Source organism: Dipodomys spectabilis, unplaced genomic scaffold (assembly GCF_019054845.1).
Source record: "Dipodomys spectabilis isolate Male_0828 unplaced genomic scaffold, ASM1905484v1 ptg000540l, whole genome shotgun sequence".
NCBI classification, from domain to species: domain Eukaryota; kingdom Metazoa; phylum Chordata; class Mammalia; order Rodentia; family Heteromyidae; genus Dipodomys; species Dipodomys spectabilis.
Genome location: NW_024871217.1, coordinates 448,814 through 520,902, shown reverse-complemented (window position 1 = coordinate 520,902; position 72,089 = coordinate 448,814).

Here is a 72,089-nt window from a genome sequence, read left to right as displayed (position 1 = left end):
GTGTGTGTGTTTGTGTAAGATGACTAAAGGCCCATGAGTTCACTTGAAAGCCTTCTGTTTAGTCTGTAATTTTGTAATTCCATAATAAATTTGGATTGGGATTTTGATGAGTATTGCATTGTCAATTGCTTGGGGGCAGTATTGCGGTTTCGTCATGTTAATTCTGCCAACCAGAAGCATTAAAAGCTTTTACATTTCTTTGAAACTCCTTCAATTTCCCTTTTTAGATTTTTAAAGTTTTCAGAGAAGAGGTCTTTCACATTTTTAGTTAAAGTAATTACTTTCTTGTTTTGTTGTTATTGTTGTTTTTTTTAGATTTGATTTAATTTTGAGGCTAATACATATGAGGTTTTTTTTTGGATTTCAGCCCAGATCTTTCCATTGTTGGTAACACAGAAAAACTACTGATTCTTGTGTGTTTTATACCCTGCTACATTGCTGAAATTTAGCATCACCTTTACTAACTTGAGGGAGGAAGCTATAGGGTCCTTTAAATGCATAACCATTTCATCTGTAAAAAGGGATAATTTTACGTCTTTCCTATTTGGAACCCCTTTATGTTTTTCTCTTGCGTATTGCTCTTGCTAGAAAGTCCACTACCATATTGAGGAGTAGTAGAGAGAATGGACATCGTTTTGTCATTCCTGATTTTAATGACTTCATGCTTCCACCGATAGGTAAATGCTAATTATCTCTGTCATATACATGCTCTGTATTATATTGAGGAATGTTCCATGTATTCCTAGCTTCTAAGACTTTTAATCATAAAATGGTATTGGAGCTTGTTAAAAGCTATTTCTACATCCCTATAGACAATCATGTGTTTTTGTCCCTTCTTCTGCTGATGGTTTGTATGATATTTATTGACAAGAATATTGAATCCAAATGTATCCTAGGATGAATCCTATTTGATTATACAAGATGACTTTTTTTGTTAGCTACTGAAATTGGTTGGTGAGAATTTTATTGAGAAGTTCTGCATCATTGCTTGTCAAACAGTTGGGTTCATAGTTCTCCTGCTTCAGTGAGTCCCTATGTGATTTGGGGAAGAGTCTAATTCTAGCTTCATAGAATATGTTTGATAAATACATTTCCCTTTCTATTCCATTGAAGAGTTAGATCTGAGTATTGTAAGTTCTTTGCAGGCCTTAATTTCATGATAAATTCATTGAGTCCTAGATTTTTCTGGAATGGGAAGTGATTTATTGACATTTCATTTTCATTTTTTCTTATGTGTTACTTCTTGGTTCAGATCGAGTAAAGGAAAGCATCAATTTCTTCAGGATTCTCCAGGTGATTGGCATAAGGTTTTCAATGTTCTCTTTTACAACTTTCTCAATTTTTCTTATATCTGTTGTTTTGTCTCATTTTTGTCTCTAATTTTCTCTGTTTGGATGAGTTCTCTTATTGTTTTGGGTATTTTTTTATGAAAGTGATATACAGAGGGGTGGGTTACAGTTACATAAGTAATTACTACATTTTTAACAGTGTTATACCCCTTCCCCATTTTTTCCTGCTTCCCCCAACCCTGACACCCCACTCCCACAAAGTTGTAAAGATCATTTATAACATAGTGTCTAGTGAATATCATCGTTGCTTTGGCCAATCTTTGTCCCACCATTTCTGTGATTTCCCTTCCCTTCCCCAAATCAGATTAACATGTATAAAACAAAGGGTAAAGAAATCAAAATCAGTGACTACAGGGAATAAACCAAAGGGTAAAAACTATATAGAAATAACTAAAAACAGTTCACTATACAATCATCTTGTATCCATTTCTTGGAGCTCATTTCCAAATGAGTGAAAACATGTAGCCTATGATTTTTTGTGTCTGGCTTATTTGACTTGTTTTGTTTCCAAATGATTCCATTTCCTTACAAATGGGGCAATATCATTCATTCTGATGGAAGCACAGAGTTTTGTTGCGAATATCTATGACATTTTCTTGATCCATCATTGCTGGGTCATAGGGGAGCTCTATTGACAAACCTCTATATTTCTTTACAGTGTATTTTAACAAGTTTACATTTCCACCAATAGTGCAGTAATGTTCCTTTTTGGCCCAGTATCTGTTATTATTAGTTTTCTTCATAATGGTCATTCTAACTGTGGTGAGGTGGAATCTCAATGTTGCTTTGATTTGCATTTCTTTTCTGGCCAGAAATGTTGCATATTTCTTCATGTGTCTATCGGTCATTCATATTTCTTCTTCAGAGAGGTCTCTCTTTAAATATTAAGCCCACTTATATTATGAGGGTTACAGTTTCTTTGAGGATTTGTTTTTTGGGGGTAGGGTTAATTTTTGAGTCTCTAAGAATATTTGAGATATGAGGCCATTGTGTGTTGCAGAGCAACTAAAGATCTCCCAATCTGTATGTTTTCTATTTATCTTTATATCTACATAAGGTCTCCTTTTAGTCAGCTTTCGTAAGGATCTGTCAAGTCTGTTAATTTATTGAAATAACCAGCTCTGTTTTGTTGATCTTTAGTTATTTCTGATTTAATTTTTTTATTTATTTCTGTCTACTTGGTTTTGGACTTGTTCCTCTTTTCAAGGAGCTTGAGGTACATAACTAAAATACTGATTTGAGATTTCCCTAATTGCTTGATGTAGGCATTCAAAGTTTTATATTTTCCTCTAAGTACTGCTTTAATATGTCCTAGAGGAGCTGGTATTTTGTGTGTTCATTTTTGTTAAATTCCAGAAACTTTCAGATTTCCATTCTAATCTCTTCAGTGCCCCACTGGTCATACAGCAATGTGTTGTTCACTTTTCATGGGTTTGACATTATTTTTGCTTTAGCTGTATAATTCTAATTTTGTTCTGTTGTGGTCTGACAAGATATGAGAATTCAATTGATTTTTCTTTCAAATTGGACAGAATTTCTGTGTGACATAGGATAGGTTCTATTTTGGAGAATCTTCCATGACCTGCTGTGAAGAATGTATAAACTGATACTGAATGTATATCCTGTAGATGTCTATTAGGGCTAGGTGGTCAATGTAGTTATTTAGGTCTTCAGTTGCTTGGTTGAGTTTTTCCAGTATAACCAATCCATGGATGACAATGATGGGTTAAGTTGTGTTTTAAGTTATGTAGTATTTGGTTGATGATGTGGGATGGTCCAGGATTCATGGCATTGATATTTAGACTGGTTATATCCTCCTAATTGATGTTGCCTTTATCAAAATGTAATGTCTCTTCCTACTAATTTTAATTTGAAGTCTATTTTATCTTATGTTAGTAATTCTACTGTGGCCTGTTTATGTTGTCCATTTGCTTGAAATTTTTCCTTCCAGCCTTTCAGTTTGAGTACGTTTGTTTTTGTCAATAAAATGTATCTCTTGTGGACACTGGATGGACGTGTCTTGTTTTATGATACTACTATCTAATCTATGTTTTCTAATTGGAACTTTAAGTCCATTTATATTGAAAGTTAAGACTGTGAAATATCTAATAATTCCTGCTATGTTATACATCTACTGTTAGGAGCTGTGCCTCATCTACTCTTAATATATTTACCTTGTTCTCTGGTAGAGAGCATTTTATATAACCAGTTCCTGTTCTTCTTGTCCTTCTTTATGTAGGAACTGCCCTGAATTTCTTACTTTCCAGGAGGGTGAACTTCCTCTTTCCCCACAGTGCACCAGAGTTACTCAGACTCTGAGTTCATACCCCAGGCCTGCAGAAAAAATTAGGGCACACATTCCAATCCAGGGAGCTTCATTTGTCCTTTTAATATTTCTAGGTTTTTCTTATTTATTTATTTATTTATCGTTTTTTGCCAATCACATGGCTTGAACTCAGGTCATGGCAACTCTGCCTCAGCTAACATCACCCTAGGCTGGGATGGTGCAGCCTCTGGACCCACAGTCCATCCTGGGATCCTAAGCCTCAAGGGATGACAGAAAAGCAAAATGAAAATGCTATCAAATAAAAGTTGTGAACTGTGGATGGTTAGTGGTTTCTTGGGTTTTCCTTCCTTTCATGGTGACCATCCCCAGTCCAAATGGTAAGGCTGCAACCTGTAGGTCACCTGGCATTGCTGAAGGCTAGAGGGCTGACATCGAAGCCATAGGCCAACCTGGACACTTAGGCCCTGAGTTTGAATCCCGGTTATGCCACTTACAAAGGGCTGGAGAGCCTACGAAATTATTGCTTGTCTCTAGGATCACCAGAGGAATGTGATCAATGTCATGATTGGATGAGTAGTTCATCAATCAGTCTAGCATAAAATTAGACCCAATAATCACAGGACACATGTTGATTTTAATTCATAGTTTATTATGCATTAAAAGAACACTATTGATTAAATGGAGTCCTCACTAAAGACCTGAGACTCCATAGGAATTTAGTATATGTCATTGAATACCAGATAGACATTTCTGACAGTTTCGAAATATCTAAATTTATATTTATTTGTATACCGTAATCTGCATAGAAAGTTATTGCTATTTTGGCCAAACCTGGCAGTTGAATGGGCTAATGGCTCCATGATGACACTCACCCATTCATGAATTGGGCCTCCTTGGCCCTTAGTCTAGGCCCCATCATTGCCAAAATTTTCTTCCTGTTGTAAGATTCCATGTGTGACACCTGTTTTCCTTTTCTGTGCAAGTACTAGGTGTCAGATATGATGTACATAATATATCTGCAAAGCTACATGCTATGGAATAGATTGGAATAAATGTAATAAATGTTATAGGTGCACTAATAGTCCATAAAATAAATGCTAAACCAATCAATAATAAAATATAATGAATCACTCCAACAAACACGATATAGACTGAATATATAGATGTAAGTATAAATCATATATTTAAAATGTCTACAAATGTTACGTTTTTCAGGCTGGTGCTTGAATTCAAGTCTAGGGAAAAGTTGAAAAGTTAATGTATGATTCGCATATGAAATGATAGGCAAGACCTTTGGCACAACGATAATTTTTAATTAAGAATTGGGAAAGATCCAAGAATCAGTGCTCACATGGTAGATAGGATTCTAACATGGTAGATAGGATTCTAACACATCTTGCCACATCTCTTTCCTTATACAAATACTTATTTACTAGCACACAAGTTTCAGCTTATGAATGGATGAATATGGTGCACCAGCCCCATCCCAAGGCTGAATTGCAGGTTATGGGAAGGCCTCACACCTTAGAGCTCACAGGCTGGTGTGCTCACCTTGACCCATTCACCAGTGTTGTCTGCTAGGCCCTGAGTTCAAATCCCAGTACTGCCAAAAGATTCATCCTGATGTGAGAAACCCATCGATCCACCAGTTTTCCTGTCCTGTGAAGTCCTGGGCCTCAGCAAAGATGGAGAATGCTATACAGGCAACTCTATAGCCATGGGAATAGGTTGTCATCCCTGGCAACACAGATATACCTGTCACCATACTCAATAAAATACACAAGGTCGCAGTATCAGCTCCTGAGTCTGTGCTGTGGCCCTGGCCGGTCAGTGTAGGAACCTTCTCAATAAAGTTGCTTCTTTATTGACAAAAAAGTACATCCATGAATAAGACTCAAAATAAAAATAATAACTACATTGAATGGAAAATGGATACCACAACAGTATGTAAACAGAGATCTTATGTTTAAAAGAGGTGGGCTTGTTATTTTGTTCAGTAATGGGGCTTCAAATCAGGCCCTGGACCAGGCCAGACATTCTAGTCTTCAAGGATGGTGAGCTTCCCCTTCCCCCACAGTGCAATGGGGTTAAACAGACCTGAATTCAAATGACAGCCCTGACAAAAGTTTCATCTTGATGTCAGAAACCAGTTGTTGCACCTGTTTTCCTCTCGTGTGGAAATCCTGGGTCTCAGATAGGATGGAGAATGAATGTATACACAACCCTGTAACCATGGGAACAGGTCCTCATCCATGTCAGCACAGTTACACCTGTCACCATATTCAGTAAAATACACAATACCTTCATGAATTAGACACAAAATATGGAGAAGGAGAGCACTGAATGCAAGATACTGTCCACACATGAATGTCAATATAGGTCCTATGTTTCAAGGATGAATCTATTCCTATCCTGGCCTTCCCTGGGGCTCGATATCAGGTCCTGGGAACAGCCTAGCTCCTCAGTTGCTCACAGGCTGGTGTCTTCTCATTGACCCTTTCACAAATTGACATGCTAGGTTCTGAGTTCTAATCCGAGCACTACCAGAATATGAATCCTGATGTGAGAAGCCCATCGATCCATCTGCTTTCCTGTCCTGTGAAAGTCCTGGGTCTCAGCTAGAATGGAGAAGGCCTAGGCAACTCCATGGACATGGGAATCGGTTGCCGTTCATGTCAGCACATTTATATCTGTCATCATACTCAATAACATGCAAAATACATCCCTGACTAAGACACACACTGAAAGCATGATGCATTCCACACATGTATGTAAATAGAGATCCTATGTGTAAAATAGGTGGGCATATGATTTTTGCCACTGTTGGGGCTTCAATTCAGGCCTTGGGACCATGCCTGACCCTGTAGTGTTTTAGGAGGGTGAACTGCCCCTTCCCCCACAGTGCAACAGAGTTGCCCTGACCTGAATTCAAATCCCAGCTCTGGCAGTAATATGGCACAAATTCTGAGCTAGGGTGCTACATTCATAATTTTTTTTAATTTTTAATTTTTTTTCCATACCCAGGGCTTTAACTCAAGTAGAGACAATTCTGTCTCAGCTCTGATCATCCTATGCTGCAGACTCTGGACCCACAGAGCATCCTCGAATCCTAGGACCCCAGGGCTTGCAGGAAAACAACAACAACAACAACAAAAAAGGCAATGAAAGGAAAAACGTGGCAGGAAGTTCCACCTAATGCTTTTTTGTTTATTTTCCTTTGCATGGTGACCTTGCTGGGTCTGAACCTGGCGGCCTGCCGATTGAAGGTTACTTGACATGGCTGAAGGTCTGGTGTTTGTCGGAAGAGCCCCAGGCCAACCAGGCAACTGAGGCCCCAATTTCAAATTCCAATCCACCCCCCCTACATTGAGGGAATGACGGGAGATCCTGAGACACTCGTTTCCGGACCCAGGAAGAGTCATGGAATACTATTGACCTCATCCTTGAATGAGTAGTTCCTGCAAGATGCAAGTAGGAAATGGTAGGTAAGACTCATGGGGTATCGATTATTTTTCATGAAGAGTTGATGAAGCATGACCATAATCATCACAGTCATGAAATGGAGGCATAGGGGAAGATCCAAGAATCGGTAGTCACAGGGTAGATTGGATTTCATCACAGGTCGCCATCTCTCCTACTCTGTAGAAATATGTGCTTATTATCATAGTATCTTGAGCTTATAAATAGATGACTATTGTGCTTTCCTGGACCCCAGCCCCTGGGCTTGGCCTCAGGTCTAGGACCGGCCTAGCTCCTTTGTGGCTCACAGGCTGTTGTGCTCACGTGGACCTATTCCTCTATTGGGCATGCTAGGCCCTGAGTTCTGATCCTAGCAGTGCCAAAAGATTCATCCTAATGTCAGAAGCCAGTGGTTACACCTATTTTCCTTTCCTGCAGGATGCCTTGGTCTCAGCTAGGATGGAGTATGCATGGGCCACCCTATGCTCTTGGGAATAGGTTGTAATCCATGTCAACCCAGTTATATCTGTCATCATATACTCAAGAAAATACACAATACATCCATGAAGAGCATACAAAATAGAGAGGATCACTACACTCATTGCACAAGACAATCCACACATGGATATGAATGGACATCCCATGTTTCAGTGATTCATGAGGACTGTTGTGGCCTCCCTAGGGCTAGATCTCAGTTCTTGGGAAGGGCCTAGCCCCATAGTGGCTAAAGACTGGTGTGCTCACATGGACCCATTGGGCAGTTGGGTCTCCTAGGCCCCAGTTCGAATCCCAGCACTGCCAAAAATTAACCCTGATGTGAGAAACCAGTCATTGCACCTGTTCTTCTGTGCTGTGCAAGGTCTGGGTCTCAGCTAGAATGGAGAATGCATAGGCAACTCTATACTCATGGGAATAGGTTGTCATCCAGGTCACCACAGATATATCTATCATCCTATACTCAGGAAAATACACAATACATCGTGAATAAGACACTATGTAAAGAAAATGACTACACCGAAACCAAGATGCTGCCCACCCATGTATGGAAGTAGAGATCCTCTGGTATAATTATGAATTTATGACTATAAAAGCCCCCACTGAGGCTCGATTTCAGGTCTCGGGAACAACCTTATGCTTAGTGGCTCACATGCTGGTGTGTTCACCAGGACCCATCCACCACTTGGGCCTGCTAGGCCTTGAGTTCAAATCCCAGCCCTACCAAAAGATTCATCCTTATGTAAGAAGTCAATCGTTGCACCTGTTTTCTTGTGCTGTGAAAGTCCTGGGTCTCAGCTAGGATGGAGAATGCTATATAGGAAACTCTGTACTCATGGGAATCGGTTGCCATCCAGGGCAGCATAGATATACCGGTGACCATATTCAATAAAATACACAATACATCCATGAATTAGACTCAAAAAAACAAACAAACAAACAACTACAATGACTGCAAGATGCATACCACACTTATATGGAAGTAGAGATCCTATGTTTAAAAAAGGTGGGCTTGTTATTTTATCCAGTGCTGGGGCTTCAAATCAGGCCTTAGACCAGGCCAGACATTCTAGTCTTCAAGGATGGTGAGCTTCACCTTTCCTCACAGTGCAATGGGGTTAAACAGACCTGAGTTCAAATGACAGCCCTGACAAAAATTTCATCCTGATGTCAGAAGCCAATTGTCGCACCTGTTTTCCTCTCGTGTGGAAGTCCTGGGTCTCAGAAAGTTTGGGGAATGAATGCATACACAACCCTATAACCATGGGAAGAGGTCCTCATCCATGTCAGCACAGTTATACCTGTCACCATACTCAGTAAAATACACAATACCTCCATGAATTAGAAACACAAATTAAGGAGAAGTGCACCAAACACAAGATGCTGTCCACACATGTATATCAATGTATATCCTATGTTTAAATTATGAATTTATGCTTATCCTGGCCCTCCCTGGTGCTCGATGTCAGGCCCTGGGAATGGCCCAGCTCCTCAGTTGCTCACAGGCCAGTGTCCTCACCTTGACCCTTTTGCAAATTGGACCTTCTAGGTTCTGAGTTCAAATCCTAACAGTACCGAAACATGAATCCTGATGTGAGAAGCCCATCGGTCCACCTGTTTTCCTGTCCTGTGAAAGTCCTGGGTCTCATCTAGGTTGGAGAAGGCATAGGCAGCTCTATAGGCATGGGAATAGGTTGCCATCCACGTCAACACAGTTATATCTGTCATCATACTCAATAAAATACAAAATCCATCTCTGACTAAGACACACAATAAAATGAATAACTACACTGAAAGCATGATGCATTCCACACATGTATGTAAATAGTATCTTATGTGTAAAGTAGGTGGGCATATGATTTTTGTCAGTGCTGGGCTTTAATTCAGGCCCTAGAACCAGGCCTGACCTCGTAACCTTCAAGGATGGTGAACTTGCCCTTCCCCCACAGTGCAACAGAGCTACCCAGAACTGAGTTCAAATCCCAGCTCTGGCAGTAAAATGGAGTGAATTCTGAGCTAGGATTCTTCCTTCGTAATTTTTTTTAACCAGACTCGGGGCTTGAACTCGTGTCGTGGCAACTCTGCTTCAGTTTTGATCATCCTAGGCTGCAGCCTCTGGACCTACAACCCATCCTCAGATCCTAGGACCCCAGGACTTGCAGGAAGAAAAAAGCCGCCAGGGGAAAAAATTGGAAGGAAGTTCCACCTGGCGCTTTTATGTTTATTTTTCCCTTTGCATGGTGACCATGCTGGGTTCGAAATCGGCAGCCTGCAGAGTGAAGGTGACTTGGAGTGCCTGAAGGTCTGCTGGCTCTTGGGGAAGCCGCAGGGACACAGGATATCGGAGACCTCAAGGTCGAATCCTGGTCATCCCCCTCCATTGAGGGAATGGCGGGAGATCCTGAGATATTCGTTTCTGGCACTTGGAAGGGTCGTGGAATTCGATCAATCTCATCTTTGAATGAGTACTTTCTGCAGGATGCAAGTAGGAAATGATAGGCAAGACTCATTGGGTATCGGTTATTTTTAATGAAGAATTGATGAAGCTTGACCATAATCATCACAGTCATGAAATGGAGGCATAGGGAAAGATCCAAGAATCGGTAGTTATGGGGTATTTTGGATTCCATTCCAGGTCGCCATCTCTCCTACTGTATACAAATATGCAGACTACCTTCAGCTTATGAATGGATGAGTATTGTGCTCTCCCCCTCCCACTCCCGGGGCTGGATCTCAGGTCCTGGGAACAGCTTAGTTCTTTATTTGCCCACAACATGGTATCCTCACATTGACCCTTTCTCCTATTGGGTCTGCTAAGCTCTAAGTTCCAACCCCAACACTGCCAAAAGAGGAATGCAGATGTGAGAATTTAATCCATCCACTTGTTTTCCTGCCCTGTGAAAGTTCTGGGACTCAGCTAAGACGGAGAAGGCTTAAGCAATGCTATAGACATGGGAATAAGTTGTCATCCCTGCCAGCACAGTTATATCTGTCATCATAATCAATAAAATACAAAATGCATCCCTGACTAAGACACACAGTAAAAAGAATAACTACATTGAAATCATGATGCATTCAACACATGTATGTAAATAGAGATCCTATGTTTAAAATAGGTGGGCATATGATTTTTGCCAGACCTGGGAGCAGGCCTGACCTTGTAGTCTTCAAGGATGGTGAGCTTCCCCTTCACCCACAGTGCTATAGTGTTACCCAGATCTGAGTTGGAATCCCAGCTGTGGCAGAAAAATGGTTCAAATTCTGAGCTAGGGTGGTTTATTTTTTATTATTTTTATTTAATTTTATTATTTTTTTGCCAACCAAGTGATTTGAATTCAGTTCATGGCAAATCTACCTCAGCTTCGATCACTTTAGGCTGGTGGGATGCCATGGATGAATAGCTGATCCTGTGATCCTAGGCCCTGAAGCCTTGCAGGAGAAAAACAAAAACCCCTCACAGAAAACTAGCCATGGGATGGATATTTTACATTTTCTTCCTTTGCATGGTGACCAGCCTGGGTCTGAATGACACGGCTACAATGGTACTTCACTTTGCATTGGGCAAGACTAGCGGATTTTGTGGAAGCCACAGGCCCATATGTCATCATAGGCACTGATTTTGAATCCTGGTCCTGACACATACCAATGGGGGGACTTCCCAAGAGACTAGTTCCTATGCACGGGAATAATGATAGAATGTTTGGAAACTCATGATTGAATAAGTTTCTTCAGGCAGTGGTCTAATCTAAAATGGGACGCAATAATCCTAGGACGCTGATTGATCTTAATGAATGGTTTATTAAGCATGAAAACCATATCATTCCTTCAATGAGGGCATAATAAATACCTAAGAGTTGGTAGGAATGTAGTTGATGTCATTGAATCCTAGGTAGAAGTCTCTGGAATTCTATACAAATATATATTTATTAGCATACTGCCACTTGCCTGTCCATGTATGGCTATTTTGTCCACCTCTGTGGCTCAATCTCAGGGTCTGGGAACTGCCTGGCAGCTTCCTTGGCTAGAGGCTGCCTTGTTGACACATTCATTCATGAATTGGGTCTGCTAGGCCTTGAGTTCAGATTCCAGCACTGCAAACAATTGGATTGTGGAATAAGAAACCAAGTGTGACACCTGTTTTCCTTTGCTCTGAAAATCCTGGGTGTCAGACATGATGGGGAACATGTCTACAAATTTAGATGCTATGTAATGGGATGTCATCAATATAATAAATGGAATGCATCTTATCACATTCAATAAATGGTAAATAATTGAATAAAACAAAAATACAATCAATAACCACAACAAACAGGATATGGACTGAACATCGATAGGTAAATACAAATCCTATCTTTACAATGTATATGGATAGTATGTTTTCCAGGGCTCGGGCTTGAATTCAGGCCTAGAGACCAGGCCCAACTTTCTTGTCTTCAAATATGGTGAGCTTCCCCGTCGTCCACAGTGCTACAGTTACCCAGACCTTGAGTTCAAATCCAAAGACTGTAGAATAAATGGCATGAATTGCAAGCCAGGGAGCTAATTATTATTTTTTTGTTTTTGTTTTTGGGAAGCAAGGTCTTGAACTCAGGTCATGGAAACACTGCTTCAGCTTCCATCACCCCAGGCTGGGTGCAGCCACTGGAGCCATAGCCGATCCTTGGATCCTAGACCTCCATGCCTTGCGTGGGGAAAAAAATATGCACTGAAATAAATTGGCAGAGCCAGGCGCCGGTGGCTCACAACTGTAATCCAAGCTACATATGAGGCTGAGATCTGAGGATCGCGGTTCAAAGCCATCCCGGGCAGGAAAGTCCGTGAGAATCTTATCTCCAATAAAGCAGTAGAAACCTGGAAGTAGCGCTGTGACTCAAGCGGTATAGAGCTCGCCTTGAGATGAAGACCACAGGGACAGTGCCCAGTCCCAGAGTTCAAGCCCTATGACTGACCCCCCAAAAAAGTGGCATGATTACATTTTTTCATTTTCTTCCTTTGCACCGTGACCATCTGGGTCTGAATGACTTGGCTCCAAAGGGTACTTCATCTTGCACTGCTGAAGTCTGGCGGCATATTGGGGATGCCATAGTCCCGGAACATAGGTCTAGAATTGGAATCCCAGGCCACTTCCAGATGGCGGGAGATCCTAGGAGATTCATTCCCATCCATAGGAATAACAATGGAATGTTATCAATGTCACAGTTGAATGAACTGATCATGAATGCTACTCGTATAAAATTAGATATCTTAATTTCAGTAGACTGATTTTATTTAATATGAAACATTAAAAGAATACTATTTCTTACACAGACACAATAATTTCAGGACCCTGATTTACTTAATAGTTTATTAAGGTTGAAAGCAATAACATTAATTACATGGAGGCATAAGAAGTACCCAAGAATTGGTAGGAATGTAGTCTCTATAACTGAATAATGTGTAGACATCTCTGGCACAATATAAAGATATATATTTATTAGCATACTACCATCTGGGTGTCTCTCTGTTCTTATTTTGTCAACCCCAGGGGCTCTATCTCAGATGCTGGGAACTGCCTGTCAGCTCAATTTGCCCCAGGCTGGGTGTTGACACTCACCCTTTCATGAATTGGGCCTTGTAGGCTGGGAGTTCTGATGCCAGCACTCCCAAACAGTGAATCGTGGAGTAAGAAGCTGATGGTGACACATTTTCCTTTTCTGTGAAAGTCCTGGGTGTCAGGTATGAAGTGGAATACATATGCAGACCTATATCCTATGTAATTAATGCAATCAATGTTTTATGTGCCATAATAGTCAATAAAATAGTCAATACATGAATAAAACTAAAAATAAAATGAATAACTACACTGAACACAATATGGAGTCAACATATGTATGTAAATATAAATAATATAGGTAAAATGTACGCAAATAGGATGCTTTCTAGTGCTGGGGATCGATTTCAGGCTTAAGGAACAGGCTTGAATTTCTTGACTTCAAGGCGGTGATCTTCCCATTCCCACACAGTACAACAGAATTACCCGGACCATGAGTTCCAATCTCAGTCTTGGCTTAAAAAAATGGCACCTTTATACTATGTGACACCCAATTCTTAGGCATTTCATTATACCTCCATTTAATGAATGTGATTGTTTAAATGCTTCATAAAGTGTTAGTTAAAATCGATCAGTGTCCTAGGATATAATTGTGTATAATTTTATCCTAGAATCATTCAAGTACTGCCCATTCAATCATGACATATATCACATTCCATTGGCATTCATGTGGATAGGAATGAGTTTCTTAGGATCTCTTGCCATTTGGAGGTGACAGGACCAGGATTCAAACTGTGGGCTCCAGTTCCCACCACTTCAACCCGAGTATAGGGAACACTCAAGTCTGTCCAAGAACATCAGCAAGACCAGTGATTAGGGAGGCACGAGTGGCTTTCAGCAGTCCTCCTTAATACTTACAAGGCTGTGATAGGAGGATCATGGTCAAAGTCACCCTAGGCAAGAATGTCCTTCAGACCCCTGTCCAACTTCAGTGCCAACAAAGCCAGAAGTAGAGCCTTTTGGCTCGAGAGGTTGAGGGCTAGCCTTGAGTAAAAGCAACTCAAGGACTGTGCCAGATCCTGAGTTCAAGGTCTGGGACTGGCAACAAACAGACTCACACAACAATTTGTGCAGCCATCCAGCTAAAGCAGGTCACCCTCTTGTCCCCAACTGGGAAAGAGGCTACTGTCATCTTGACTCCGCCCATTTTGCCTGCATCACAGTATTCTGATCACACCCCCATTCTTTCATGGTTCTTTCTGACGAATGGGATACAAGAATGGTGGCCACACCCATATTCCATGCTGCTTGATAGCACCGGGATTCTCTCTGTTGGTTGACACTACTACCAACAGTTGAGGAAGGTAGAGGTGGCTAAGTGGTGAGCAAGAGACTCCAGGCGACTTTGGATTAGAGTAGGAAATTGATGTGCTTGTCAGTGAATGGGAGAATAGAGGATTTCTCAGGGCCTGGGAAGGTGGCCAGCCCATCTTTCCCATCCCAGAGCTCAGATGTCTGAAACAAGACTGCATGAGAGAGCTGTGGGCAAGAAACTGCCACCAGAACACCAGCAGAAGAATCCTCCTGAAAGACCTGCAACATTCAAGAAAACAAAGAACATGAAAAAGGTAAGAAACTCCAAGAAAAACGCCACTGGGGAGCATGATTCAATGGAGGGTCCGGCCAAAGGTGATGTTCACCACGGGCCTCCCCTGCCATTGGACACAGTCACAGCCACCAGGGCCCAGAGTGTCAATGGTCCTGATACCGCCAAGGATCCACAGAGGTGCTACCAACATGTGGTGCCCACCCTGGACCCCAGCAAAGAATAAACCAGGCACTCTGTGCCAAGATCCAACCACTGAAGCAGGAAAAGACAGACCTGCAGGATCAATGGGAGAAAGAGAGGGAGAAGATAGCCCATGTGCACGCAGCACCGATAACGGAGCTAGAGATTCACAAGTCACCCATACAGAGGTTGGTTTCGGCAGAAAGCAATTTACAATGTGCACCCACCTGCGTGCAGCAGGCGGCCGATGACAGAGAAAGGGAGCATGAATTTCTCACCAGCTGCCTGCAGGCTGCAAAGCAGTGCATGGCAGACCTGTAGATGTCAGCTTCTGTGGTCACTGCTAACAGAATGAGACAGAAATGTTCTTCGGACAGCTGAATAATGTGACATTTCAGCTTGAGGAAAAGACCAGAAGCTTTGATGACCTGGCACAAGTGATCTCAAAGTTGCAGGAGAAGCTTGAAGTGCTTTGGACACAGTGGAGCAACAGGAAGAACAGAATCTGCAAGTTCCAACAAGCACTGGTTGGGCATGAGGTATTGAGGAAACTACTGGACAATGTGAGCTGGAATCTAGCGAGAGACATCTTCACAGAAGACCTGAGCCTTGAGAGGTCTGCGAGGAAGGAGGAGGACCTGGCAACTGACCCACCACGTGAACGAACTGACAGAGGAGAAGGAACGAGGGATGAGGCAGGTGTTCGACCTGGACAATGAGCTGGGGGAACTGAGAAGGAAGCTGGCAGAGCTATGGCCCCCCGCAGGATCATCTCAGTCCAAGTGGCACTTGCAGACCCAGACCTACTGCACGCAGATGGAGTTGAAAATCCTTGAGGATTAACTTCATATCCAGGTCCAGGAAAACCAGAGGCTTCATCTTCATAACACAGAGCAGTAGGAGCAACTGTGGAGACTGGAGGAGAAGGCCAAGGATTGGCAGGAGATCCCCAAGATCCCATTGTGCACATATGTGTGCAACAGAAAGCTGGAGGAAAAGCTGGCCCTGCTGCAGGACACTCTCTACAGGGTGAGCAGTGAGGAGGAGCTCACCAGCATCCTGGACACAGAGCAGCAGGTGAAGAAACACCTGTGAGAACAGCTGGATTGAACAGAGGAGAAGATAGAGGAATGACTGAGAGAGAAAGCCAAGCATCTCAGGAGCAGCAGGAGCAGTCCCTGGCCAAGCTGCAGGGGCTCAGAGCCACCTGTGAGTGGCACATCACATCTAATGAGCAGCTGAGCTCTGAGAAGGAGGTCCTGCAGTAGCACCTAGAGAGGCAGACCCAATTCCTGGAGCAGCTGAAGCAAGTGCATGCCCCGACCAACTGGGGAGACCAAGTGGTGCCCCCCAAAGTGGCAAGACACTCTCAAGTGCCTAAAAGCATCCATACCACAGGAGGAGCGGCTGCAGGCCCAGCTGAGCTTCTTGGCTTTCCCTGAGGAGGGGGAAGTCGAAAACCCTGGAGAAGCAAAAAGTGAGGAGGCGACTCCCCCTGACATAATCATCGCAGAGGATGGAGACATTCCCCAAACGAGAGGGATGTAGATTTGTGAGCACTCTTGGTTGCTGAAATCCACAGGGGGAAACTCCTGCCACAGGAGTGGCAGGCCCGCTGCAGATGCCTGGTTCACTTGGCAGCTAAATGCCAGAGAAAGCTCGAGCCACCGGCCCTCGATCCCATGAGCTGGCACTACAGCCTGTGTGGGGATGGGAAGCAGGACACGTGGGCATCTGAGAAGAAAATCTACTTCGTCCATGACCTGCCTGATGAGATGGACTTCCATAGTCCAAAGGGTGATCTCCAACATAGCTGCAGTCAGCTGTCATCCCACATCGCACTGTCGAGGAGTCACTCGTGTCGTGTAAAGAGATGCTCTTTCTGGATGAGCTGTGTCAGAAGAAACCTGAGCTTGTGTGCCGGCTGTCCTAGGAGAACATGGAGGAGAGGAGAGAGTTGCAGGAGTCGTTGTCACTTCTCACAGGGGAAAACATGGACAGTGGGCTCCAGATGCAGCACAGGCTGAGCTTCTAGACACCACCGCCGCTTCAGACACCTCAGGCTGCAGGGTGGGCAAAATGAGGGAGGACCAGATAGGTTTTGAAGAATTGCCACTTCAACTCAGTGTAGAAACTGCCAGAGGAGAGGTCTGGGTTCTTATCCCTGTAGATGACTCCCCCACAGAGCATGTCCTGCCACAGATGCCCCACATCCAGAGCCACCCACAGCTCGCGGGCTGGGGCGAGGAGCGGAACGCTCCCTCCCTTTCTTCTGTAGACTGATGCAGATGATGACTCTCTATGTGACAAACTGACACTTCAAAGCCTCAGCAGCCACCACAAGTATGTGGCCAGGTGGCCTTCTCTCAGGCCTCCATCTGCCGGGTGATGGGAATGGTAAACTGCAGGTTGGGTAGAGCAAAGGCTGCCAGGAGGCGGCCCAAATTCAAGGGACATCTAATGGCCTATTGTTGGCCAAGGAAGAGGCCCATGTTATGATTATCACAAAGAATAAATTGTTTCCAAAGGTATAAATTGTTTTCAAGCCTCCAATAAAGATTTGTTCTTCCAGTCCTGGGGCTTGAACTCAGAACCTGGCTACTGTCCCTGAGCTCTTTTTCTCATGGCTAGCAGTCTACCACTTGAGCCACAGGGCCACTTCTTGTTTTCTGATGGTTCATCGATGATAAGAGTCTCACACACTTTCCTGCCCAAGCTGGCTTTGCACTGTGATTCTCCAGATCTCAGCTTCCAGAGTAGGTTGGATGACAGGCATGAGCCACCAGTGCCCAGCATGTGATTCCTTTTGAAGGCATCTTGGTGAGTCTGTAAAAGAGCCCCAAAGGGCCTGGATAGACCTTGACCCAATCAAGGAGCTTGGATGGGGGAAAGATGGCCTTCTAGCCATTCTGTTCCCCAAAATTAAAGATTCCAGGTGGTGTTGGATGCATCAAACACCTAGGCCAACAGCCACCAGGCTCAATGTGGAAAATGTGGAGAATACCCAAAGATTTCAGTGTAGAAATATCTAATTTTGCATGCATGTGTGTGTGTGTGTGTGTGTGTGTGAACTCAGGGCCTAGGCGCTCTCCTTGAGTTTTCGTGCTCAAGGCTGGTGCTCTGCCACTTGAACTACAGCCCCACTTGCTTTTCGATGGTTAATTGTAGGTAATAGTCTCAAGGACTTTCCTGTCCAGGGTGGTTTTGAAGCATAATGGGGGCCCCAGGAAAACAAGAGTAAACACACTCATAGGTACAATCCCTATGGTGGGCGCCTCCTGCCCCCGGGTGGCCAGATGTGGAACATGCAGCTCCGTGCCATTGTGGGGGAGTATCTTCCTCTAGAGTTCAATTTAGGGAAGTGACCGGGGCCAAGCTGACTTTTGCTCACTCTGAGTGCTGATTTCAGAGCAGATCTCTTCCACCCTAGGCCAAGAGAACTCCAGGAGGCCCGTCTCCCAGGGGCACAAGGAAGTGAGAAGTCAGCTCCAGGCCAAGCTAAGAGCCTTTGCCCATGGACACCCCAACTTGGCCTTCCTGATCACCGTAAAGCCTGTCAAAGTACAACCCAAAAACAAACCAAATTGGAGTTGTGCATCACAGTGGTAGAGCTCTAGCATTGAATCCAAGAGCTCAGGGACAGGGCCCCCATGCTTTGAGTTCAAGACGCCCAGCTGTCCCTCCCCCATAAAACACACATTAGCTAAATGAGAACTAGTAGGATTTGTGAAGTGTTTCTGAAGAATGGTGATACTGAAGAAAGCACCCTAATTCTAATGACAGTTGAACTTGTGACATAGAGCTATGTGCTGAGTCATTCCAAATGGTGCTATGTTCTGATTCCTTGAGAAGAGTGTGCCATGATGGGTTTTTCAAAGGATTCTGTGTGCTGAGTACATTACACAATGTACTTTATGCTGAGTTCTTCAAATGGTGCAGTGTGCTAATTCATCCCAAAGGGTGCTATGTGCTACATCCTTGAGAAGAGAGTGATGAGGTGAGTGCTGTGTGCCGAATCCTTTACACAGGGTGCTCTGTACTGTCTTTCAAATGGTGCTGTGTGCTGAGTCCTTCCACAGGGTGGTATGTGCTGAGTCCTTCAAAACTGTGCTATGTGCTGAGTTTTTCAAAGGATGTTGTGCACTGAATGTTTTACAAAGTGTGCTACATACTCAGCCCTCAAAGGGTGGTATGTATGGAGTCTTAACACAGGATGTTATGTGCTGAGTACTGGGAAAGAGTGCTGCGTGCTCAGTTTTTCAAAGCGTGCCTTGTACTGGGTCCTATACACTGCATGATATGGACTCCCTCCTTCAAAGGGCACATTGTGCTGAGTCCTTTACACAGGGTGCTTTGTGCTATTTTTTAAAGTGTACTGTGTGCTGAGTCATCCCAAAGGGTGCTATGTTCTGAGTCCTTGAGAAGTAGTTATCCCCAACAATCCCTCTCTCTCTCTCTCTCTCTCTCTCTCACACACACACACACACACACACACAAACACACAGGGTCACCGTGCACGTGCTTGATATGTGGAGTGGAGAGGCTTGTAGGAGAGTCTCCTCCAGTGGTGGGGCTGAGGGGAGATTTGATCCCCTAAACAAGTGCTATGGTTGGTGCGGAGTGCTGAGCTGAAGTGACGCTGTAATTCCAATGGCATGGAAGACTTAGGGCCCAGTCAGGGCTGCTCTTGTGGGCAAGGGTGGGCTCAGACAAGGGGAAGAAGGGGAGGGGCTGAGGGGAGGAGGAGCCAAGGCCCAGAGGCCTCACTGTGGTGGAAGCAGTGGCCAGGGTGTCACAGGGCTAGACGCTAATGCGCAGAAGAGGCGAGGTGGCTTGCAAGAGGAGTGGAGGCAGATCGAGAGAGAACAGAGAGGAATGAACACACACACGGGGGGAAGCGGCTTCAGTGGCTGGCTGAGGCCACTATTGAAACGCAGGTCTTGGCCAGGAGCACAGAGCATGCGGAGCTGGCACAGCAGGCGCATCGCCTTGCACAGCCCCAGGAAAGTTCATCAGCCATGGCTGCCCTGAGTCAGAGGTTCCAGCACTGTGCTCCACAGTGGAGGAGGCAGCTATAGAGGAGGAGACCGCTGAGGAGGAGGCAGGTGAAGAGGCGGCTGTGGCAGCAGCGGTGGAGGTGGTGATGGTGGCGTGAGTGGAAATGGCAATGGCTGTGGCAGCGGCCTCTGAGGAGGAGGCAGCTGAAGTGGTGGTGGCTGAGGGGGAGAAGGAGAGGCTTCGCTGAGCCATGTTTCAAACACGGCGCTGCCAGCTCAGATCCGTGGTGCGTCTCTCAGTCAAGGGGTGGAAATGACGTGCCCCTGGCCGGCTTGATTCCCTTACCTGGCCCCTGGTCCTTGGACCCTGGTGCCCATTGCACCCAGAGCCGCCGTCTACAGCTTCTCCCAGCAGCACACTTGAGTGGCTGCCCAGAGGACCCACACTCTGTGACCCAGCTCCCCACACCCTACAAACCCCTCCACCTCCCCCCCCCCAGGACCCAGACCCATGACTCCTGCCTCCCCTCTCCCTTCCTGCCTGTGCCTCCCCCATGCCCCACAGTCTGGTCTGTCTCTGCCACAAATGCACCCCAGGGTGGAGGGTGGGTGTGGGTGACGACCCCAGGATCCCACCCCCGTCCCTAGTTGCCAGTTTCCCAGGAAATGGGGAGATACAGGGTTGGGTGAGGAGGAGGCGCTAGATAGTCACTGGCCTAGAGTAATGGAGCCACACAGCCACCCATCTGCACACTTTCTCTCCCTGGTGGGAACCTGGTGGCTTCAATCAGAGGTGGGGAACAGCATCTCCACACCTGCCTTCTCGGGTCTTTTCCTTTTTTCCTGGTGGTGGGGGTGTTGGATACAGAAGATAGAACCCCTTGCTGTGTGAGAGCTTGTCCTTTGTGCTCAGTCACCCTTTCACCTGACGAGAGTCCCAGAAGAGCCCACTAGGGAGGTGAGGGCACTGGGTGTCAGATTGAAGATGAATAGCTGGAAGGAACACACCCCCTCCCACACACATATACCTGGCCTATCTTCCCCCAACCCAGCTGTCATCAGTTCTCACAGGGTGATCACATTTCCCAGCTCTGCCATCATCTGCTGGTGCTTCCCGTACATCTGGTCTTCTTGTCCTCTCCAAGAATGCACTACGTCTCCCAGAAGCATCTAGGCTGGACTTAGGGAGTCCATCCATCTATGTAACATTTAGGACCCCATCCGATACCCAAACACCACCCCCACCCCAGGTCAGAAACCCCTCTGGAGGCACCATGAACCCCTGGTTGTTATCTGCCCCAGCTCTGGGAAGCCACCTGTCTCGGGAATCCTTCACCCAGCATCCTGGCCTAGGGTTTTGGTGAATGGGGAGTCAAGGCTGGTTGTTTCCAAGAGGACGGGTCTGGCCCTGGGAGAGGCAGGGTGGTTCTTTGTTATTCGAGCAGTGCTCCCCTTTGATGGGAGCCCCTGGTTCTGACAAGGGAACCCCCGTGCTCTAGCTTGTACATTGTCCCAGATGAGGAACTGACAAACTCAGGAGAGGCACTGCTCTGAGTCTGTGTGTTTATGAGTGAATGAAAGAGAGAGAGAGAGAGAGAGAGAGAGAGAGAGAGAGAGAGAGAGAGAGAGAGAGAGAGAGAGAGAGAGAGAGAGAGAGAGAGAATCTTTCTCCTTGTACAGCCTGACTGTGCTCAGGTGAGTGATCAATTGGCCAATTGCAGCTGCTGCATGGACAAAACTCCTGTCACTGGTCTGGATTTGTGTGTGTGTGTGTGTGTGTGTGTGTATGTGTGTGTGTGTGTGTGTGTATGTGTGTGTGTGTGTGTGTGTGTGTGTGTGTGTGTGTTTGTGTGTGTGTGTGTGTTGAGAGACCAGGGAGATCAGAACAATGGAAACATATTTAAGTCACCATGTCTAAAAAGAGCAAAAGCATTTTATTTGTACGTTTGCATATTGTTTTTTTGTCATCAATGCTAAGTACGAGCCCAGCCACAATTTTTTTTTTCTCCTTCACCATTTCATGGCTCCTTTGGGGAAGGTTTCAGTAGATGTTCCTTTCCACCTATTTCCACCTCTCTCTTCCCCCTTTCCTGTAGCCCACAGTAGCTGCTAGGCCTGCGTGGGTCTCCCCTAGGAGGCCTGTGTGAATTGCAGACCAGAGTGGACACCTGTTCTTCTGTCTTCAGCCAGAAGGCTGGTGAGCCAAATATGACCACAGCCGCACTCTTCTAGTCAGACACTCATCTACACGCTCTGGTTTGTAGAGTTGGAGCTAATTCAGGGGTTGAGAATGTGTTTGCAAACATAATTAGGGAATGAGATGGGGGGAGTAGGGAAGGGGCTATGAAGCTCGGGGGCGGGTCTAGGGGGCGGCGAATGGTGTGACATGGCAGATGGTTCACCACAATGGAGGATGAGAGGGGAACCTTACCCTGGGCATCGACAGTATCTTTGGGCCTCTGGGCAGGAGTCTCCGGGCCTCCACTGGTGGCATGGATTCCCTCCGGGGCAGTGCATTGGAGGGCAGACTACAATCTGTGTCCTGCCTGAGCCATTTCCAGCTAGGCAGTGTAGGCAAGTGCGTTCCCTCGGCTGGAGCGTGCTTGGTATGAGGCCGTGGCAGTTAGCTAGGGCTCACTGAATGCCAGTTTCTGTAACCTGCTGTAGGCTATCTGGAAGGTAAAGGGGGCCACTGACTTTGGAACCCTTTAAGTTTCATTGGGACAACTGAAATGCCAGCTTTTCCAGGGTTTTTTCTTTAAGCTGGCAATTTCCACTAACACCTGGGATTATGGGTCAAATTAGACGGAGGATTCAGCGCCAAACAATGAAGTTCAAAGCGGCACAGGCAGAGTTCACAAGGTAGATCTTCTCTTATGAATGTCATGCCTTGATTGCCTTTCTCTGGCAGCTGTTTATTCTCTTGCAGCTCTCTCGAGTGTGACCACCACAGTCAAGGGTATCGTGGGGAGCAGAGATTTTGACCTCACCATCCCCAGCCTGCCAGCTGTGAGCAGAGACGATTCCCAGCACCCGCATTGAAATCTGGGAGATTCAGAGACCCGTGATGCCTCGAGGATTCTTTCTCTACAACATGAACTTGGGGGCTGATGTGGTGGACCGTCCTGTCTGGCCATAGGGGGAGGAGAGGAGACCCATTGAGTTGAGCCTTCAGTTCATGGCAGCCTTGTTCATATCTGAGTGTAGAACTGCGTGCCAAAGAGCGGATCAGTGGCTGGACAAAGATCTTTGAGAAGAGAGGCATCCCAGAGGCCTCAGAATCCAGCGAGTACATCGTGGCTCATGTCCTCGGAGCCAAAACAGTTAAGTGTGGTGGTACCAGGAGGGGGTGAATAGGGAAGAGGGAGAACTATGGGAGAGCTACATCAGGTTTCACACCTCCTCCACCTCCCCACCCCTAGGATGCTTACCTGATTCAGATGGGACTTTTCTGTAGTATTGTCATAGAGGATGCTCATGTATTTATCCAACAAACCATTACAGAGTGCCAGGCTCCAGGTGATCATAGACAATGAAAAGTTCCAGTGCTGGTTCCACAGCAAATAAAGAAATCTTTGTTTGAGCCGGATACCTGTGCTTCAAGCCTGTCATTCTAGCTACTTAGGAGGCTGAGCTGGGAGAATTGAGTCTTAAGGCCCAGGCAGGAAAGACTGTAAGACTTATCTCCAACTAACTACCAAAAAGAAAAAGCCAGAAGTGGATGAGTGCCTCAAGCCATAGACTGTTGGCCTTGAGTAAAAAGGCTCAAGGACAGCACCCAGGCTCTGAGTTCAAGGCCCAGGTGTGACACAAAGAAAGAAAAGCGAAAGAGAGGAGGGAAGGATGGAGGGAGAAAAGGAGGAAAGGAAGGAAGAAGGGAGCATGCAAGCCTTTGTTTGGAGTCCCTGCATCAAGGGAGCCAACCATTCACAATCTCTGTGGGGACAGTTTCAGAGCCTAAAGCCAGTATGTAGGACCAAGCCACCGACCCCTCAGCAACTTCATGACATCCAGAAGCTGTGTGGTTATCAACTGCAGAGGGAAGCAGCCTCAGGTAGACCCTAGGGCTCAGGGTGGGTCACCAGGTTTCAATGTCCCCCAGCCCTTCTAGTTTATTTTCTGGTCATATAAGAAGAAAGTGACCAAGAGCTAGGGAGGCATTGGTGTGAGAGAGTGTCAAGTGGGGGGTGGAGCAAGGGATAAGCAGGAAGTCAGAGAGGGAGGACGATCCCAGGTCACGTGTGTCAGGACATTGGAGTCTTGACCTCACCTAGACCATCAGTGATAAAGTCTTCCAACCAGCCACATGGCTATTAAAAGTCCTGGCATCTTGGGTTTACTGTTGACCACCTGGCTGTCATCTGTTGCAGGATGCCTGTGGTACATCCTTGGGGACTGGGACTTTCGAGGGCTCAATCTGAAGATGACACCCCTGGTGTTCATTCCTTGACCGACCAGAGACAGAGGTAAGCCTGCCACTGGCACAGGACAGCCAGGGAGTTGGGACCCATGTTACGCTGAGACTTCCTCTAGGGGACTCTAGGGCCCTGAGACTGACATTCTCAGAGGTAGAGGTGGGTCTCTTTGCTGGCTCAGCCTTTAGTCTAGATGGCAGATCTTGGATTCAGAGAGGACAGACTGAAGGTGGGGCAGGGCTGGGTAGAGGCTGGTGGGAAAACCCGAGGCACTGGGCTCTGAGCATGGTTGTTTCTATGAGGATACCCACAACCCAGGAACATTCCTGGGATGGATCGGGCCTTTTCTTCTTCCCAAGAGAGAGGGACCTAGAACCCTCCTGTCTGCATCCCTTGGCCAAGAAATCCTTTAGTTCCATATCCTGTGGCTGGATAACTAGACCTCATCTCACTGCCCAGTGTTGAAGCAGGACAGTGAGAGATCTTGAGTCCTTACTGAGGTCTTCAGATCCTCAGTATGAGATTGTACTCGAATGTCCTGACTTGGTGCATGGTCAGTCCCATGTAAGACTGCTGTGATCTAGAACATAGAATCTAGATTATCAAAGCAGGATGGGGTCCATTCTGTGAGTTTTGAGTATTATGTATGAGCTTTGAGCTACCGTGTGTGCACCTGCTTCCTTCTCTTGGGTGGATCTATGCTAGGAAAAGCTTAAAACTAGGGCCTGGGTCCCACCAGTTGTTTTATGCTCAAAGCTATCACTCTACTATTTGAGCCACAGCTCCACTTGTAACGTTTTTGGATGTTTAATTGGAGATAAGAGTTCTCATGGACTTTGCTGCCAAGGGTGGCATTCAACTGCAGTCCTCAGATCTCAGTCTCCTGAGGGGATAGGCTGACAGGCATAGAAAAGCATCTTTGGCCGGGTGCCAGTGGCTCATGGCTGTCATCCTAGGTACTCAGGAGCTGAGATCTGAGGATCACAGTTCAAAGCCAGCTTGGGCAGGAAAGACCCTTAAACTCTTCTCTCCAACAAAGCACCAGAAAACTGGAAGTGGCTCAAGTAACAGAGTGCTGGCCTTGAGCTGAAGAGTTCAGGGACAGCACCCAGGCCCAGAGTTCAAGACCAACAACCAACAAAAAGAAAGAAAGTATAACATCTTTGCCTGCAAAAGACAGTGGAGGTGTGTGTGGGGGGGGGGGGTGGTTGAGATGGTAGACATTTAGCGCTACACTCAGTCATAGGTTTAGATGGATTGTCCCAAACTCTTAGTCCATGGTAGCAGATTCTTGACCACAGGTGAAGCTCTGGGTTGGACATTGACCATCAGACCTCAGTCTACTCACCGGACAGTTGTGAGGAAACAAGGGACTAATACAGAGGGATCTCTGGAGCAGGACCAGGCACAGTGGGAGCAGCCATCCGATAAGGTTCTCAGCAATTCTGTGAGCATATGACAGGAAGTTACCCGGAAAGGGCTCAGATGGATGCAATGAACCGACGGGACAGGGATCTTGGGATAGGTGGGCAAGGAGTCGGCGAAGTGACACACAGACACAGACACAAAAGGGGTGCATCTGAGTGTGTCTTTATTGAGTAGAATTAACATTTTTATACAATGGGTGATTGTGACATAGATTCTTTGTTTATTTAAGCACATAATAAATTTTTAAGAAAAGTAAAGCATTAATGGGTTACATGAAAATTGATGACTATCCCACCAACTGATTAAGCTAAGTGGTGCAAGACAAGTTTAGCATATTGTTTAATACAATGCATCATCTCTTCAGCCTTTTTATGTTTAATAATTAACAAACCTAAGACAGGGCTGTACTTACATTGTACTCTTTTTATTTTTTCCATATATTGTCAAGACCCTTTGAAACCATCCTAGAAACCACTTCCAGATTGAGTCAGGCATTCTCCATTTCCTATTATTTTATGTTTGGCCTATTATTTATATTTTTACCAATATTTGTTCACATAAATTTCTAATCATTATTTTAAACCATCTTGTTGTTATTTTGATAATAAACAGCATAATGGTCTAGAGCTGCCCAATCTTTGCATAAAATATAATGAGTTCCAAGATACTCTTTTTCCTTTTACATTAATCCATCTATTTTCATCTTTATAAACTCCTGTATAAGGCAATGGTTCATCAGTCAGCTCAGGAAATCTGATGTCACTAACTGTATATTTTGTGGGAAACCACCATCTATTCCCTATAACGTAAGCTGGACCAAACTTAGTCATAACTGTTGGGGGAATCTTTCTTTTCCTTTTATTATCAGGGGTCCCTTTTTCTATAACTCTGTACTTTTGGAATAACTCTTTCTGGTTTAGTTTAATTCATTAATTCTGCCTGTTGTAACATATCTGGAAATTTTAAATTTTTATATTTGCTATGAGTGAGCTGCAAAACTGCTTGTGAAGTTGCAGGAGTTTCTGGAGGCAGCGTCACATCAGATGATATATTGATTGGGACCTTGTCCACATCTAATCTTTGGTCCTAGTCTTTATTATTTAGAGAAGCTGTCTCTATTGGACTGGAAAGAAACAACTTGTTCTGTTCGTGGATCAATAAAAAAAATAGACAAAATGAGAATAAAGGTAACAAATGTACAGCCAAGAAGAATATAGTAAGAAAAAATGTAGAGGCGATAAAGGTGCAGCCAAGTGTATAGGAAGCCTTGAACCAACACCTGCTTCCTGCAGGCATGCTTCCATGAAGCTTATTCTTTGCCTACAATGTTCTCTCATGGAGACTCAGCAGGAGGTGTCGTGGCAGATGAGGTCTGTTATTAATCATGCAACAGGTGTGGGTTTATGAAACAAAACATGCCTGTCTTTCATCATTACCGTATCCCCATGAGGAAGGGAATCCTTCACTCTATTAAGTGGGGATAATGAGACATGGAGATGCTGGGTGACCTACTCTTGACCCCCCAGCTCACAGGAAGCTTGCCCTGACATCTCTGCCATGCTCTTGTACAGTGGGTGCTATGCAGTCTACTTCTTATGGTGGGAAGTCCACTGCTTGTCAATCGTGGGGCTTGAACTCTGGGTGCTGTACCCGAGCTCCTCAGATCAAGGCTAGTGCTCTACCACATGAGCTACAGAATCACTTCTTGCTTTCTGGTGGTTCTTTGAGGATAAGAGTCTCACAGACATTCCTGCCCAGGCCAGCTATGAACCATGATCATCACATGATCTTCAGTCTCCGGTGTAGTAAGGATTATATACCTGAGCCACTGGCACTGAGCTTAAGTGTAATTCTGGTCTTCTTTCTCTCTCTGTCTCTCTCTCACACACAGGAACTGGTTGAATGGGTATTGGAGGAGGTGGCCCAGCATTCCCATCTGGCTGGAACCTAAGGTGGCCCTCTCATTCTTTTTATTTGGGGGGGGCCCAGTCGTGGGGCCTGAAGTCTGGGCCTGGGAGCTGTCCCTCAGGTCTTCAGCTCAAGGCTAGCGCTCTACTACTTGAGCCACAGTGCCACTTCCGCCTTTTTTCTTTTTGCTTATGTGGTGCTGAGGAATCGAACCCAGGGTTTCATGCATGTAAGGCAAGCACTTTACCACTGGGCCACCTTCCCAGCCCCAGCCCTCTCATTCTTGATGTGGGCTGTGGGTCAGGAGCTGTGTCGCTCAACCTGTTGAACCAGCTTCATGAGGTAAGCCCCTCTGTGCCCCATCTAGACTGTGACGGTTATTCATTGTACATCCCGTGAGTCCTTCCCCACATCCCTCTGCTAGACCATTGAAGAAAAGTGGTTGAGGAGGCATTGCATTGTCCCTCTGCCCAGCAAGATCTCGGGCCTCTGACCTTCACCCTCACCTATCTGTCCAGACCCTGGCTATAAGACAATGTAAAAACTCCATGTCTACTACCCTTTGCTGGGGTGCATCATTTCTGTTAAGGGGGCAGGGTACAGAGGAAAGACCCTAGACCTGACACCTCCTGGGGGACATTTGTTCTTGTGACAGAGCCAAGTCACTGCTGTGGATAAGGAGGAAGCCACCATCAGATAGACCCAGAACAATGCTCAAAGATAGGTAGGCTGTTGAAGTATCAAATTCAATCATGTCTGCTTCCCACTCCCAACAAGGGAGTGCAGTGTAGGTGGCTTGGCCCTGGGCCTAAGGGATTATAAATGGATGGTGGCGGTCAGGAGCTGGTGGCTCCCGCCCATCATCCTGGGTATTTGGGCAGCTGAGGTCTGATGGTCATGACTCAGAGCCAGCTGGTGCAGGAGAGTCCGTGAGATTTTTATCTCCCATAAACCACCTCCCCCCTCCCAAAACCCACACACAAAAAATCCAGATTTGGTGCTATGGCTGAAGTGGTAGAGTCTCAGCCTTGAACAAAAGAAAGTCAGGGATAACACCCAGGACCTGAATCCAAGCCCTAGGACTCATACAATAATATTAAAATAAATGAACAGTGTACACCTTTTATCTGACTACCAAGAAAGATGGATTCAGTGTTCTCACTGGTACTTGTAGACAAAGGTAAGGGGCTTCCCTTGATGTTCCCCAAAACTTCTCTTTCTCTCCTTTATCTGTCCAGGCTTCAGTTGCAGGACATTATTTGGATTATCCCCTTGGATGTGACCTTAGGTACCCTCCCCCACCCGCCTTCCTTGGGGTGAGTATCCTGGATGCACTCCCTGCTGGGGGATGAGGCACCAGAGAGATAGGGGTAGGTATCCCCGACACGCACCCACACCCACACCCCCCCACACACACCACTAGGCCGACTCAGACTAGCCTTTTGCAAAGACACTTTATCTCCTTGGATTAACTGACCTAGGAGAGGATCTTAATCCCCTCTAACTGATTATTTCAACTAGGGCTTGCTAGTTGACAGGAGAGAAATGGGAGCAAAAAAAAAGCCTTTGGTACCCGTCACCCGGGGCTCAGGCTCACACCTGTCATTCTGGCTACTCAGAAGGCTGAGATCTGAAGATCACGGTTTGAAGCAAGCCATGAGCTGGAAAGCCTGTGAGATTCTACTCTCAATTGAACCACCAAAAATCCTGTAGTGGAGTTGTGGCTCAAGTGGTAGAGCACCAGCTTTTAGCACGAAAACTTAGAGAGACAGATCCCAGATCCTGAGTTCAAGCCCACACAAAGAAATTGCCCTACACCAGCCATTGGAGTGGCTTTCCTCACTGGGTAACCAGAGCCAGAGGCTGCCCCTCCCTCTAGCAGCCTCCACAATCAATTGAAAAACAGAAACCCTGAGAATGGCTCCAGGGTGGGCTCTGTGAATTTTTCACAAAATAGCCCCAGGGAAAAGCTACTGTTTGTTGAAAGGCCTCAACTCTACCAGAACCTAGCCTCATCACCCCTCTTTTGTGATTCTCAAAGCAGATCACCCTCCCATTAAACTAACCTGGGAGGGGGATCTCAAAATCTTGGGTAAAGCAGAGCATTTTTCTGCCTGTTCGAACAAACTGACTTAAGAAACCAATCAAGCCACAGGACCTCAAGCTGACCAGAGACTCCAACAAGAGGCTGGTAACAGACAAAAGGGAGATACAGGATTCTTCCCACCCCTCCCAAAAAAAAATCAAAAAAAAAAAAAAATCAAAGAACTTTTTTTTTTCTTCTTTTCTTTCTTTTTTTTTTTTTCTTTTTTTTTTTTTTGGTACCTTATATATATAAAATTTTTTTTTCCTTTTCTAAAACTTTTATTAATCTTTAATTTTTGCCTTTTTTGAAAAAATAATTGTTTTCCAGTAACTTTTTTTTCCTCTTATAATTTTTATTTTAGGAATACGTGAATGTACGTTTTCCTTTCTTTTCTTGTCTTCTCTCTTTTTATTTCTTTCTTTCTTAATTATCTTTTTGTTTTTTGTCTAGCTCTACTGAACTTCTGATCTTTTTTTTTCTCCCTTTCTTATCCTTTTCACCTTTTCCTTTCTTTTGTTCTTCTGTATGTGCCTTAACTCTTGTCCTGCACATCCTGATAAACCCATAGTTAACTAGTAGACCCTATCCCCCATTGTGTACACACTTAATCCACAAATTTATTACTCAATCCAAAACCTCTGAGACTTAAATTCCTTAATAGCAGTACTACCTCTTTATACCTATATAATATTTTAAGCATTTTTTAAGTTTTCCACATCTCCTCTATCTCCCTCCTGTTTTCTCATTATATTCACATTCCTCTCTAAATAGATGGTCTTTCAATCTCCATAACTATATTAATTTTTACGTTTCTAATTTTTTTTCTGGTCTCTTTTCATTTCCCTTTACCTTTCTTCTTTTTCTCTCCCTCTCTACTTGCATCCTACCCAACCTATTTCCTGCATTGAGATTAGGACATAGTTAACTCTCCCTGTGCCTCCCCACACCAATCTATTCCTAATTTTTACCCACATCTCTCCCTAACCCTAAAAATTTCTGGTTTCCCAAATTCTTCTCTGCGGTTCGAAGCCCATTAACATATAGTTGTTTGATGTTGAATAGATGTATCTGTTGAACTAGATTGTATCTGTAGACTATTGACTGTATAAATGCAAACGTTGGTTGATGGTTGCCTTAAGATAGTGTTCTAGCACAAAACTGGTGCTATTTTCATCTCAAATGGGCAGAGTAAGCCGAAAAAACACAAGAAAAATGGCAAATCCAGGTATCTCAATTCCCAATCTTGATAATCAGGGGTCAGATCAGATAATGAACAATCCAGAGGAGAGTTCCCAAATAGCTCTACAAACACTGGTGGCAAATATGATAAATGAGAAGTTTGACAACTTACAAAGGACTCTGTATGAGCGTGATAGGGAGAGAGAGGAGGCATCCCAAAAGTTTATGCAGGAATATCATAAGCGTGAGGAAGCTACTCAAAAACTGATACAGGATTTGCGTGAACAACTTGAGAATACTCAAAGAGAAAGGGAGGAATGGCGTGAGCAGGCTGAGAACACTCAAAGAGAACTGCAGGAATCCCAGGAACGGGAGGAAAGAGAACTGCAGGAATCCCACAAACGGGAGGAAGCTAATCAAAGAGTAATTCAGGAATTGAGAGACCAGGTAGAGAACACACAAAGATCAGTAAAGGCATTCATGGAATCCATTAACAAAGAGCTGAAGGAAGTCAGGGAGACCACAAAGGGAATGCTGAATGGAACCCAACAGAAGGAATGGGAGTCCAAAGAAATCATAACCAATCAACTAAGTGATTTGAGAACAAACACTGAACACCAAATTAAGGAAGTAAAGAAATTCATACAAGACCTAAAACAGAGCTTCAACAAAGAACTTGAAGCCATCAAAGCTGACCAATTAGAAGGAAAAGAGATAAAAAACAAAGTAGAGAGTCTTGACAGCAGGTTAGACCATGCAGAAGATCGAATCTCAGGGATTGAAGACAGCCTAGATATTATAGAGAAAGAACATACAACCATCCAAGACAAGTCCAAGAAGTATGATAGATCTATTCAACACCTAGAAGACACCATCAGAAGGCCTAATCTAAGGATAATGGGTGTAGAGGAGCACCTAGAAACAGAAGTTAATGGTCTAGGAAATTTGTTTAACAGGATCCTAGCAGAGAACTTCCCAAACATACAAAAAGATAGGCCTATTCAGATACAAGAAGCTTTTAGAACCCCAAATAGACCAGACCAGAATAGGACATCCCACCGTCACATTATAATCCACACAGGATCAACTCAGACCAAGGAAAAGATCCTTAAAGCTGTCAAGGAGAAAAGGTTAATCACCTATAAAGGGAAACCAATTAGAATCACCTCAGATTTCTCAGCAGAGACAATCAAAGCAAGAAGAGCCTGGAATGATGTATGCCATGCCCTAAAAACAAACAACTATCAACCAAGAATACTGTACCCAGCTAAACTCTCCTTCATAACTGAAGGCCAAATAAAAACCTTCCATAGCAAAGAAAAATTGAAACAATACATCTCCACCAAACCAGCCCTACAAAAGATTCTTAAAGATGTCCTACACATAGAAAACCAACAAGACTGCAACAAAGGCCAAGAAACTGCACCCAAACTGAGAATCCAAGAACCATAGGAAGAACCTAGTTTTCGCAGCCCCCAAGAAGGTGGATAACATGGCAGGAACTCCCAAATACCTCTCAGTCCTATCTCTTAATGTTAACGGACTGAACTCTCCAATTAAGCGACATAGACTGTCTAGTTGGATTAAAAAACAAGACCCTTCTATCTGCTGCCTGCAGGAGTCACATCTTGCCCGTAAAAACAAACACATTTTCAATGTTAAAGGCTGGAACAAAATCTACCAAGCAAACGGCCCCCATAAACAGGCGGGAGTTGCAATCCTAATATCAGATAAAATAGACTTCAAATTAAAATTCGTGAGAAGAGATAAAGAAGGTCGCTACATACTAATTAAAGGATCTCTCCTTCAGGAGGATATTACAATTCTAAATATCTATTCGCCAAACAATGGAGCACCCAAATTTATCAAAGAAACACTACTTTCCCTCAAATCCCATATAGATCCAAAGACATTAATTGTTGGGGATTTTAACACACCACTCTCCCCACTAGATAGATCAACTCGGCAAAAACTCAACAGAGAAACCGCAGATCTAAACAGCTGCATAGATCAACTAGACTTAACAGACATCTACCGAACATTTCACCCAGCAGCATCAGAATACACGTTTTTCTCAGCAGCACATGGAACGTTTTCTAAAATAGACCACATTTTAGGCCACAAAGCAAACTTGTCTAAATTCAGAAACATTGAAGTTATACCTTGCATTCTCTCTGACCACAAGGGAATAAAATTAGAACTCAACACCAAAAGCCACCAAAGAAAGTCCAGTATCACATGGAGGCTGAACAACCCACTGCTGAATCACTAGTGGGTCATGGAAGAGATTAGAAAGGAAATTCAAATGTTCATGCTATTCAACAAAAATGAACACACAAATTACCAGCTCCTCTGGGACACAGCAAAGGCAGTACTCAGAGGCAAGTTTATAGCTCTGAGCTCCCATATCAACAAATTGGAGAAATCTGAAACTAGCAATTTAATGACACATCTAAACCTCCTTGAAAAAGAGCAGCAAGATAAACCCCAATCCAGTAGACGGAAAGAAATAATCAAAATTAAATCAGAATTAAATGAATTAGAATCCAAAAAAACTATAGAAAGAATCAACAAAACAAAGAGTTGGTTCTTCGAAAAACTTAACAAAATTGACAGACCCTTAGCAAATCTTATCAGAAAAAGAAGAGAACACACCCAAATTAATAAACTCAGAGATGAAAATGGAAACATCACCACGGAAACAACCAAGATTCAGAACATTATAAGGGAATACTTCTCAAAACTTTATGCTAATAAGTTTGAGAACTTGACAGAAATGGACCTTTTCCTAGCAAATATTGACATGCCAAAACTAAACCAAGATGAGTTAAACCAGCTTAACAGGCCCATATCAAGCATTGAAATAGAAACAGCAATAAGAGACCTCCCAGCTAAGAAACGTCCAGGACCAGATGGTTTTACAGCGGAATTTTACAAGGCCTTCAAAGCAGAGCTCACACCAATTCTCCTCCAACTCTTCAATGAAATTGAAAGAGAAAGCTCACTACCGAACACATTCTATGAAGCCATCATAACCCTCATCCCAAAACCAGGCAGGGACTCATCAAAGAAAGAGAACTATAGACCCATTTCTTTGATGAACATTGATGCAAAACTTCTCAACAAAATTTTGGCCAATCGACTTCAACAATTCATCCAAAAAATCATACACCACGATCAAACAGGATTCATTTCAGGGATGCAAAGCTGGTTCAATATACGCAAATCAATTAATATTATTCATCACATCAACAGGAGCAAGAATAAGAACCACATGGTTATCTCAATAGATGCAGAAAAAGCATTCGACAAGATCCAACACCCCTTTATGATGAAGGTTTTGGAAAAATTAGGAATCCATGGAACATTCCTCAATACGATAAAGGCTGTATATGACAAACCTACAGCCAGCATTATACTCAATGGTGAAAAACTAAAGCCATTTCCTCTTAACTCAGGAACAAGACAAGGATGCCCACTCTCTCCACTTCTCTTCAATCTAGTATTAGAATGCCTAGCTACAGCAATAAGACAAGATGCAGACATAAAGGGGATCCAAATAGGGAAAGAAGAAATAAAACTCTCCCTCTTTGCAGATGACATGATCTTGTATTTAAAGAATCCCATAGACTCCACTCCCAAATTACTCAAGCTGATTCAAAACTTCGGCAAAGTAGCAGGTTATAAAATTAACCCCCAAAAATCAATGGCTTTTCTGTATGCCAACAATGAGAAAAGTGTGGCTGAAATTAGGAAAGCAACTCCATTTGTAATAGCCCCACAAAAAATAAAATACCTAGGAATTAACTTAACTAAAGAAGTGAAGGACCTCTATGATGAAAACTTTAAAATCTTGAAAAAGGAAATCAACACAAAACTTAAAAAATGGCAAAACCTCACATGCTCCTGGATTGGAAAGATTAACATCGTGAAAATGGCAATACTTCCCAAGGCTATCTACAAATTCAACGCAATACCTATCAAAATTCCACCCTCATTCTTCAAGGAAATAGAAGAGGCAATCCAAAAATTCATATGGAACAATAAAAGACCCCGAATAGCAAAAACGCTCCTGAATGGAAAGAACACTGCTGGAGGAATATCAATACCAAACTTCAAACTCTACTATAAAGCCATAGTAATCAAAACAGCTTGGTATTGGCATAAGAACAGACCTCAGGACCAATGGAATAGAATTGAAAACCCAGAAATGAACCCACAGACCTATAGCCATCTAATCTTCGATAAGGGAGCTAAAACAATAGAATGGAAGAAAGACAACCTCTTCAGTAAATGGTGCTGGCAAAATTGGTTAACTACATGTAGAAAACTTAAGCTAGATCCTTATATATCACCCTGCACCAGAATCAACTCCAAATGGATCAAAGACCTTGAACTCAAAGCAGACACTCTGAAAACATTACAGGATGGAATAGGAGAAACCCTAGGTCTCCTTGGCTCAGGCCGAAATTTTCTGAATAGAGACCTGGAAACACAACAAATCAAAGAAAGGTTGGACAAATGGGATTGCATAAAGTTGCAGAGCTTCTGCAGGGCAAATGACATAGCTAGCAAGATCAATAGAAAGCCCACGGATTGGGAGAAGATCTTTACTAGCCATACAACGGACAAGGGTCTCATATCTAAAATATACTTGGAACTCAAAAAATTAAACCCCCCAACAACAAATCCTCAAAGAAACAACTGCCCAATAAATAAGTGGGCGAAAGACTTAAAGAGAAACTTCTCTGAAGAAGAAAGAAGGATGGCCAATAGACACATGAAGAAATGTTCAACATCCCTAGCCATAAAAGAAATGCAAATCAAAACAACATTGAGATATCACCTCACTCCAGTGAGAACGGCAAAAATCAAGAACTCTAACAACAACAGATGCTGGAGGGGATGTGGACAGAAAGGAACCTTAATTCATTGTTGGTGGGAATGTAAACTTGTTCAACCACTTTGGAAAGCAGTATGGAGGTTCCTCAAAAGACTCCACATGGAGCTCCCCTATGACCCAGCAATCCCACTTTTGGGCATTTACCCTAATGTTTACAAACAAGACCACACTAAAGCTACCAGCACAACTATGTTTATTGCAGCATTATTTACCATAGCTAAGATATGGAACCAACCCAGATGCCCCTCAGTAGATGAATGGATCAAGAAAATGTGGTATATATACACAATGGAATTCTATGCCTCCATCAGAAAGAATGACATTGCCCCATTTGTTAGGAAATGGAAAAACTTGGAAAAAATTATATTAAGTGAAGTAAGCCAGGCCCAAAGAAACGTAGGTCCCATGGTTTCCCTTATTTGTAATATCTAGTATATGTATGAGTCAAGCGGAAAAGGTCAGATAATGTGATGTCAGGAAAATGAACCCTTAGATGTGTATTTTAATGTTTTTTTCTTTCATGCATGTGTTTCTAACACATTTATAAGATTATCTCTTTGTTGCTTTGTATGTCCCTCCCCCATAGTATAACCCTTGCTTTCACTATATTTGATGTCAGTATAACTTGTGGAGGAGATGGGGAAAAACCAGTTGTTTAAGGATACAGGTGGACCTGTTGCAACAATGAGAAGTACAAGTTGTCATGTCCAAAACGAACTTTACAATGTTGGTGGGGGGGGGGGGGCTGGGGGGAGGGAGGAAGGAGAAGGATTGGGATTAGGGGGGGAGGGGGGAGGCTGGGAAGGGATGTGAAGGATAAACAAAGGAGGAGGCTGCAATGCTTGGTAAGAAATGTACACATTATCCTGCCCATGTAACTGTAACTCCTCTGTACAGTATGTTCACAAATAAAATAAAATTAAATTAAAAAAAAAAAAAAAAAAAGAAATTGCCCTATTTTGTTGCTCACAGACTGCCCGGGTCTTGAGCACCCTCTCGCAGAGTGGGATACAACACCTGCCCCTGGATGGTATATCAGGGCCTTCAGAAATCCAGTGGTGGAAGCCAGGCCTTCTCCTTTGTGCACTCTTAACCCACACTAGATGGAAGGCAGAGCGTGATAAGGCCAGAAGCCTGCAGAGCACAGAGGCTCCAGCTCTGCCAAGGTGATCAGAATGGGCTTCTTAGAGGGAGCACTTGAAAAGGGGGCCTTGCTTAACAAGGAGTATCTGACAGTAAGCACAGAGAGCAAAGGTGCCGCAGATGATGGACAACATAGCAGAGCGTGTTCATTTCCAGCCAGGGCTGTTGGTGAGAAACTGGGTACAGATGTGCAAGACTGTCTCGAGACAGGCCCGATGGGTCACAAAAGAACAGCTATGCAGGGCTGGGATTGTGTCTTAGAGGTAGAGGGCTTGCTTAGCATGCAGTAAACCCTGGGTTCAATTCCTGCATACACAGAAAATGCCGGAAGTGACCATGACACAGGTGGTAGAGCACTGGCCTTATGGAAAATTAGAATTCAGGGGTAGTATCCAAGCCCTGAGTTCAAGCCCCTCAACCCAAAAAGGAAGAAAGAAAGAGACAAAGAAAGAAAGAAAGAAAGAAAGAAAGAAAGAAAGAAAGAAAGAAAGAAAGAAAGAAAGAAAGAAAGAAAGAAAGAAAGAAAGAAAGAAAGAAAGAAAGAAAGAAAGAAAGAAAAGAAAGAAGGAAGGAAGGAAGGAAGGAGGAGGAAAGAAAAGAAAGAAGGAAGGAAGGAAGGAAGGAGGAGGAAAGAAAGAAAGAAAGACACCTCTTCCTTGCTTGCAAGAGATGGTGAAGTAGTGGGGGTACTGTGGTTGGGAGACCAGGTGCTGACGTCAGTGTACAGACATTTCTAAGAACAACCTAGGTTTTTCCCAGTGTGAAACCATAGCAGGGTGGGTGGTGCCTTACCAAGAACTCCAGAGGTCGTGGCCTTTGGAAGGCAGGGAGTGGGTGAATGGGAGCAGGGGTGGGATGGTAGTGTCAATTATATGCTCTCCATCCATGGAAGAATGGTTTTGGATGCTGGTGTCAAAGTCTGAAGTGAAGGGTTGCATGTGGTTTGTGGCCTGATGAGTTGGGTTTCCCCTGGGTCTAAGACAGTGGCTGAAGCCTGGCACTGCTGCTTGTGGCTCACAATGTGTCATCCTAGATACTCAGGAGGCTGAGATATGAGGATCGCGGTTCAAAGCCAGCTTGGGCAGGAAAACCCCATGACCGACAACCAAAAGTAAGGTAGCTGAGTTTTCTGCATAACACTGTGTACATTTCGGAAATGCCAAGCTGTGTTCTGAGCCATTCCAGATGTGTGAGAGGCCCTGAATTTTGTCTACATTTGGTCTGAGGACGGTAGTGACATCTTTTTGGGGGTGGGATGTTGAGGGTGCTCATGGACTGTTGAGGCCTTGGGCTACTTGTTTGTGTGTGCATTTTTCAATCGTCTTTCTCTGTCAACTTCCTGAGCACCTGTTTGAATCTTTCTGCCCCTCCTCCATGCCGACCTTGCCTTTTAGCCCCCTATCAGGGTCTACAATGAGTCCTAAATTGCCAGAGGCCTGCATTCCAGCTTTACTTTGGGACCCAAGTTGGGCCTGTCCAAATATTTGGGCACCTCCAGGGGATTCTGGGTCAGCAGGGCCGGCTGGCATAGGATCTCCCCTGCCTCGGCAAGCGGTTGCTTAGTCATGTGATGTCCTGTCATTTTCCTCAGCTGGGCCTCTGGCTGCATGTCCCTCCCTGCAGGCTGGGAGTGGAGTGGGGGAATGGGGGTTTCTGGTGGCTCTGGCCAACTCAAGCTTGATAGCTGACTGAAGGCCTCCCAAGCAAGGAGGGTCTGGGGCTACAAGGGAGGATGAAGCCAAGTTGGCTTGGAAGTATATGTCGGTGTCTAGGAAATGTCAACATACCTTGTCACAGGAAAGTCTATCTTCTTGCCCCAGCTTGGCCTCTCAGGTCCTTCTAGACAATTCTGGATGCCCATAATACAGAGGCACACAATTTAGATTCTAGGTCCAGAGAACTGGGGCTTGAGAGACTGGTATGGCCAATACCACAACGTTCTGGGGCATTAGCCTTGACCTGGCTATGCCCCTCTTGTTGTACATTCACTTCTTAATCCAGTGCTGGCCACACACCAGCCACTTGTGGCAGTGCTATGAAAGTGGCAGGAGTGGAAGTGAGATCCAGGGTGACCAAAATCTGGATTTATGGCCTGATTGTGGGTTAGGTGGAGGCAAACGGTGTCTTGAAAAAAATCTTAGAGCTGGAATTCAGGGCCTAGGCACTGTCCCTGAGCTTCCTTTGCTTAAAGCTAACACTCTAACACTTGAGCCACAGCTCACCTTTCATCTTTTTTTTAGTAGTTTACTGGAGAGAAGAGTCTCACAGACTTTCCTGCCTGGGCTGGCTTCAAGCTGCCATCATAAGAGTGCATCCTCTTAAGTAGCTAAGATTGCTGGAATGAGCCATTGGGACCTGCTAAGGATGTGGTTGTGTGTGCTTTTTTGTTCATGAGTGTGTGTGCGTGTGTGTGTGTGTGTGTGTGTGTGTGTGTGTGTGTGTGTGTGTGTTTGTGTGAGTTTACTGGGGCTTGAATTCAGAGCCTAGGTGATATCCTTTAGCTCGTTTGCATAAGGTTGGTGCTCTACCACTTGAACTACAGTACACAACAGCTCCCAGCAACCCCTGACTCTGTCTGGGCCATGGCAGTAAGTTCCATGGAACCTGTCCCTCCATCCGTGCACAGGGCCAAAGGACCAAAGGAAAGGACACTGTAGATGCTTTTTTGTAGTGGCCCCATGATTGAAGACCTTCATTGGACCCCGAGCACTGGTGAGGAAAGCAGGGCTCTGAGCCCTGGGACTCCAGGAATAGAAAATGCTACAAGCAACCGCCAACTGGCTTTGGATTCCTGAGCCCACTAGTCTTTCATGAGCCCAACTCAACACCCGCCCCAGGTGGGCCTGAGAGATTCACACTCTTGTGATACCTGTGTGAGCAGGCTTTATCTACCCTGCCACCTTCTGCCTCTCCCGTCACAGAACCATGGTCTCAGACTTTGATTTACTGCTCAGATCCACAATGCACCCATGACAGATTCCATTCTGATGAGCCGGACGATGACCTCCATGCCCCAAGGCTGGACACTTCTCTGATAATGTGGCTCACTCTGTAGGCAAAGGCCTCCAAATGGGCTGCTCTCAAGACTTGTAGGACACCTAGACATTGGGAGAAACTCAGGGGCCCACTGGAAAATACTCTGCCTAGAGCCAGGCCAGGTATTGATCATGGGGCATGAACTCTGGGCCTGGGCACTGGCCCCCAGGTCTTCAGCTTACCACTTAAGTCACAGGGCCACTTCCAGAATTCTGGAGGTTCCATGGATATCAGTCTCCTGGACTTTCCTGCCTGGGCTGGCTTTGAACCGCCATCCTCACATCTCAGCCTCCTGAGGAGTTAAGACAGGTGTGAGCCACTGGCAACCAGCTGATCTGGCATTTCACCACAGTGGACTAGGAGCTCCTGAAAGCTTTTCTTTATTTTTTCTGTGCCAGTACTGGCCTTGAACTCAGGGTCTTGGCTCCAATCTCTTAACTTTTTCATTCAAGGCTGGCACTCTACCACTTGAGCGATAACATCATTTCTGGCTTTCGGTAGTTCACTGGCAAAAAGAGTCTCACTAAGTTTCCTCCTCTGAGCTGGCTTTCACCCACAATCTCTGAACCCAGTCTCCTGAGTAGCTAGGATCTACAGGGGTTGAGCCACTGGTAGCATTGGGCTAGAAGCTTTTCTTAAGCAAGAGTTCTTCCCTGTGTTTGCCCTGACTCCTCAATGCAAAGAAGGTCTGAGGGTCAGGAGCTGTGAAAAATAGGCTTCCAACCACAGGAAATGGCTGGGGTCCATGGTGAAAAGTCAAGCTAATCTTCCCCCTGAGCCCCATTCTGGGACCCTGCCCTATTCCCTACCTGTGACTCAAGTACAAACCTTGACCCAGCATTGAATGTCCTGCCAGACTTGTCTGAAGCCACAGAACCTTCATTCCACCCACACCACCTGCTCTACACCACACCTCAAGAACATTGCTCATGTTGTACCTTTGCCTGAGGCTGTCTGTCCTGTTCTAAGCCTTAGAACTCGTGTGGAATTTTGGCACTGGTTATATCACCTCCTAGAGCAAGTCTTTCCTTCCTTTTTCCTTCTAGAGATGGAACTTGTGCAGGCTAACTGTCAAATGTTCTATCTTGGGGTGTGTGTGTGTGTGTGTGTGTGTGTGTGTGTGTGTGTGTGTGTGTGTGCGCGCGCGCGCGCACGCGCGTGCCAGTACTAGGGTTTGAATGCATTGCCTGGACGCTATCCCTGAGCTTTTTTACTCAAGGCAAGCATTCTACTACTTGAATCAGAACTCTACTTCTGGCTTTTTGGGTGATTAATTGGAGAAAATTGTCTCATATAGACTTTCCTGCTTGTAATTGTGATCCTCAGAACTCAGCCTTCTGAGTAGCTGAGATTACTGGGGTGAGCCTCAAGCACCTGCCCTCTACCTCTTACCTATAACCTAGGCCCTCCTGAGTCCCAGAAGAATATGTTTCACCAGGCTCCCTTTTTTTTGCCTGTGTTGGGGCTTGAACTCAGGGCCTGGGCATATTCCTTAGCTTCTTTTGCCACAGTGCCACTTTTGTCTTTTTCTCCTTCTGTGGTACTGAGAAATCTAACCCAGGGCTTCGTGCATACTAGGTAACCACTCGACTGCTGGGCAACATTCGAAGCCCAAGGCTGACTTGTAACATGAGTTATTAGGGTGGGATTTATTGGCTTACCCTTTCGGCATAGAAATCACTGACTATTTCATAACTTTGCCGAGATTTGGGAACAGTCTATGACTCGGCAATGAGGAATAATGAATGAGTGAGAGCCACTAGGCCCCTGAGGCCTAAGCTCACGTCCTAGAGAGGAATAGAGAGTATGGATCCAGAACCTTCGACCACTCCTGGAGGCAGTGGCTGGCTGCTAGGTGTCCCAATGGGACATCTCAGGTAGAACATAATGCATCTGTGGCACACACCAGCCCAGGCAAAGCCTTTGGGGCTTCAGTTATTAAATGGCAGAGGGATGCTTTGTTCAAGCTGCCAGCTCTGACTTAGTAGTCTCTGAGGGCTTGTCCCAGCTTGCCCAGGTTGGGGCGGTTGGGCCTGCACAACCTGATGAATGCCCATCATCCATACATCATCCATACATACACAGAGACATGGAGTTACTGCTCCCTTTTTTTTTTGGGGGGGGTATAGGTGTGGGATTTAACTATGAGCCTAGGCTTTGTCCCTTAGCTCCTTTTTCTCAGGGGTAGCACTCTGTAGCTTGAGCCCCAAGCCCACATATATTTTGCCCAGGCTGAATTCAAATTGGCATTCGGTATATCTCAGCCTCCTGAGGACCTAGGATTACAGGCAGGAGCTGCTGACACCTGGGTTTCTTTTCTTCTTGTTGTGTTTTTTTAATCATGACAATCTGAAATCTTCAAGGTGTCATTCCAGTGGTTTGCATTCAAAGCAAACTATCCAGTCCTGGAGTTCGAATTCTAGGACTGCTACCCACAAATGGAGGGAGACACTGACTCATTCCTATTTTTGTGAATGCCAATGGAATGTTATAAAAGTAATAATTAAATTTGCAGTCAACTCATGATTCTATTTTTAGAATGCCACAGAAATATTATTGGGTTTATATCTTCCATTCTAGCACCATGGTATGATGGAAGGTATATAATGGAAGGATATTGACTAATTTTTAATTAATGCTTTTATAAGTATTCTACCATGATACTTCATTAAATAGCCGAGGAATGTAATAACTAATTATTGGTAATAATATACATAATTGAATATCCTCACATTCACTCTCTTCCTGTATATATATATATATATATATATATATATACATACCTATATACATATCTATCAATACTGGGCACTACTGTGGCTTGATTAAAGGTCTGCAGAATTTCCTCGCAGCTCAGTTTGCTGGAGGCTGGTGTGCTATGACTGAGATTTCATTTATGGATTGGTCATTCTAGGCTGTGAGTTAAAATCCCTGCAAGGCCAAAAATTTATTCATGAAGTAGGAAGCCAATTTTGACACATTTTTTCCTTTTCTGTGAAAGTCGTGGGTCTCAGTACAATGTATAATCCATATGCAAATATAATCTAGGTGATATGATGTAATAACTGAGGTGTTATATGTATAATAATACTAAATAAATAAGGGCAATGAACGTTATATGCAGTAAACCCATGTATGCAAATAGATCTCATAAATAAATATTATTTTTTCCAATGCTGAGGCTTTAATTCACACCCTGGGAAATGGTCTGAATTTCTTGTCTTTAAGGATGGTGAGCTTCCCCTTCACCCACAATGTCACAGAGTTACCCAGACCCTGAGTTCAAATCCCAGACCTGTCAGAAAAATGATGCAAATTCCAAGACATGGCCTTATTTATTTATTTATTCATTCATTTATTGGCCAAGCACGGAGCTTGAACTTAGGTCTTGGCACCTCTGCCACAGCTTACCCTGGGATCCTAGGACCCGAGTTCAAATCTCAGGGCTGGCAAAAAATATAATGAAAAGGATAAAACTGAAGAGTTCAAGAAGGTGGTTTTTCTTCTTTTTTCTTTGTATTGTGACCATCCTGGGTCTAAATGACAAGGCCCAGAAAGTGCACATGACCTTGCATTGCTGATGTTTGGCGAGCTATTAGGGAAGCGATAGCCGAAAGTGGCAACTTAGGCCTGGAGGTCGAATCCCAGGACTGCCACTAATGAATGGTGGGAGGGTCTAAGAAACGCATTCTGATGTTACATCCATACAAATATAATGTTATAAAAGTAACAATTAAATTATTAGTGTATAATTTTCATATTATAAAATTATACACAATTATACTTTGTGGACAAATTTTCAATTAATACTTTATTATTTATTCAGTCATGATACTTAAAAAAGGAAGGAAGAATTTAGTTGCTAATAATTGGTAGTGATATTGTATATGCAATTTCATAAAATACAACATCTCTCTTGTTTTACACATATACATCTATCTATCTATCTATCTATCTCCACATTCATCTGTTTATACACTTGTCACTCCTGGAGCTCAGTTGTAGAGTGCTCCCCTAGTATGTACAAAACCCTGGGTTCGATTCCTCACTACCACATGCACAGAAAAATCTAGAAGTTGAGCAGTCGCTCACGCAATTGAGCACTAGCTTTGAGCATAAAAGCTTATATCTAGACTCTTACTCAAGACCCAAGAGTGGCACCAAAAAATAAATAAATAACGTTCTGAACGCAATGATATAAGGATAGGACTGCAAAAACCTCATCACCGAACAAGCTGTGAGTTTGATGCTGACAGCTGCCATCTAACCTGACATAGCCAGAGGTAAACCGCTGCAACCCAGCTCCATGGAACCAGATGTTGCTGGCTCACCCACCCCTGTCATCCAAGATACTCGGGGGCTGAGGTCTGACACTGGTGGATTTAAGACCCAGCCCTGGCAGTAAGTCTGCAAAACTGAGCTGTGGCTCAAAGTGGTAGAGCTTTAGCCTTGACCTAAAGATCTTAGGACAGTAAGCCCAACCTTTCAGTTCAATCCCCGTGGCTAACTACCCCCCCCCAAAAAAAAAAAAACATTCTCTAAACAATTAGATGTGAACTTGGTGCAGTTTGTGACGTGTTTCTGAAAGAATGGTGATACTGATGAAAATACCCTAATTCCAATAACAGCTTGTGGGATACAGCTATGTGATGAGTCCTTCATGAGGTGATGTGTGCTGAGTCCTTCACGAGGTGCATTCTTTCATCTTGTCCTTGTAAGATCTCCACAACTAATATGATTGTGCAGATGAGAAATTTGAGGCTTAGATATATCCCCATGTCAGGGCTAAAATTATGTATGTACTGAACTCTAATGAGTTGTCTCCTGCAGACAATTGTCTTGGTTTATTTTTCTAGGTCGTAAATGTTGAAATCAGGGCCTAGGCACTGACCCTTCCCTGTTAGGCTTATGGCTACTGCCCTATCACATGTAGCCAAGAACCCTAGGCATATGTAGCTGAGGTCTTTCATCCTGCCTACTCAGGAAGCTGAGATCTGACAATCTTCATTCAGAACTATCCCAGACACAAAAGATCCCATGAAACTATTATCTCCTACTCACCACTTAGCAACTTGAAGTGGAAGCAGGGCGCTGTTGACTTGCGCCTGTCAACCTAGCTACTCAGGAGCCTGAGAGCTGAGGATCATGGTCCAAATCCAGCCTGGGCAGGAAATTCCTTGAGATGGTTATCTCCAATGATCCACCAGAAAGCCTGAAGGGGCCCTGTAGCTCAACTGGTAGAGCTTGAGCTGAAGAGCTCAGAGACAGCACCCAGGCTCAGACTTTAACTCCTCCAACTTACAAGAAAAGAAAGCAAGAAACCTGAAATAGAATGCTGGGAATGGGTTGTAGGGGAAGAGTGCTTTGCATATATGAAACCATTGGTTTGAATCCTCAGTAACACATCCTAAGAACAAAACCTGAGGTGGCTCTCTAGCTCAAGTGGTAGAGTGTTATCCTTGTACAGAAGAAACTCAGGTACAATGCTCAGGTCTTCAGTTGAAGCTCCAGGACTGGTGTATGCACGCATGCACAAGGCGAGCACACACACACACACACACACACACACACACACACACACACACACAGACAAGAAGTGAACTGTGACACCAAATGGTAAAGCAAAGAGCTTCTGCTAGGAGTTCATGGTCAGCACTTTGGCCCTGTTTTCAACCACAACACCTAGCTACCCAAGGCCCAACTACGAGAGGTCAAAGGTTTCAAAACCTGATGAGTGGGCTTGGAAGGTGGCTCAGTGTTAGAGTGCTTGCCTTGCATGCATGAGTCCCTGGGTTCAATTCCTCAGAACCACATAAGCAAAAAGAAAAAAAAAGCCGGAAGTGGTGCTGTGGCTCAAGTGGTAGAGCGCCAGCCTTAAGCTGAAGAGCTTAGAGACAGTCCCCAGGCCCAGAGTTCAGGCCTCATGACCGGACAAAAAAAAAAAAAAAAAAAAAAACCTGATGAGCTTCACCAGCTCCAGATGACAGGAAGCACTGTAATATTACACATATTCTTAGATTTAGCAAGCATATGTTTCCTCCTGGAAACCTAGGAAGGTACCATTGCCAATTATGAATCATTTCTTTAGGTTCAGCTCCCAGTTGTCTGCCAGAAGTACTCTTGAATTGATTGTAGCAGTTTGTTTCGACACTGGGACATAGTCTAACAAAGACAGGATAAGTACAGGGAACTTGGCCTGCCCTGAGAGGCGGCACAAATGAAGGCTTCTTGTCATAAAAGAACAGTGGGGACAGAAAGAGCTTGGGGTACAAAGCGGCCTTTTTCTCCTGGACTTCAAAGCCCACCCACACTCATTCTCACTAATTGTCCAGGATGAATTGTTTGTTACACAGCTGTACAGGAGTAAGGCTTTTGTCTGGCTGTTCCAAAAATGAGTCAGATTTCCTCCGGCAGCATGGGGTGTGGAGAAATGCTCAAGATACACTGGGAACAGTTAGGGGACCCACAGAACATGCACTGTCTTGAAAGCATTCTCTGTGCAATGAAATAATTGTATTCAAAGCAAATTTCCTTGCTGGGTGCCTTTCAACATAGCAACTCTAGATGTACACCGATAGAAACACATGCATACATACACAGACACATAGAGTTACTGGCTCTTTTTTGTGTGGCAGGTCCTGAGGCTTGAACTGTGAGCCTAGACATTTTCCCTGAGCTCTTTATGCTCAAGTAAGCATTTTATTGTGTCTTAAACCATGATTACCCTAGGCTGATGTGCAGCTTTTACACCCACAGATGATGCAGGGATCCTAGGACCCGAGTTCAACTCCCAGCACTGGCTAAAAAGAAAAAACAACACATCAAACCAACACAAATAAAGGAGGGAATAAAACAGGAAGTTTTACACAACCGTTTTACATTTGTTTCCTTTGTACTTGAACATTGGGTCTCAATGACTCTGCTTGAAAATTGAATGTGACCTTGCATGGCTGAAGGCTGGAGGGCTGTCAGTGAAGCCTGAGCCCAACCCACACATCTAGGTCCTGAGTTGCATCTTAGGACTGGCAGCTACACACTGCTGAAGATCCTAGGAAACTCGTCCCTATGTATAGGAACACTAATAGAATGTTTGAAATGTACTTATTTAATTACTAATTAGCTAGTCCTTCTAGTATAAGATTGTAAGCAATAACTTCAAGTCATTGATTAATTTAATACTTTATTTTTTACTATTTTTTTGGGGTGTCCGGTCGTGGGGCCTGAATTCTGGGCCTGGGCGCTGTCCATCAGCTCTTCAGCTCAAGGCTAGCGTTCTGCCACTTGAGCCATAACGCCACTTCCAGCTTTTTCCTTTTTGCTTATGTGGTGCTGAGGAATCGAACCCAGGGCCTCATGCATGCAAGGCAAGCACTCTACCACTGAGCCACCTTCCCCGCCCTAATTTAATACTTTATTAAGTCTTCTACTGTGATTAATTAATGGAGGTATAATTTTAGACCAAATAATTGGTAGTAATAGAATATATAAAAATAAGATATAGACATCACTTTATATATAGTTATATACTAGAATCTACATAAATGTCTATTTGTATCTGTATACATTTATAGCTGCAGATACATATGTAAATACACACACACACACACACACACACACACACACACACACACACACACACACTGCATCTCTACATCTATGTGTTTATATATTGGTCCCTCTTACGGCTTGACCTCAGGTCCTCAAATTTGCCCAACAACTCCACTTGAATCAGACTGGTGTGCTAACATTGACCCATTCATGAAGTGGGCCTTCTATGCCCGGAGTTCAAATCACAGAACTGCCAAAAACTTAATACTGGTGGAAGAAGCCAATTGTCCCACTTGTTTTCCTAATCGGTGAAAGTCCTGGGTCTCTAGAATAATGTATAATACACTGGCAAGTCTATGTCCTGTGTACTAGGATATAAAAAATGTTGTATGTGTAATCATTCTCACTAAAATATATAATAAATAAATGAAAACAAAATGAATAACTACACTAACTGCAATATGCAGTAAACATGTGTATGTAAATACAAATCATGTATTTAAAATGTGTAAGAGAGCTAGGACTAGAGTTCAGGCCCTAGGAACAGGCTTGACTTTCTTGTCTTCCAGCACAGTGAGCTTCCCCTTCCCCCACAGTGCTGCAGATTTACCCAGACTCTGAGATTAAATCACAGGTCTGGCAGAAAAAAGTGACATGAATTCCAAGCCAAGGAGCCTCAAAAAATTTTAAATATTTTTAATGTATGTATTATGTATATATGTATGTATGTATGTATGTATGTATGTATGTATTTTTATTTTGTCAAGCACAGGCTTGAACTCAGGTCGTGGCAACTCTGCCTCAGCTTCAATCACTCTAAGCTGGGGTGCAGACACTGAACCCACATCTGAACTTGGGTTCCTGGGCCCCAAAGACTGACAGGAAAAAAACAAAATAAATCGACACAGGAAAAAAAAAAAACAAAAAACAAAAAACAGCAACTTGCAGGTGGCTGCAGGTTTTACATTTGTTTTCTTTGCAAGGTGACCTTCCTGGGTCTGAATGATACGGCTGAAAAGTGTTGATAACCTGGCATTGCTGAAGGCTGGTGGGCTATCAGGGAAGCCATAGGCCAACATGGCAACATAGGCCCTGGGTTGGAAGCCTGGTCCTGACTCTTACCAATGACAGGAGATCCTAAGAGTCTTGTTTCTATTCATAGGAATACCAATGGAAGATTATGAATGTCAAGGTTGAATTAGTTGTTCCTGAATGATACTACTATAAAATTAGAGTGATTTTAGGAGGCCGATAAATTTTAATGAATATTTGTTGACATATTAAAAGAATACTATTAATTACATGGACACAATAATTCCGGGATTGTGGTTGATTTAATTAATAATTCAGTAAGGGTGAAAACAATATTAATTACAGGGAGGCATAATAAATACCCAAGAATTGTAAGGAATGTAGCAAATATAACTGAATATTGTATAGACAACTCTGGCACTCTATAAAGATCTATATTTATTTGTGTACTTTATCTACATGTCAATCTGTTCTTATTTTGTCAACACCTGGGGCTCGGTCTCGGGTGCTGGGAACTGCTTGTTGGCTCAATATGCACCAGCCTGGCATGCTGACACTCACCCATTCATGAATTGGGCCTGATAGGCTGTGAGTTCAGATGCCAGCACCCACAAAAATTGAATCGTGGAGTAAGAAGCCCATGGTGACACGTTTTCCTTTTCTGTTAATGTCCTGGGTGTCAGGTGTGAAGTTTCATACGTAGGCAAATCTATATCCTCTTAATAAGTGTAATAAATATTCCACGTATAATAACAGTTAACAAAATAAATTGTAAATAGATGAATAAAGCAAGAAATTAAATGAATAACTACAATAAGCACAATATGGAGTCAACATATGGGGCTTGATCTCAGGGCCTGGGAACTGCCTAGGAGCAAAATTGGCTAGAGGCTGCTGTGCTGGCAATCACCCATTCATGAACTTCTAGGCCCTGAGTTTAGATCCAAGCACTGCCAAAAATATAATCTTGGAGTGAGATACCGAACATGACACATTTTATTTTTCTTTGAAAGTGCTCAGTGTCAGGTAGGCTGTATAATTCATATGCAAATCTATATGCTATGTAATAGGATGTCATAAATGTAATAAATGTCATAGGTGGAATAGTTGTCACTACAATAAATGATAAAGGGTTGAATTAATGAATCATTCTAGGATAAAATTAGATGCAATAATTATAGAATGTCTATTAAGTTTTATTACTATTTTACTAAGCATTAACAGAATAAAAAGTAAATGGAGTCATAATTAAATACCTAATAATTGGTAGTGACACTTGATGTATAATTTACTTATATATAGACATCTGTCTCATTCTATAAAATATGTAAATATATGTATGTATATATGTACATATATGATAAACAATAACAGGATATTGAGTAATTATTAATTAATGCTTTATTAATTGTTCAACTGGGACACATCATTGAATGGAGACATAATTTAATATCTACTGATTGGCAGTAATATCTTTGATTTAATAATATAGAGTTATCTCTCTTTTTGAGTATTTAATATTTATATACAGCAATCTCTATCTATTTATACCTAGTTCAGGCCTGAGGCTCGGTGGTTGAGTGCTCTCCTAGTAAGTACCAAGCCCTGGTTTCGATTTCTCAGTGCCACATAAACAGAAAACCCTGAAGTTCTGCTGTCTTTCAATCAATTGAGTACTAGCCTGGAGCACAAACACTTAGGGACAGTATCTAAGCCCTTACTCAAGGCCCAGAACTGCCGCCAAAAAAAAGGTAAAATGTTCTAACTGCAACTATAGAAGGGCAGGACTTCAAATACATCATGACAGAGCAAGCTAGGAATCTGGGGCTAACAGCAGCCACCTAACATGACTTAGCTACATGTAAACTGGTGCAACCCAGCTCCATGGAACCAAACGCTGCTGGTTTACGCCATCTTCCTGGCTGCTTGGGGACTTTAAAACCCAGCTCTAGCAGGAAGTCTGTGAGACTCTTGGAAATATGGCTCAAAGTGGTAGAGCTCTAGCCTTGAGCAAAGGTTATTAGAACAGTATCCCCCTGCATTGAGTTCAAGCCCGATGGGTAACCACTCACTCCCAAAAAAACACCACACTAAACAATTAGATGTTTTTATGTTTTGTTTTTGGTTTTGGTTTTTGGTTGTTTTTTTTTTTGGGGGGGGCGTCCGGTCGTGAGTCTGAACTCTGGGCCTGGAGGCTGTCCCTCAGCTCTTCAGTTCAAGGCTAGTGCTTTACCATTTGAGCCACAGAGCCACTTCCGGCTTTTTTCCTTTGTGCTTATGTGGTGCTGGGGAATCTAACCCAGGACCTCATGCATGCAAGGCAAGAGCTCTACCACTGAGCCACCTTCCCAGCCCCATACATGTGAACTTGTGTGATATGTGAAACATTCCTCAAACAATGGTGATACTGATGAAAGCACCCTAATTCTAATGACAACTTGTGGAATAGAGCTATGTGCTGAGTCCTTCATAAGGTGCGCTGTGCTTAGTCGTGCACAGGGTATTATGTGCTGAGTCCTTCACAGGGTGCAGTGTGCTGTCTTTCACATGATGCTGTGTGCTGAGTCTTTCAAAGTGTGCCATGTGCTGTGTCCTTCACAGGGTTGATTCTTTCATCTGGTGCTTGTAAGAGCTCCGCAAATGAGATTATTATGCAGACAATAATATTGAGGCTCAGATATGTCCCCATGGCAGGGACAAATTTATGTATTACTGAAGAGTGGGTGAGTTGTTTCCTGCAGACAATTGTTTGTTTTGTTTTTTTCTCAGACATGAAACTTGATCTAGCGGCCTAGCCACTGACTCTGACCTCTTGAACTTTTGGCTAGCACTCCAACACATGGAGCCAAGGACCCCCTTGCAGCAAAGTGCCATGGCATAGGGGTCTATAGCTGAGGTCTGTCATCCTGCTTTCTCAGGAAGCTGAGATCGGAGGATCTGGGTTCCAAATTATCGCAGACACAAAAGGTTCCATGAGATTATTATCTCTAATTCACCACTAAGAATGCTGAAGTGGAAATTGGGTGATTATGGCTCATGCCTGTCACCCTAACTACTCAGGAGTATGAGATATGAAGGTCATGGTTTGACGTTAGCCTGGGCAGGAAAATCCTTGAGACATTTAGCTCCAATGAACCACGAGAAAACCTGAAGTGGCACTGTGGCTAAAATGGTAGGGCACAAGACTTGAGCTAAAGAACTCAGGGACAGCACCCAGGCCCAGACCTCAACTCCTACAACCGACAACAACAACAACAAAAAGACAGAAACAAACTAATAAACCTGAAGCAAAGGGCTGGGAATGTGCTTTAGGGGTAGATTGCTTTGTACATATGAAACCCTGGGCTTGATTACTCAGTACAACATTACCAGATAAAGGCCTGAATTAGCTCTGTGTCTCAAGTGGGAGAGGGCTATATTTTTACAAGAGAAACTAGGTACAGTACTCAGGTTCTGAGTTCAAGCTACAGGACTAGTGTATGGACATACACACACACACACACACACACACACACACACACACACACACACAGAAAGCAGAAGTGAAGCTGTGACACAAAATGTTCAAGCAATAGAGTTCTGCTCTGAGCTCATGGCCAGCACCCAGGCCCTGTGTTCACAATCAAAACCTAACCACCCAGTGTCCAACTAGGAGAGGTCAAAGGTTTCAAAACCTCATGAGCTTCACCAGCCCCATATGACAGTAAGAATTATGATATCCGACATGTGCTTGGATTTCCCAGGGTTCAGGAAACCTAGGAGAGGTATCATAGGCCCATCATCGTTAGGTTCAGCGCCCTAGTTGTCTGCCAGAAGGACTCCTGAATTACATTTAGCACTGTATATGAACACCAGAACATAGTCTCACAAAGGCAATATAAGTGCAGGGAACTTGGCCTGCCATGGGAGGTGGGACAAATGAAGACTTTCTGTCTAAAGAGAGCACTGGGGAGAGATATAGCTTGGGATACGAAGAGGCCTTTTTCTCCTGGCCTTCAGAGCCTGCCCACACTCATCCTCACCAATTGGCCTAGATGGAGTTGTTCATTACACAGCTGTATAGGAGTTAAGCCTTTTTTCTACCAGTCCAAACAATGAGTGAGACTTCTTCCAGCAGGCCTGGGGTACAGAGAAACTCTCAGGCTACACTGGGCCCACTTAGGGAAGCCCCAGAACATGCAATGTCATGAAAGCCATCTCTGTGCTATGAAATCATTGTATTGAGAACAAATTTCCTAGCTTGGTGCCATTCATAATAGCTACTCTGGAGCTTCACCTATAGGAATACATCCATACATAACAAAGACATGGAGGTAAAAGCTCTTTTTGGGGGGGAGGGGGAAGTCTTAGGGTTGAATTATGAGCCTAGGGATTGTCTCTGAGCTCCTTTTTCTCAAGGGTAGTGCATTACCCTTGAATCACAGTTCCACTTCTGGGTTTTTCTGTTATCTTTTAGAAAAAGCATGTCAAGGACTCTCCTACCTGGGATGGATTCCTCCTGAGGAGCTGTGATAACAGTCAGCAGACACTGGCACCTGCATTTCTTTTCTTCTTCATTCTTTAATCTGGACAATCTAACTTCTTCACAGGGTCATTCCAAAAGTTTGAATTTATAAGTAAACTACCCAATGTTCTTGATAGCTGCTTTCTCTGAGAAGGATTTTCTCTCCACATGTATCACTCTGGTCACAGGTGAGAAGCCAAAAGTGAGAAATGAGTGTCATAGGATTTGGGAACTAAGGTCCACAGTTCATGCCAGCTCTGTCACTTAGCTTTGAGCTGTAGTGAATTTACTGTCTCAGGATGAGAGGACTGAGAGCTGGAGTGATCCTCTTACTGTCTGCATTGCTCTTTTTGCCTATAAAATGATCTAATAATTATGAGTGTTATGTGTCTCCAACCTAGACCACACTAGAAGCATCCTCATGTTTCTGTTTTCCTAGTACCTCCCAAGATTTAGACTAAAGTTTTGCATGGAGCGGCTTCTCAGCGAATCCCTGAGGAAAGCCGCTTGAAGCCTCCTCAGGAGATCGCCATCCAAAGCCTGCCTGAGCAGGAAAGTCTGTGAGACTCTTATCTCCAATAAACCACCAGAAAACCAGAAGTGGAGCAGTGCGCAGACGGTAGACCTCCAGCTTTGAGAGAGCTGAGCAAGAGATATAGGACAGAACAGGCAAACCTTGGTGGCCCTTATATCCAATTAATGACCAGATGACTGGAAGTGGAGCTGTGGCAGTGGTAGAGCCTCAGCCTTGAGCAAAACAGCTGAGGAATACATGGTGCCCTGAGTTTAAGCCCTTGGATGGCCATACAAATTCAAAAGGAAAGGCCAAGTAATGTATCAGTGCCCTACCTACTTATGTATATTACCTCTCTGAGTGCAAACAGACCATATGCATTGCTTCTGCAATAAATCTGTTTTTCACATATGCTTGTTGCACGTACCACATCATTCTCTTCATTTCTGGCCCATGGCTTTTCTCTTCCAGGGTTCCAGGCCTGTGTCCTTAAATGATGCACACTTAAGCTCTCAGCAGCCTTTATTTACATTTTATTATGAGGCCAAGTCAGGAACAATCACAAATCAGGCAGGGGAAGAGAAGATCAGGGTTCGTAGAAATAACTGGTATTCAGAAAATTAAACTTGGGGACATAAGATGGTAGCATACTTACATAAAATTTACCATTAAGAAAAAGATGAGGAGTTTGGGAATGTGAATTAGTGAATGAGTGCTTGCCTAGCATGCAAGAAGCCCTGGGTTTGATTCCTCAGTAACACATATGCAGAAAAAGCCAGAATTGGTGCTGTGGCTCAAGTAGTATGGTACTAGAGACAGTGCCCAGGCCTTGAGTTCAACCTAAAAACTGGCAAAGAGATAGCTAGCTCACTAGTTAGTTAGTTAGTTAGTTAGGTAGGTAGGTAGGTAGGTAGGTAGATAGATATATGTTAGAAAGATAGATAGATAGATAGATAGATAGATAGATAGATAGATGAATAGATAGATAGATAAATGAATCTGACGGAATCATGAGGAAAGACGGGAACAATTCCAAGTCATGAGGCCTTCTGCAGTGCTCCAAGCCACCAGCATTGCCTTCACACAACCACAGAGCAGAAAGACTGTCTCTGTCCCACTTCTCAGGCAGCTGAAGGCCACAGAGCCAAGAGGGCAGAGCCAGGTTCTAACTCAAGTGCTTGGAGATAGTAGAGAAAGGGCCCTGCCTCTCCTTGGAGTGGGAGTTTGCATTAATGATGTGGAGAATGAAGGAAGGAGAATGGACTCGCAGAGGTAGAAGGGCCTTCAAATCTGACAGATGGAGAGTCAAAAACCCATTCCCTAATACCAGAGAGTAGGATTTTTCTACTCTGTTCTTCTCCTCCCTCCCATTAACTGGCTCCCTATTATTAACCTAAAGATAGCTCGATTCTCCCTTCACCTGAGGGAGGAAGGTTAATTAGTCATTGTTTGAAGAGGCTGAGGAAAGCCTGACCCTGATGTAACTCTAACAATTATTTCAGTTTTCCCCTATTGCTGGCTGTGCCTGGAATGAATGAAGTGGTTCTGCAGCTCACTTCCCTGTTGAGTGTGTACATTCTGCCTCCTAATCCTGCAGGCCAAGGTCTTTGGAACTGTTTTCTGTCCTTCAATTTCATTGTTACACTGGAGTTCTTTCAGCTAACAGGGCTAAGGCTTGGATCCTGAGAACTTCATTTGAACCCAGGATGGGTCAACATTGTTTCTTTCCTGTTTATATAGGTTGAGAACTCTAAGAACATTTAGAGGGCAAGTAACCTCTCATCACCAAGCAAAACACAGGAAGCTCTTCAACATCTGACCTTTCAGAAGTGGAAGTCAGAGTGTCATAGATTTTTCTGCCCTGGCTGGCTTCAGCCTGTGATACTGAGACCTCAGCCTCCTGAGCAAGTGTGATAGACCTGAGCTACTAGTGCTCGGCTAGTTTCAGAACTGTAATGACATTGAGAATAGAAGTCAAGTGCTTATCACAAAGGGCTTGGGGAGCATATTAAACCTTTCAACATTGGACCTTTCAGAGCACTGTAGGACACAAGGTTATAATGCTAGAGTCTGAGAGGTTGGGCATATGGATCTACTAAGCTTGAACCTGGATCTCTTACTCCAGTTCTGGTGTACATCAGTATTCATTTTCCAGAAAATGTTCTCAAAATTAGCAAATAGGAAAAATACTTTGATTATCCCTCACACTTTTTCCAGTTATGCGTCTGATACTGAAGCCTGGGCACTGTCCCTGAGCCCTTCAGCTTAAGGTGAAAACTCTACCACTTGAGCCACAGAGCCACATGGGTCTTTTGGTGGTTCATTGGAAATAAGACTCTAACAGGCTTTCCTTGCCTAGGCTGTCTTGGAACTGTGGTCTTCAGATCGCTGCTTCCTGAGAAGCTATGGTTCCATGTGTTTTGCCAGTCCTGGGGCTTGATCTTAGGCCCTGGGAACTGTCTCTGAGCTTCATTTTCTCAAGGCTAGTGCTCTGCCACTTGAGCAACTCCACAGCTCCTACCTTTTTCTGAGCATGTGGCACTGAAGATTCAAACCCTGGCATTCATGCATGCTGAGCAAGCTCTCTAACACTAAGCCACATTCCCAGCCCCACCCTTACAATTTTATCCTGCAACTTGCCTATCCTCAAGAAAAGGCTTCTGAGTATAAATCATCTAAAGAAATCCCTATAGGAAGTTGTTCAAAGATAAATACAAAGCTCAAACTGGGGACAGAATCTAAACATGTGATGAATGTGAGAAATGCCTCTATTTAATTAAATATGTTTCAACACTTAATAAAGTATTAATGAAAAACGAGACAATGACCTAATTTATTGTGTATAATTTTTTTTGGGTCCAGTCATAGGGCCTGAACTTTGGGCCTGGGCGCTGTCCCTCAGCTCTTCAGCTCCAGGCTAGCGCTCTACCATTTGAACCACAGTGCCACTTCTGGCTTTTTTCTTTTTGCTTATGTGGTGCTGAGGAATCAAACCCAGGGCCTCATGCATGCAAGACAAGCGGTCTACCACTGAGCCTCCTTCCCAGTCCTTGATTGTGTATAATTTTATAATAGATATACAAACACAATAAATATTATATGTATAATTAATACTAAATACAACAAACTATAAAATGAATAAAACAAAATAAATACAAAATCAATAATAATAATCAATGTATAATAAACATGCATATGTATATATATATCATACATTACACATGTATAGAAATATTTTTTGCATTGCAGGGCCTTAATTCAGGCCCTGGGTACTCTAGATTGAATTTCTTTTCCTCAAGGACAGTGAGCTTCCCCTTCACCATTGGTGTAAAAGAGTTACCAGGACAGTGAACTCAAATACCATCAATGTCAGAAATACTGGCCCCAGTTCCAAGACAGTGACTTAATATTTTTAATGGAAGCAGTTATGTTTATTCAGTTCCATACCCCAAAGCGCATCTTTGAGCACTACATTATTTTTTGTACGTTTTTGATTGTAAAAATGTTGTACAGAGGGGTTACAGTTACATGCACAAAGTAATGAGTACATTTCCTATTGAGCATTGTGGCTTCCTCCTTTGTTCTATCCCTACCTGTTGGATCTTTCTTCTGTCCCGTGGAAGATGGACAGGGTCCGAGAAAAGGTAAGTGTGTGGCTCGCCCGTTCCCCAGCCTCCCCTAAGCCCAGAGACAGTCATATGCAGCAGGGAATCAAGTCAAGCAGGAACTCATTTATTATCACACAGTAAGCGATTTTTAAATAGAAAAACTGTGTGGCATGGAAGGGGAGGAAAAGGAACTAACCAATCACTGTATAGGTCTCCCTATCATGCGCCTATGCTTATTGTCTGTGAGCTACTCAAGCATTGATGTCACTTCGCCTGGTTGTGGTACCTAGTCAGATTTTAACATAAACAACTTGGGCTCTGCCCACTCAACTCCCTCTCAGCGCCACCTTTGCTGTCCATGTGCCCTACAGATTCCTTTTTGTTTTAATGGCAGATCCATCTCTTTGCTGAGGTTCGGGTCAGGGCACCTCTTATGAGGTTCGCCAAATTGCCACCTCCAATTTCCGTGGTTCACCTAAGGTATGGGGTAATCTTCGGCACTGAGCTTATCTTAATGGACGCAGAGAGCCATGAGTTGGATTTCTTGGGCTCTATCCTTTTTGATATAACCGCAGCCCCCACATCCTGCCCACCTCCCAGTTAGTTATCCTTTTTCCCTCCTCAGTAAAAGTTAATAAATGTCAGCCCTATCATAGTTAGAAATGTCTGAAGCAGTTTGATTACTTCTGGGACAAGCGGTCTATAAAAAAAGTCAGTATCTATAAAAGTCAGTATCTCATATGGTTGCCCTCTTTAAAGCATGGGAGCAGCCTGGGTATTGGGGGTAACAACTATGAGGCAAGGTGCATCCTCGTGGGTCTCCACACTCAGGCTATCCTTGGTAAAGGGAGGCCCAATCCCCAGCATCCCAGGATCCTCTAGCCAGGTCACAGGTTTCAAAATGAAGGTCAGGCCACCAGGTCGAAGGGACAGGTTCTCTTCTGGTGCTATTGATGATTTCTTCATTGCCAGCGCTGATCACTGCCCAGTCACCCGTTGAGGTTGGTGTGGATTCCCTAGGGCCATTGCCAGGACTGGAAGCGTCAGGACAGCCAACAGCTGGAGTATCACCATCTGCAATTGTAAGAGAACACAAGAGCTTCTTATGGGCTGGTTGCCCTTGGGGATGGTTTTTAGCTTTTCCTCTTTTAAACACAAGCCTGGACCACCATAGCCATTTTCTTTCCTTGTTGGTTAGTTTATCCTTGGCATCCTTCTGTATAGAAGAAATGGGTAAAAACTTAAAGTTCCTGGCCGGGATCCAAATGGGGGCTGTCTCCCCTATGGGAAAAACGTATCTGAATCCCTTGCACATGGTAACTAGGGGGTTAGGTCCTCTCCATTGTTGTGTCAGGTGTTCCTTCCACCTGACTTTCACTTGGGGATTAGGGTTTGATTGTCCCCAGTGCTTCTGAAATCTGGATTCAGTTGCCCCTTTTGAAAAATTTAAAATGTTAATGGTAAACAAAGCTCTCTATAGCTGTATAAGGGGGTTAACTCCCCCCTTTTTTGTTTTAATAATTGCACTTTAAGACATTGGTGATTTATTTCTATAATTGCTTGGCCTTGGGGATTATAGGGAATTTCTGTAGTATGATTAATACGCCATCTGTCACAAAACTCTGACATTGATTTACTAACTAAACAGGGTGCATTATGAATTTTAACTTGTGCTGGTAGACCCAAGGTGGCAAAATGTGCTTGTGAATATTTAGTTCTTTCTCCTGTATGTGCTGTGGCCCAACATGCTTCTGAATAGGTATATATAGAAACAAAAATATATCACAGCAGTTTTCCAGAGGACATTGGGTTTGAGGCCTCTGGGATTTACCCCTGGTGGTTGTAGCACGGATACTTTTAAGAAGGGCTAGCATGTTTTACAGGGATGTACTATTCTTTTGAGGTCCTTTACAGGAATCTGAGGAAATCTATGTTGAAGGCCTCTCCAATTAATGCGGGTTAAATCAGGTAAAGGGTGGCCTCTTGTAAGGTTAAATCTTGTGGGCCACTAGCTAACCGGTCCACCCAATTATTGCCCATGGATTAAAAACTCAGGAAGTTTTGAATGCCCTCTCAAATCTTGAATATGAATAGGGGCTTCCCTTCCATCTAATAGGCCCTTAAGGGTGTCCATAAGGGGGAAAATAGAGTTTCCATCCAGCTTAATATGTGCCTTGGGAATATGAGGGAGCAAGTAAATTATATATAGGCTATCAAAATACAAATTAAAGGGTTTTTCAATGTCCTGAAGTGCCATAATTATGGCCAGCATTTCTTTTTATTGGGTTGACCATTGACAAGGTTGAAGTCTTTGTTGGCTTGGGGTCTTTTGTTGTTCCTCAAAGGCTGGTTACACAGAGCCTGATTTACCTCCATAAGTGAAAACATGGAGGGCCCCAGGAATAGGTGTAGGAGAAAATAGAGAAGACATTTTGAGGGGAATTCGCCATAACATGACGGTCCATTTAGATGGCCCATAATGACAGTGAATTTGGCCTAGAAACCCTTCCAGTGAGAGAGCAAGATGGTCATTGGCTTGAATGAGCCACTCAACATCTGCCATCCGAAAAGGAAAAACAATGGAGTGAGGGTCGAGACCATAATGCCTTTGGGCTTGGGTCCTTCCCTTGATGATAGCATCGGCAAGTTGGTCTGACTGAGAGTACAGCCGAGATGTGCCCCCCAGGGGAGTGTGAACCCACTCTAATGGCTCTCCCCCTTTGAGTTAAAACTGCAGAAATAAATTTAACATCTTAAAACAAACAGAGGGAAATGGGCTCAAGAATAGAATACCTCTTCAGGGAAACTTCATCCAGGGCTCTTTAGAACTGTAAAAATCTTGCCTGATGGCTGGCTGTAATTGTAACAACTTCTTGGGGGGTCCTGTCTTTTAGTAGGGCACAGGGCTGTCTTTAAGGACAGTAACCCCGCCAACAGCCAATTGATTCCCCCTAAAAGACTTTGAAGTTGCGTTAGGGGCAGAGATGCTGGAATATTCAGCAAAGGCTTAAGGGGCTGGCCTGAGTCAATGTAAGGTGGGATCCGAGCACCTTCAAAGGAGGTACCTTTTGAATTTTATTGAGGGCTATGCTAAAAAAACCCTTTTTTAATATAGTGAAAACCTGGGCCAGAAGGCCCTCCAGGCAGCCTGGGTCTTGGTGCCCCAGAATTATATCATCCATGTAGGCATAGGCAAGAGAGGTATCTGAACCCAGTACAGGCCCTAAAAGTGTGGCCAAGTATTGTTGGCAAAAGTCCGGGCTATTGGCCATTCCCTGTGGCAGGACCATCCATTCAAACCTCTGATCAGGCTCTGAGAAATTATGAGAGGGGATGGAGAAGGCAAATGTGGGGCACACAGGCAGCAAAGATGGCCCTGAGAGGAAGTTGAGTGTGCAGAGCCGGATTTGTTTATGTTCAGTGAGTGAACAGCTCGTGGAAGCTTAGGTGCATGATAAGGTGTGACATTTACAGTGACTGGTTGGTTCCATTTCCTCCACTCCCACACAGTCTTTCGCTTTAAAAAGAGCTTGCTCTGTGTTAATACATGAGTTCCTGCTTGATTGACTCCCCTGCATCTGCTTGTCTCCTCTGCTAAGGGAGGCTGGGGATTGGGCAAGTGGCCACACTTACCTTTCCTCGGACCCCGTCCATCTCTTGTGGGATGGATGAAGACCAAATATCTGGCGCCCAATGTGGGGCACGAAAGGAAAAGATACTGGCAGATGCTAAGCGGCCTCTAAGGGTAAGTGAGGAGGAGGCAACATTAGGCGTAGAGGGAGTAAAGGAGGACTTGGGAAGTGAGAAGGAAAAGGAATGGGTCAAATTCGACTGAGAAGGCACTGAAACGTGCACAGTGGAAGTCAAAATGAGGGTGAAAGTTACCTCCTCTGACTCCGGTGCCCCTGACAGTCCTAGGCTGTAGAGCACATGGGCAGCAAAGATGGCGCTGAGAGAGAGTAGAGTGGGCAGAGCCCAATTGACCTTCCGATCAGTGCCTAACCAGCCCGTTGAAGGCTTAAGTGCATGATAGGGTGTGACCTTGACAGTGATTGGTTCCTCTTCCTCCCTTGCCATGCCACCCATCCTTTTTGACTTTAAAAGCGGCTGCTCTCTGTTAATAAAAGAGTTTTCTACCTGCTCGATTTGGCTCCCCGCTGTGTCTGATTGTCTCCTGGGCTGAGGGAGGCTGGGGAACTGGGGGCAAGCCCCGCACTTACCTTTCCTCAGACCCCATCCGTCTTTTGTGGGATGGAGGATGACCCAACATCTGGCGCCCAACATTGGGCACGAAAGGAAAAGAAACTGGCCAAGGCTTAGCCATCTCTCGGGGTAAGTAAAACCCTACATATGGGTAATGCTATATCACAGAAGAAGGAGGAGGAGGCAACATTAGGCCTAGAAGGAGTACAGGCAGACTTGGGAAGTGAGAAGGAAAAGGAAAGGGTCAAATTGGATCAAGAACACACTGAAACGTGCACAGTGGAAGTCAAAATGAGGGTAAAAGTTATCCTCTCTGACCCAGCTGATACTTACGGTCCTAGGCCCCTCCCTATTCCCCCAATTGGAGGGGTGTTATGGCGCCCTACAAGACCTGCAAGAGGGACTTGCAAGACCCAGACCCCTACCAACCTTCCATGGAGGGGTCGAGGGCCAGGAAAGTAACCTACTCAGAGACCTCCTCTGGAAAGGAAGGGCCACTCGAGATTCCAGACTCTAGGCCACAGGATTTGCTTCCCCAAGCATATGCAGTCAATCTGGCACCAGGAGCTATCAGGCTCTTGGAATGGTATCCATGGGAAGCTAAGGATCTTAAAGAGCTGCAAGGCAGTCGTGGAGGATGGCCCAAACTCTCCCTGGGCCCAGACCCTATTACAAGATGTTGCCTATCACCCATTTGTCCCTAAGGATTGGATGGATGTGGCCAAAGCCATTCTTACTAGTTCTCAGTTTATTAAATGGTATGCTTTCTTTAAGGAGGAATGCAGAGTGGGAGCGGAGAGTAAGTGGCAGGCTCAACCCACAATACCTATTACTTATGCCATGTTATCAGGGACGAGGGAAGCCTACTCCACCGGCATCCAACAGGCCCCAATACCTGGCCCGTACCGTGACCAGGTGAGGCAGGCAGGACTTGCTGCGTAGTACAAACTAGATGATGGGCCTACTGAGTCCCCCATAGCAGGAGTGAGACAAAAACCGGGTGAGCCTCTACCAGATTTCATAGACCGAGTCCAACAGACCATTCACCGCAAGGTGCTGGCAGGGAACCTCCGAGATCAGTTTGTAAAGCTGCTGGTCTGGGAAGGGATGAATGCAGACCACTGCATGGCCTGCGCAGGATTGAGAGAGAGTTCCCTGAGCAGATAAGTGGTGGCCTCACAGGATGTGGGAACACAACAACACCAGTCCCAATCACTAGCTTTAGCTTTACAGGCTCAGACGTCTGCAGTGTCTTAGGTATTACCCAGGCGCTGGTAGTCCAGGGCCAAGGAACCCCAAGACCATCGGGGAGAGGGACTTGTTTTAAATGCAGGCAGGAGGGGCACTTTAAGATGGATTGTTTACAACAATCCCACACCAACTGGTCTGAGGGCAAACTGCCCCCTACCCCTTGCCCCTGGGAAGGATACAAGTTTGATTCAGATGGGAAGTCTTTAAACTAGGAGAGGGGCATCCTCCAGCCCCATTAACTCAAGGAGGAACCCCCTCTGCTGTGAGGCCCAGGCAGCCTCATGGCAGGGCAGCCCCGGTCCATTGGACCGTCCCTCTGGTGGACGGACTCTGCCCTAAAATAAGTATTCTCATAGGCAGAAAGAAGTTTCACTGATTAATTGACACTGGGGCAGATCGAACCATACTCAGGGAGGAGGAAGTGCCCTTGGACTGGAAGCATGCACCTGAGCCCCCTATATTGGGGGTAAGGGGCAACTCCCAGTCCAAAGAGACGGTTGCCCTTATGACATGGACTAGCCCAGATGGAGAACAGGGAAAGATACACCCTTTAGTGGCAAAGAACCTCACTGCCAATTTACTAGGGCAAGACATGCTAAGACGAATGGATGCCATGGTCACTACAGACCATCGAGCATCCTATGATGATATCCTGGATAGGGAAGAAGCACAAAGGCTTAAACAGGATCTAGAGGGAGTTAAGGAAAGGGATTTTTAAACTTTCATAATTACAGAGAAGGACATAGAGGACCCGCTCAGGTGCACCCTCAATCTTAAAGGCCGCTGCCCCCCCGAGTACCTCCCATTAGGTGGAAGCCAGGAAGACCAATCTGGGTGGAGCAGTGGCCATTGACCAAACCTAAACTTGAAGTCCTCCACCTTCGGGTGGAGGAACAGATAAACCTTGGGCATATTCGCCCTTCCATAAGTCCTTGGAACACACCCGTATTTGTTATTCAAAAAGCCTCTGAGGCTTGGCATATGCTCCAAGACCTACATAAGGTAAACGAAAGGATGGAGCTAGTAGGAATGCCCCTAAGAGGCATGCCCTGGACTCCGGCTATACCTTCAGAATATACCTTGGTTGTGATTGATATTAAAGATTTTTTTTTTTCTATCCCTCTGCATCCAGATGACTGCAAGAAGTTTGCTTTCTCTATACCTTCTCTTAATTTCTCCAAGCCTGATTGGAGGTTTGAATGGATGGTGCTGCCACAGGGTATGGCCAATAGCCTGGCCTTCTGCCAACAATACTTGGCCACACTTTTAGGGCCTGAGCTGGGTTCAGATACCTCTCTTGCCTATGCCTACATGGATGATATAATTCTGGGGCACTGAGATCCAAGCCGCCTGGAGGGCCTTCTGGCCCAGGTTCTCGCCATATTAAAAAAGGGGGTTTTTACCGTAGCCCTTAATAAAATTCAAAAGGTAGCTCCTTTTAAGGTGCTCAGAACCCACCTTACTTTGACTCAGTCCAGCCCCCTTAAACCTTTGCTGGATATTCCAGCCTCTCTAACCTTAACCCAACTTCAGAGTCTTTTAGGGGAAATCAATTGGCTGTTGCCATGGGTTTCTGTCCCTAAAGATAGTCTTGGACCCTTATTTGCCCTGCTAAAAGACAGGACGACACAAGAAGTTATTACAATTACAGACAGCCATAGGACAATATTTTTGCAGTTCCAAAAAGCCCTGGATGAAGTTTCTCTAAAGAGGGATTTTATTAGTGAGCCCATTTCCCTTTGTTTGTTTGCAGGTGTCATGTTAATTTCTGTGAGGAGCCATTAGAGTGGGTTCACACTCCCCTGGGGGGCACACCTCGGTTGTACTCTCAAGTAGACCAACTTGCAGATGCTATTGTCAAGGGAAGGACCCAAGCCCAAAGGCATTATGGCCTTGACCCTCACTCCATTGTTTTTCCTTTTTGGATGGCAGATGTTGAGTGGCTCACTCGAGCCAATGCTCATCTTGCTCTCTCCTTGGAGGGGTTCCTAAGCCAAATTCACTGCCATTATGGGCCATCCAAATGGACTTTCATGTTATGGCGACTTCCCCTCAAAATGCCTTCTCTATTTTCTTCTACGCCTATTCCTGGCGCACTCCATGTTTTTACTGATGGAGGTAAGGCAGGCTCTGCGTATGCAGCCTTTGCAGAGCAACAAAAGACCCCAAGCCAGCAAAGAGTTCAACCTCATCAAGGGTCAGCACAATATAAAGAAATGCTGGCCATAATTATGGCCCTTCAGGACATTCAAAAACCCTTTGATTTGTATTCTGATAGCCTATAAAACAAAAAAGGGGGAGTTAGCTCCCATATACAGTTACAGATAGCTTTGTTTACCATTAACATTTTAAATTTTTCAAAAGGGGTAACTGAATCCAGATTTCAGAAGCACTGGGGACAACTAAACCCTAAGCCCCAAGTGAAAGTCAGATGGAAGGACCCCCTGACACAACAATGGAGAGGACCTGACCCCCTAGTTACTCTGGGCAAGGGATTTGGATGTGTTTTCCCCATAGGGGAAAAATCTGATTTGGATCCCTGCCAGGAACATTAAGTTTTTACCCATCTCCTCTATACAGGAGGATGCCCAAGAATAAGCTAACCAACAAGGAAAGAAAAACGGCCATGGCCGAGGCTTGTGTTTTAAAGACAAAAGCAAGAAAGACAATTACTAACCAATTCCAAGGGCAACCAGCCCTTGAGAAGCTCTTGTGTTCTCTAACAATTGTAGATGGCGATACTCTAGCTGTTGGCTGTCCTGACTCTCCCAATCCTTGGAACGGCCCTATGGAATCTGCATCAACCTCAACAGGTGACCTTGGCAGTGATCAACGCTGGCAATGCAGAAATCGTCAATAGCACCACAAGAGAAGCTGTCCCTTCGACCTGGTGATCTGACCTTCATTTTGATCACCACCCTATGGACTGTTTAATATTTTTGTAGGAGTCAATTAGTTTAATGTTACCTGCTTTAATTGTTCTTTCACTAATTGCTTGTATAGCGGCGTTGAATCCATACTTACTGTTAAACAACCACCTTTTGTTATGCTTCCAGTTTAGATCTTGTCCAACCCCACAGTCAAATAGCTGGATTAGAACAATCCCCACCTCTGGATTCTGAAGTGGCAAAGACTGCTATCCCATCCTTCACTAAGGTTAAAGGACTAGTAGTGACATTTCCTGGCCTGGTAATGCTTTTGCTGTTGGTTTTTTCTATGCCTTCCTTGCATTGTACATGCACTGCAAAACTCTTACGAGCTTAGCCAGCCAGTTATCAAGCTCCAAATGAATGAATTTCCCCCCGAGAGTAAGCGCAGCCAGAGACGGGTAAGAGGGTGTGTCAATCTGACCAACCTAAGACAGGACCTTCAGCTTCGCTCTGAAGAAGTTCCCGATGATGGGTAAGGCAGACAAGGTGATCCACCCAACCTAAGACAGGCGGGTTCCTTTAAACAAAGACCAAAGACGGGGGGAGGGGGGGAGACGATGTTGGGAGCCATTAGGAGCTGACAGTAAAGCTCAAAGGTCATCTTGACCCCTGTGCTAGCTTAAAGGCATGTACAAGGAACTGGCTTACTTAAAATACACCAGGTACACAGGAATTAATTGAACTGCTTCGGACATTTCTAACTGTGGTGGGACAGATGTTTATTACTGTGCTAGGTGGGGATGTGAGGCAACTGGGACGGGCTCTTTGATCATGCACAAGGGCCCTCCCTATCCTTGTCTGTCCAATCTCACCCCCCAGACTTGCCTTGAACCCCGTGCATGACCAATGCTATCCTTACCAATGTAATCCTGTTAAAACAACTTTTACAGAGGAGGGAAAAGTATAAGTAACTGGGAGGTGGGTCTGCCATTAAAACAAAAAAAAAAGGGGGGGGGGGAATCTGTAGAGCACATGGGTAGCAAAAATGGCGCTGGGAAAGAGTAGAATGGGCAGAGCCCAACTGACCTTCCAATCAGTGCCTAACCAGCCCGTTGAAGGCTTAAGTGCATGATAGGGTGTGACCTTGACAGTGATTGGTTCCTCTTCCTCCCTTGCCATGCCACCTGCCATTTTTGGCTTTAAAAATGGCTGCTCTCTGTTAATAAAATAGTTTTCTACCTGCTGGATTTGGCTCCCCACTGTGTCTGATTGTCTTCTGGGCTGATGGAGGCTGGGGAACAGGCGAGCACTGCACTTACCTTTCCTCAGAACCCGTCCGTCTTTTGTGGGACAGACAAAGACCCAACACTAGGCCTCCTCCCTATTCCCCCTATTGGAGGGGAGGTTTGGCCCCTACGTGACCTGTGAGAGGGACCTGAAACACCCGGATCCCTACCAACCTTCCATGGAGGGGCTGAGGGCTGGGGAAGTAACGTACTTGGAGGCCTATCCTGGAAAGGAAGGGCCACCTGGGAGCCCAGACCTTATGCCAGAGGATGCGCTGCCCCAAGTGTATCCAGACAATCTGGCACCAGGAGCTAACAGGCCTTTGGAGTTAGGACTGGTGCTGTTGCATTTTCACATCCTGCGAGGCCACCACCCATCTGCGCAGGGAACTCTCTGTCAATCCCACACATGCCATGCTGTGGTCTGCATTCATCCCTTCCCAAACCAGTAGCTTTACAAACTGATCTCAGAGGTTCCCTGATGGTTACCTGTGGTGAACACTCTGTTGGAATCAGTCTATAAAATCAGGTAGAGGCTGACCCGGTTTTTGTCTCACTCCTGGGGGACTCAGTGGGCCCTTCATCCAATTTGTACCACGCTGCAAGTTCTGCCTGCCTCACCTGGTCACGGTACAGGCCAGGTATTGTGGCCTGTTGGATGCCAGGGGAGTACCCTTTCCCTGTCCCAGTTAACATGGCTTAAGTAATAGGTATCATGGGTTGAGCCTGCCAGTTATTCTCTACCCACACTCTGCATTCCTCCTTAAAGAAAGCACACCATTAATTAAACTGAGAAGTGGTGAGAACGGCTTTGGCCACATCCAACCAGTCCTTAGGGACACACAGGTGATGAGCAATGTCCCGTAATAGGGTCTGGGCCCAAGGAGAGTTTGGGCCATCCTCTGCCATCACCTTGTGGAGCTCTTTAAGATCCTTGGCTTCCCATGGATACTATTCCAATGGTCTGTTAGCTCCTGGTGCCAGATTGACCAAATATGCTTGGGGAAGTGAATCCTTTGGCCCAGGGTCAGGGCTCCTGGGTGTCCCCTCCCGGGTAGAACTTCACATAGGTTACTTCCTGGTTCTCAGTTCATCCGTGGAAGGTCTATAGGGGTCCATGTATCCCAGGTCCCTCTGTAGGGCTGCATACAGCACCGTACCTCTGCCCCAATTGTGGGAATAAGGTGAGGGCCTAGGACAGTCATGGGCACCTGAGTCAGAAGGGGTAACCTTCAACCTCGTTTTGAATTCCACTGTGTATGCTTCTGTCTGATCAGTCGAATCTGACCCATTCCTTTTCCTTACCACTTCCCAAGTCCTCTTTTACTCCCTCTAGGCCTAATGTTGCCCCCTCCTCCTCCTTCTGTGAGATAGCATTACCTATACTAAGGGTTTCACTTACCCATAGAGACCCCTTAGCCTCAGCTGGAATATTTTCTTTTCGTGCCCCACGTTGGGTGCCAGATGTTGGGTCTTCGTAAATTCCACAGAAGATGGATGGGGTCCGAGGAAAGGTAAGTGTGTCACTCACCTGTTTCCCAGTCTCCCCTAGGCCCAGAGACAGTCAGATGCAACAGAGAGTCAAGTCAAGCAGAACTTGTTTATTACCATGCAACAAGCACTTTTTAAAGCAAAAAACCACATGGCATGGAAGGGGAGGAAAAGGAACCAACCAAATCACTGTAGAGGTCACCCTATCATGTGCCTAAGCTTTCTATACTTTCCCTGCTGTCTGTTTTCTGTTCAAACACTGATGTCACTTCACCTGGTTGTGGTACAAAGTCAGATTTTAACATAAACAACTCGGGCTCTACACACTCAACTCCCGCTCAGCGCCATCTTTGATGCCCATGTTCCCTACATCTACCATCCCTTCCCTCCCATCTCCACAACTACTTCTCCTTGCCACGGTCAGTGACTTAATTATTTTTTTTGGCTTGGCATACTGTTTGAACTCAAGTAGAGGTAACTCTGCAACTTCCCTCACATTGCTACGGATTTACCAAATCCCAGGCTAGGATAGAAAACTGGCAGAAATTCCAAACCAAGGAGCTTTATTTTTTTAATTTAGTTAATTAACTAATTAGTTAATTTTGCCAACCACGGAGCCTGAACTCAGGTCACGGCAACTCTGACTCAACTTCGATTGCCCTAGCCTGAGGTGCAGCCTCGAGACCCATAGCTGATCCTGGGACCAAAAATGCAGGACAGCACAAAAAGTGATGAGCTGTAGAGGCTGGGGAGTTTTACAATTTTTTGTTTGCACTGTGACCATTCTGGTTCTGAATGACATGGTAGGAATGTGGACCTGACTTTACATTGCTGATGGGTGGCAGGTTATCAGGGAAGCCATAAGCCAACAATGTCAACATAGGCCTTGGTTCAGATCCTGGTCCTGACACCTACCAATGGCAGGAGATCACAAGAGACTGATTCTCATGCATAAGAATACATATTGAAAGAGTAGTTCATGCTACAGTGTAGTCTAAAATGGATGCAATAATCCTGGGATGCTGATTGATCTTAATTAATAGTTTATTAAGCATGAAAAGAATTATATTATTTCAATGGCAATATAATAAATACCTAAGAGTTGGTAGGAACGTAGTTGATATCATTCAATCATAGACAGCTCTGGCACTCTTCACTAATATATATTTATTTGTATACCACCATCTGCCTATCCATGTATCGCTGTTTTGGCCAAATTTGGGGCTCCATCTCAGTGCCTGGGAACCACAGACAGCTTCATTGGCTAGAGGCTGCTATGCTCACACTCACCCATTCATGAAGTGGGCTTGCTAGGCCCTGAGTTCAGATACTAGCACTGCCAAAAATGTAATCTTGGATTAAGAAGCTCACTATGACACATATTTTCATTTTCTGGGAGAGTCCTGGGTGTCAGGCATGATGGAGAACACATCTACAAATCTAGATGCTATGTGATAGGATGTAAACAATTTAATGAATGGTACAGGTGTCAACAGAGCAAATAAAATAAATGGTACATAAATGAATAAAACAAGAAATAAAATGAATAACCACACCAAACATGATATGTACTGAACATCTGTATGGAAGTATAAATCCTATCTTTAAAATGTATATAAGGAGTGTGTTTTCCATGCCTGAGGCCTGAATTCAGTCCCCCTATGAGACGGCAATGGTGGGGAAATCCTGAGTTACTGGTTTCTGTACCACAAAGAGTCCTGGAATGCGATCCATCTAATCCTTGAATGAATAGTTCGTGCATGATGTGAGTAGGAAATGATAGGAAAGACACACACACTTATTTGTAAAAAAGTGTTGATTAAGCGTGAAAATAATCATCACATTCATGAAATGGAGGTTTTGGGAAAGATCCAAGAATCAGTAGACACACCTTAGATTGGATTCCATCACAGATTATTGTCTCTCCTACTCTATACAAATATGCACTTATTTGCATACTACATTCAATTTATGAATGGATGACTGCTGTGTGCCCTCCCCCTGCCTCTGCATCTGGGGGCTCCATGTCAGGTCCTAAGAATGGCCTTGCTGGTGTGATCGCATGGACCCATTCGTCAACTGGACTGGTTAGGCCCCGAGTTCAGATCCCAGCAGTGCCAAAAGATTAATCTTGATGTCAGATGTTGCACGTATTTTCCTTTCCAGTGCAATTCCTGGGTCTCTGCCAGGATGGACAATGCATAGGCCACCCTGTGGCCATGGGAATAGGTTGTCATCCATGTCAGCCCATTTATACCTGTTATCACATACTCAATTCATCCATAAATAGCATACAGAATAGAATAGCTTCACTAAATGCACAATGCAGTCCACACACGGATATGACTACATATCCCATGTTGAAATGATGATGCAGGACAATTGTGGCCTCCCTGGGGCTCATTCTCAGTTCCTGGGAACGGCCCAGCCCCTTAGTGGCTCACAAGCTGGTGTGCTCACATGGACCCATTGGGCATTTGGGCCTCCTAAGCCCAGAGTTCGAATTCCAGCACTGCCAAACATTCACCCTGATGTAAAAAGCCCTTAGTTGCATCTGTTTTCCTGTGTTGTGCAAGTCCTGGGTCTCAGCTAGGATGGAGAATGTATAAGCTACTCTATACTCATGGGAATAGGTTGTTATCCAGGTCACCACAGTTACATCTGTCATCCTATAGTCAAGAAAATGCACAATACATCAATGAATAAAACACAAAATAAAGAGAATGACTACACCAAACTCAAGATGCTGCCCACCCATGTATGGAAATATAGATCCTCTATTTAAATGATGAATTTATGACTATATTGGCCCCCAACAGGGCTGGATCTCAGGTCCTGGGAATGGCCTAGCTCTTTAGTGTCTCACAGGCTGGTGTGTTCACCATTACCCATTCACCAATTGGTCCTGCTAGGCCTTGAGTTCAAATCCAAGCACTGCCAAAAGATTCACCTTGATGTGAGAAGTCCACTTCTTTTCCTTTGATGTGAAAGTTCTGGGTCTCAGTAAGGATGTAGAATCCTATATAGGCAACCCTATAGCCATGGGAATAGGTTGTCATCCATGTCAGCACAGTTATATGCCACCAAATTCAAAAATATACACAATGCATACATGAATATGACACAAAATAAAAAGAATTACTACACTGAACGCAAGATGCATTCCACACCTGTAGGTAAAGAGAGATCCCATGTTTAAAAAAGGTGAGCTTGTTATTTCATCTAGTGCTAGGGCTTCAAATCAGGCCCTGGACCAGGCCTGGCATTGTAGTCTTCAAGGATGGTGAGCTTCCCCTTCCGCCACAGTGCAACAGAGCTACCTCAGTTCAAATCCCAGCACTGGCAAAAGTTTCATTCTGTTGTCAGAAGCCAGTAATTTCACAAATTTTCCTCTCCTGTGAAAGTCCCGGGTCTCAACTAGGATCGAGAATGCATACGTAACCCTATAACCATGGGAATAGGTTGTCATCCATGTCAGCACAGTTATACCTGTCACCATACTCATAAAATACACAATACCTCCATGAATTGACACAAAATAAGGAGAAGAAGTGCACCGAATGCAAGATGCTGTCCACACATGTACATAAATATAGATCCTATATTTAAATTATGAATTTAGGACTATGCTGGCCCTCCCTGAGACTTGATATCAGGTCCTGAGAACAGCATATCTCCTTCGTTGCTCACAGGCTGGTGTCCTCACCTTGACCCTTTCCCCAATTAGGCCTGCTAGGCTCTAAGTTCAAATCCCAACACTGCCAAAAGATGAATCCTG